Source organism: Palaemon carinicauda, chromosome 6 (assembly GCF_036898095.1).
Source record: "Palaemon carinicauda isolate YSFRI2023 chromosome 6, ASM3689809v2, whole genome shotgun sequence".
NCBI lineage: Eukaryota > Metazoa > Arthropoda > Malacostraca > Decapoda > Palaemonidae > Palaemon > Palaemon carinicauda.
In genome coordinates, this window is record NC_090730.1 from 67,480,482 (window position 1) to 67,550,493 (window position 70,012).

Genomic DNA, 70,012 nt, shown 5'->3' on the forward strand with positions numbered 1-70,012 from the left:
GCCTTAGAAATGAAAGGGTTGAAGGTGAACATTGGAATGACAGAGCTAATGATAAGCAGTAGAGAAGTATATGAAGTAAACATTGAAGAGGAAGATGGTACAGTGCTAAAACAGAACAATGAGATTAACTACTTAGCATCAATAATAGCAAGAGAGAGTAGGTAATAGGAAAGCAGTGAGTGAAAGCAGTATGGCGAGAAGTAACTGGAATTTCTTTTAGACAAAGTGCTATTAAGACTCGACATGATCTGTAAGTCAGTTATCAGGCCCGTACTATTATATGGAGCAGAAACCTGAGCACGTAAGAGGTTTGTGGATAGAATTTGAAAGAACCGGGATGAGGATGGTGAGATGGATTCCTGGAATATCACTACTGGAAAGGAGGGAGGGTCAAGATATAAGAAGTATGTGTGGTATATGCAATGTAAAATATATGGCTAGTGATGCTCGTCTCAGACACTATGGCCAAGTAATAAGAAGGGGGGGGGGAGGTGGAACTACTCAAGAGGGCTAAGAACATGCCAGTAAGGAGTGAGTGGCGTCAGTGGGTGTGATGGATGGAAGTGGGAAGGAGGAATATGGGTGGGGTGGGTCTGTGTTAAAAATATGCAAAGAATAGAAATAGATGAGAAAGTCAACTCGAGCGACCGACCCACCTATATAGTGGTACTAATACGGTCGATTGAAGAAAAAAAATAAACGCATAAGGCGGGATATCGCATTAAAATCTATTAATATTAATGGTCTTATATTATATATCACAAATATATCTATTAGTATTGCAACTACACACAACAGAAAATCATGAAAATAATGTATAGAATCGTGATTATGAAATATATACGCCTTAACTCTAATCCCATTTCTAAAACATCGATAAATCTCCAATAAATAATCACAGTAGTTTTTACCACACGATTCTTTCATAATCATTTCTACACATTTCAGTTTGCGAATGAAATTATTATTACTAGCCCAGTTGCAATTCTGGTTGGAAAAGTAGAACGCTACGAGCCCAAGGACTTAACAGGTTAAGAACCTCACTTTGGAAATGAAATGAGGGATTAGCAAATAAACTATATATAAGTAATTATTAAAAATTGTAATATTTTGAGAACAGTTGTTATCAATATGAAAACTCAATAAACGTAACACTGTATATTTCATAAAGAAATAGAATGGTTTATATATATATATATATAAACATATATAAAAATTCTCTTGAAATTATAAATTGGTACGTCAATACTAAATTTCCTTGCATTCCAATCTTCTCTCAACCACTGAGGAATATTTTTTGCATGTCGATCTTATCTCTTACGTGCAAGACTTCCTGGTTCTTATCAATAATCCAACATATGCAAGTGTCCGTATTTAACTAAATTACAATGAAATGTCTTCTTTAGTTATTATTTGCTTAAGTGATTTCTTTACAAAGTCAGAAAGCTCTTTTGAAACTGATTAGATCTTTTTATCGAATAATCTATTACGTAAAGAATGTTTTCTGCTTTTCAAACATATTTAACAATCTGAGAGCCAAGCTAATCAGTTTTATTTACACATTATACACATGAATATATATATATATATATATATATATATATATATATATATATATATATATATATATATACATACATACCTATTATTATTACAAGTTAGGCTATAACCCTTGTTGGAAAAGCAAGATGCTATAAACCCAAGGGCTCCAACAGGGAAAAATAACCCAGTGAGTTAAGGAAACAAGGAAATAAATAAACTATACGAGAAGGATAAACAATAAAAATAAAATATTTCAAGAACAGTAACAACATCAAATTAAGACCCTTCACATATAAACAATAAAAACTTCAAAACAAACCAGAGGAAGAGAAATAAGGCAGAAAAGCATGGCCGAGTATACCCTACTTGCAAGAGAACTCTGATCCAAGACAGTGGAAGGCTATGGTACAGAGGCTATGGCACTACCCAAGACCAGAGAACAGTGGTTTGATTCTCCTAGAAGTGCTTACCATAGCTAAAGTCTCTTCCACCCTTACCAAGAGGAAAGTAGCCACTGAATTACATTGCAGTATTAACCCCTTGAGCGAAGATGAATTGTTTGGTAATCTCAGTGTTGCATGGTGTATTTGGACAGAGGAGAACATGGCAAGAATAGGCTAGACTATTCGGTGTATGTGTAGGCAAAGACAAAATGAACCGTAACCAGAGAGAGGGATCCAATGTAGTACTGTCTGGCCAGTCAAAGTACCCAATAATTACTCTCTAGCGGTAGTATCTCAACGGTTGGCTAGTACCCTGGCCAACCTACTTCATATTTTTCTCCAACTCACATGTATCAACAAGGGTCGAGAAAACCACGTAAGAATGGCAATCTCATTGCCCTAAATGGGGGAAATGGTGTATGGTGGAGTGTGTGATGCAACTACGTAAATACGATAACAGTAACTGTAATAACACAACGCCACAGATAATTGCATTGAATGCAATCAAGAATCAAAAGATTTTTATAAATGAACAGAAAACGAAATCTAGAACAATTAAAACCCATAAACACGCGTGGCTCGTCCATGATTTGTTACAAGATATGAAAAAGTAAACCAAACAATCCCATCATAATGAGAGCAAAAAATAATAAAGTTGCTAATAATCCAAACTAAACGCCAAAAATTAAAATTAATAAATAATTACACATTTCACATATCTACTTACATGTGTTTTCTGTTCGCCAGCCTCATAGTTGTCCCTTGGTTTTGACATTTAACACATAGCAACGACAAAGACCACAACAGGGAACATTCGACCAACTTAACCCAAACAATGCATTTGCAATCAATTCCCAACGGTTTTGCCGTACGAGAGCCTGTCGAGAGGGAATTGGGAGAAAACTACTGGTCAGAGAGAGAGAGAGAGAGAGAGAGAGAGAGAGAGAGAGAGAGAGAGAGAGAGAGATTTCCATTTGAGCAGTTATGAAATTTACCTAATGTATTAAACACGACCAAAACTGTGCTGGCAACCAATAACTTCATTTTATGACCAGTTAAAATATGCACAACAAAGGTTGTGTACCGCCGGTTAAGTATGATGTACATCTAAATTTCTGTTGTTTTTCTCTACGTTATGAATGTGAAAATTGACAAATGAAATTATGTACTACCGTAAAATCCTCTTAGAAAAAAAAATATATACCAAATTTACATCAGTATTAATAAAAAAGTAAAGGAACAATGGTATGACAAAGGATCATGGTTATAGCAGCACTCAAGTTCATTAAATGTATGTAGCAGCATTGTAGCTTCAACATATAATTAACCAGGTAGCACTAGATATTATTTCATATTTATTGAGACTGACAAACCCAAAAATTACATTCACTTGAAAAGTCCAAAAAGTCCCACGTGCATGGCAGGGCGAGCAGACAATTCTTGTATTGATTTCATTCGCCCTTTCCAAGGGGCTCTCTTTCCCCCCTCCAAATATCACGAACGCGTGACACTTGGAAAACCTTTCAGGCGGCCGTTCTTCGAGTAGTAACGTTGCGAGCTGAAACGTCACTCGAATAACATCCTGATCTACAACATCGTCAAGTGCAGCACAAAACACATTGAGTTCTTTTAGGAAATACACATGCGCGCACACCACACAACGACATTGAGTACTTGGTATGGTTTCCCTCCTCCTGCCGCTCCCCCCACCACAACGACTACTGCAACTCTATCCACAATTACATCACTGTTTTAACACCAAATCGATTAGGAAATAGTATTATTCTTTCCAAAACACGAATAAAAATCACCGTACAGCCAGGCAAGCCGCCATAACGCTGCGAGAACTGAGAAGAATAACGTCTCAACGGTTCCTCTTCCCTTTACATACTGGTGGTCTCGCGCTCAGGCGCTAGTCACTAGTGTCAGACAGTCACAAGTCTGACTCTGACCAACCCCGTCTGCTAACGTTGTTCTCTCTCTCTCTCTCTCTCTCTCTCTCTCTCTCTCTCTCTCTCTCTCTCTCTCTCTCTCTCTCACTAGTTTCACGCATTGTTTATTTTTCACACAGAATTCTTTCAAATAGTTGAAAGGTCTTTCAACTATTTGTTATAACCTAGGCTGATTTCTATGAAAGCCCAATTATTACGCAAACCATAACAACATAAAACCTTGACAAACAGCTGACTATAATGAATAGCATCGGTGGTTGCAGCACATTGCGTTGCGACAGAGAGAGAGAGAGAGAGAGAGAGAGAGAGAGAGAGAGAGAGAATCTGAAAGGATTCTACAAGAGTAACAGTCGTTATAACAAGGGTAGCGTGGAAATTAATACGCCCTGAGAGTTTAGGCGAACCCACTTGTGACAAATTGTACCTTAGGTTTAACGGACTGCCAATGCAAAAGCCCGTGTTCCAACCTTTTGTTGAGGCAACCAAACAAGTAATCAAGCAAGTCCATTAAGTAGATGTTCCTGTGTTGCTTTCAAATAGACACACATTTATATATATATATATATATATATATATATATATATATATATATATATATATATATATATATATATATATATATATATATATATGAATGTGTGTGTGAAGAAAGAAAACAAGGAAATAAACTACGAGAGGAGCAGTAAACAATTATAAAATGAAATATTTTAAGATCAGTGGCAACGTTAGAATAGATCTTACATAATTAAACTATAAAAACTTAAAAAATAAAAGTGAAAGACAAATAAGATAAAATAGTGTGTTCGATTGTAGTCTACCCTCAAGCAAGAGAACTCTACCCCAAGACAGTGAAAGACCATAGTACAGAAGCTATGGCACTACCCGAAGCTAGACAACAATGGCTCAATTTTGGAGTGTCCACCTATTAGAGCTGCTTGCCATAGCTAAAGAGTCTCTTCTATCCTTACCATGAGTAAAGTAGCTACTGAACAATTATTGTGCAGAAATTAACCCTTAAGCGAAGACGGATTGTTTGGCAATGTCAGTGTTGTCAGGCATATGAGGACAGAGGAGAAGGTGGAGAGAATAGGTCAGACTATTCGGTGTATGTATAGGTAAAGGAAAAATGACCCAACCAGAAAGAGGAATCCTACGTAGTACAGTCTGGCCAGTCGAAGGACCCAACAACTCTCTAGCAGTAGTATCTACATACAATATACTTCCTATAAGTAATGTTATATGGGCAAACCAAACTTTTAATTGTCTATACATCATTTACCCCGAGAGTATTTTGATGAAGAGAAAATAAAGATTATAGTTTATTAATCTGGAAAAAAAATCGCGAACTGGAGAAAAAAAAGAATAGAGTTAATTTCAGTGTGATGAATAGATGATATGATTTTTTTTTTTCATAAAAAATACAGTTGGGTTTTAAATGCTCATTTTCCTGGTTATTAATGCCTTCCATTCATCAACAACCTTTTGAAGATCTAAGTGATCAGTTAGATCACTTTCACAAGCTAAATTAGCAGCGTTAGATAATGCAAATGTTTTCTTTTTGTTCGGTTTTATAAATTGGCCTTAATCATCTTTAGCCTGTTAAATGACCTTTCACTTTTACACAGTGGAAGTGGTCCAATCAAAAACAGTTTGAAAGCTTTTCACATCTGTTCTTTATAAGCTCTCAATACAACATCAATACAGCTATAGCTGTAGGTTACGGATGATTTTTGTTCTACTTCAGGATGCAGCTCTAGACACTCAGAGAAATAAACCTTGAAACAAAGTTCTAATTCAACAGCCAAGGATTTGGTGTCACCTTTAATCAAGATGGTATAGACCTATGAATGTGTTCCTGTGGTGCTTGGTGTCATATTATTATCACTGGAACTCTGTTTCTCCCTTTTTGATAGGAGGCGGCACTGCTGCCATCCCCTTAACTGTATTGGCAGACCCTAGGCTGGAGAATAGATATTCTCCTGCACCCTAGGATGGCGCCGATACTGAAACAGAGTTTCTTAGGGGTATGGTAGGACCGACAACCTTGCCGGCTCCTTCCACACCTCATACAGGACCCTTATCCTTCCCCCCTATGTCCTTTAGTGATGGCCTTGCCATCGCAACTCTTTGGGCCGTCGTCCTGCAATCTCGCCGATTGCCGGCGGGTTGCGGGGCCGGCCGGGCTTCTTCTTAACAGCTGTCGTCTGATTGCCGGCTGCCAGCCATGATAGCTGCCGCCGGCCATGGAGGCTGCCAGCGGCTAGGTCAATTGCCGGCGGCCATGCTGGCTTCCGGCGGCTATGCCGACTGCCGGCGGCCATGTTGACTGCCGGCGGCCATAGCGGCTGCCGGCGGCCATGCCGGCTGCCGGCGGCCATGCCGGCTGTCGGCGGCCATGACATCTGCCGGCGACTATGCCGGCTGCTGGCGGCCATGACAGCTGCCAGTGGCCATGATGGCTGCCGGAGGTTATGGCGGCTGCCGGCAGCTATGATGGCTGTTGGAGGGAAGTCTCTTCTGTCACCAAGGTACTTCAGTCCTCCGTTGGACTGCCGGCCACAAGTCCTGTTGCCGGGGTTCTAGCTCGGCCGGCGGTATGCCAGCCGGGCCGGCGCCGACAGGTACTGACCCAGCCGGCGGCATGCCGACTGTACCAGTGCTGCCGGGTGCTTGCCGGCCGGACTTTGCCGGCGATGGTACTCATGGTTGGATGGAAGCCTGAATGATGCATTCTCCCCTTCCATTTGAACCTACTTTTTGGTGAAGGCAGTAAATCATATATTTACATCCTTATTTAGTGTATACACACACAATAATAAGGCAGTCCTTCACTCCATGCTTTCTCTCTCTCTTTCACCTAGCATGCTGGCCGGGCTGTGCCGGCAGAGACTAGCTATGCCGGCTATATGCTGGCTGGATTACAGTATAGGTTTATACAGTAATCAGTATATTCGCAGTATAGTATATACTGTAGATAGAAAGCTATTGTATATATTATACTAGTAGTTATTTTCCAACATATCTTGGGTATCCTTGCCCAGGTGTTTGCTGAGACCAATCCTATATTGAAAGAATAGAATTTCTTCAATATTCTGATTAGAAATCAGTTTACGTTTTACCTTACAATATTAAAGGTTAGAACCCTTATCTTTGAGCTTCCCTGATCAGGAAACTCTATAGTTTTAATATTGGAAGGGAAGGCCACAGCAAATGGGCTGGGTAGGATACACAAATATGTGTCTTTTATATTTCCTAGTCCAGTCGGCGTCATGCCGGCTGGACCGTGCCGCTAGATGCTAGCCATACCGGCAGCACACTGGCTGAACTACAATATATAATTATATAGTAGCCAGTATATTGCAATATAGTATATTCTGCAAACAGAAAACTATAGTATGATTATACAGTAGTTAATTTCTAACATATCTTAGGTACCCTTGTGCAGATTTCTGCTGAGACCGAACCAATATTGAAACAATAGAACTCCTTCAATACTCTGATTAGAAATCAGTTATCCTTACCCCACAGTATTAAATAATTAGAAGGGGCAGTGGCAATGTACACTTTTTCTACCCTTAGGGATTATAACCTCTTCGTCCGAATTGCCTTGATAAAGGAAACTCTTTATATCTAATACTGAGGGGAGGTTACAGCAATTGCTTGCAAGGGATACACAAGTATGTGTCTCCCACTATTCCTTTCTAGCTTACTATCCTAAGCTATAATAATTAATAGATGACTATTACATATTGCTTATCAGGTGAGATAATCAATTGTATACTCATTCTGCTTTCCTTTCTTTACAGAAGGAACCACAGATGAAATGTGGTGCAGTCTTCTGCAATATTAAGAGTAAGTACTTTTACGGTCATAATGCATGCAGGTTTCATGCCCCCTGCAATATTATTTCCAAATCCCTGCAATATTGGGACCCCAAGTTTACAATATCTGTCGGACATTAGTGTCCGAAGGTTTTGATAATCCAAAGTCAATGGAGTCTAGGGATGCAGCACGTAAGAAACTACGCAATTGGGTAAGAGGGTTCCAGAAGATCTCTCCGGGACCATACCTACCTAATGATAGGATGCGTAGCTTACTATTCTCAAAAGCAAGTAGGGAAATAGTGGTGCCCAGGCACGATTCGCACCTCCCTGCGTCCAGATAGCCTTCGGGACGGAGGGCAGGAAGGCACCCCCGGAAGAAGTTGACAATGTCGTGTCGGAAATGCTTCCGTCTGTGCCGGCTCTTGAGCTGTCAACCTCGACATCTTCACCTTCTACCCCTCTATTAGACAAAATGGACCAGTTAATGGCCCATCTTACGGGTCTAATGGAAAACTTTCGCAAACAAGACGAAACAGAGGGGGCGAAACTCAAGATAGAGCTGTGTGAAGCTCCACTTGTCGGCTCCCAAGGGTCATACAAGCGACCCAGAGACCAAGACTCCCGACATGCTCCAAAACCAATCCCTGGAGGTACGCGGAGCTTATGCCAATTTTAGACAGCAAACTCTACATCTCGAAGAGATCTAAAATGACCAACATCGGTCTTTCCTTGATCGCTTCCCAAACAATGGTCAAAGGCCAAAACCCTATTGAGGACCGTGCCCTTGCAACTACCTCGACTATCGAAGATCATCCGCATGGATGCCTCGTTGGAAGAATGGGGTGTTTACTCCCATCAGAGGAAAGTCCAAGGGACTTGGTCACCTCTACCCAAGGCCATGGTAGTCCTGTTGAGTTTGGGGAAACTCTCTCCATGCTGTCACGTACACCTTGTTTGTGAACCTCTGTTTGAGGTCATGTGAATGACCTCAGTTTGCTGGCTCGCCTGGGAGTGTGTGCTTTCTCAGCTTCCACTGGCGACAGGATTCTGTCTCTATGTCAATCTGCAGACGAAGGGTTTTTTCTGTCTCCTTGTTTTTGCAGATTCCTTGGGAGAGCAACGGTTCAGGAGAGTGAAGGCCTACCGGATGGATCTGGTTTGGGATAACGAACAATTCCTCAAGCATGACCATATTTGGTCTCCCCCTCAGGATGCCCGCGGCCCATCAGTCAGTCGAGCCTGAGATACCACGACTAGTAGATATAATTTTCTCGTAGTTACAATGCTTGCCAAGAACAATAGTCTGATAGTTTTGTACTTAGAAATTTTAGAGTAAAGAGAAAAGTGAGAGAAACTCTGAAGTAAAGTGAAGTAATAATTCCTTCGTTCCCTGACTGTTTGTTCGCACAAGAATAATTTAACTTAACCACTGTTTGATAAGAGCACGTATTTTATGGATAAGTTTGATAATTTCCCAGACTTTAAAGCAATTTAAGTGTGCTAAAAAAATTCTAATAATTTTCTTTGTGAAGTACACTATGTCAAGTTACAGATTTGCCTCTGTCTAACCCCGCCACTTGAACTTTAATTTATTTTGAATTACAATTGTTAAGAACAGTGACAATGCAGATCAGGCCTCCCCAGGCTGATCTGGGACATCGAAGCGATAATGAGACGTCTGAACCGACAAGGCTCGAGATCATCCCGTATAGTCTAGGTGATGTTAGCTACCCCTTACCTAAAGGGATGGCGCCTATCAGCAGTTCAAGTACAATTGATCCGCAATGTGACAGCGGATGCTCTACTCAGGCTCAAGCTGATAGAGTCAGAAGGGTCCACAGACGCAGACCCATTCTCTCCCAGATGGGAACAAGTCCCCGAGCTGCGGATCGACCTCTTCGTGACGAGCGTCATCAAGAAACTACCTCGATATGTAGCCCCATACAAGGATCTTCTAGAAGAGATAACGGACACCACATCTCTAGCATGGAAGGGATGGACTTAGGAATTCCTGTTCCTTCCATCCAATCTCCTGCTGAAGGTCTTCAACACGCTGAGATCCTTCCAGGGAGGGGCAGCTCTGGTGGCTCCCAAATAGGCCAAGAGCAACTGGTTCCCTTTAGTGAAGGAACTGAGGCTGAGGCTGGCCCTTGTACTGAACCCAGTACTATCTCAGAGGGCTGAGAAGTTAATTGCCTTCAATTTATCACAGAGAGCCCAAACCCTTCATTTCATGATTTTCTCGCCCTAGCAGTTAGGGAAAGATTTGGGATCGCAGAAGGCAATATAGAATTCTTAGAAGAATACAAGTGTAAGTCAACTAGAAGACAATATGAGTCATCTTGAAAAAAGTAGGTTGCTTTTGTAAAAGCAAAATGATCGAAAGAAATTTCAATGAATTTCTGTCTGTCCTTCTTTGTCCACCTTCATAATCAAGGTCTGGCAGCAAACACGATAACTACGTGCAAGTCAGCCTTGACTAGACCTCTTCTATATGCCTTTCAAGTGGATCTGGCGAATGAAATCTTTAATAAGATTCCGAAGGCATGCGCAAGGCTTAGGCCTGCAGCACCTCCGAAGCCCATCTCATGGTCTTTGGACAAGGTCCTACATTATGCCTCATCTGTGAACAATGAAGATTGTTCCCTCATGGATCTAACCCAGAAGGTTATTTTTCTGTTCGCTATAGCCTCTGGGCCCAGAGTTAGTGAAATAGTAGCCCTATCTAGAAATGAGGGCCACATTCAGTTCACAGAAGCGGGAGAACTGAATCTCTTTCCTGATCCAACCTTTCTCGCTAAGAACGAGCTACCCACTAAAAGATGGGGTCCCTGGAGAATCTGCCCTCTGAAGGAAGATGTCTCTCTATGTCCTGTAGAGTGTCTAAAGGTCTATCTTCGTAGAGCTTCAGACTTCAAGGGAGGACAGCTCTTCAAAGGAGAAACCTCTGGATCAAACTTATCCCTAAAACAACTGAGGGCGAAGCTCACCTACTTTATTCGCAGAGCAGATCCTGACAGTACACCCGCAGGTCATGATCCGAGGAAAATTGCTTAATCACTGAACTTTTTTCAGTATATGGACTTTGAGCGTCTCCGCTCATATACTGGATGGAAATCATCCAGAGTGTTCTACAAACACTATGCTAAGCAGGTCCATGAACTGAAGCACTATTTGGTAGTGGCAGGTAGTGTATTAAAACCTGTCGTCTAAATACTACGATGAACAGTTAATTGATTGGGACTGTCAATTAAAGGGAAAAGGTGTCGACACTTCCGGTGTGATACCTTTTAAGTGAGTGTTACCATGGTGACACTAAATCTGTTCAAAATTTCAGGTGTGGAATTATACAAATAACACTTGTGCCGTGTGTACATAGTACACAGTGTTGATAGGAAACAACATTTACAGAAATTATAAAGGAAAAATTTATCAAAATTTTTCAGTCTTAGAGTGGCACTCATCATTTCTTCCCTTTCAAGGGGGGAAAAATAATTTCTGTATACGTTGCACGTATAATTCTTTTAACATGTTACATTCGTTTCACTCGTTATTCCATTTAGTCATTTATTAGAAATAAATGTCTATTAGAATGTAATTGCGTCCTATTTCGCCAGGCAATTTGCACATTAAAGATGCCAGAGTTCTTTGACTTACTCATTTAAGTAAACCTCATATCATTGTATGCTTACAAACAATGGATATAATTGACACTGATATTGTTCCGACAATATATACAAACCGTGAGACCGTTTATATACCTGGTGGATACTTATGTTTGTTTATACAATATATGCTAACCTTGAGGCCCCTTTTCTACCGTCTAGTATGACTCTTCCGTGTCGGGAGCAGGAACCACTAACATTGTATATGATTAGTGGTAATGATGGATAACGGTAACGTCATTTGTCTCAAATGGTCCAGATGACCATAGAAAAATTGTCCCAAGGTTAAGGCACCGATGAAAATCCACAGATACAGTACTTTCTAGTAATTCTCTGGTAAACTTCCATCAGGACGACATGGCTTGAGCCCAAAAAACAGACGCGAAAAAATCTATTTTTGTGTGAGATAGCCATGTCGTCCTGATGGACCCACCCTTCTTTTCTATAGAGAAGGCCTTCGCAGAATCCCTCCTGAAACTACTATATCTGTAGCACCATGCTCAATACTACATGGAATGTCCGCCATCTTGGATATGACGCCATCTTGGTACTCAATAGTAGTATGGGAAATAGGGTAACCTTGATAGCGTCTCCCCTTCCAATATTGCTACTCTTCCCCCTCGAAGTGAAAACGCTATTCGGGGTGAAGATCGCTATGTGTCGTATCAAGATATACGTCCCCTGATCTATGCGATATCCTTAAGAGAATGTTAAGGATATTCATGCCAGGAGTTAGAATTCTGGTGACCTAAAGGTAAATTCTCTGGGAATATCACTGTAGTTCATATATCCCTTGGAAGCTACTGTTAGGAACCTTCCATCAGGACGACATGGCTATCTCACCCAAAAATAGATTTTTCGCTTCACTCAAAATCCGTTTGTTCCTTCGTACATTAGTAAAAAGAAAATAATTTCTTTGTTCATTAGATGCTATTGAAATGATTCATTTGTAAAAAAATTGAATGGTTCTTTTGTAAATTAGTAGAAAGTTGAATGAATCCCTCATACATTTGCATAAATGGGAACGATTCTTTTATATATTCGTATGAATTTGAATGATTCCTTTGTATATCATAGTAAATTGGAATGACTCCTTAACTAGCGTATGTGATCCATCTAAAATGACATCTAAATATTTAGATAGATATGCACATGCACAGGCGCGCACAGAGATTCAACTCTCCCCTCCCCTTTCCTAACTACGAACAGCTGGTTGGGAAATTTGTAGGAGATTGTGGTTTCTGAGTGTATTTCTCAGAGTACCCCCTCTCACCAAAGTAATCATCTGTTCCCTAGTTTGCAATTTGGTTTTCATAAAGGCCTTGGAGCATGTGATGCCCGTCTTACAATCTCCAATGCTGTACAGAAATCCCTTGATTGTGGTCAGGAAAGTTCTTGAATTTCGTGCTGCCTTTGACTGTGTTAAACATAAGGCCATTGTTATCAAACTCTAACAGTTGGGAGTGGGTTGGTCGTTTCTTAGCATTATCATTCAATTTTTAAGTAATAGATCGCAAAGTGTTGTTGTTGATGGGCACCATAGTAAGTATAGGAATTCGATATCTGGTGTTCCTCAGGGTAGTGTTCTTGGTCCATTACTTTTATACTATATACATATGACATGTTGTTTGGTCTAGAAAGCAAGCTTGTTGCATATGCAGATGATGCTACACTCTTTGTATCAATTCCATCTCCTGAATGTAGATCTGTGGTTGCTGAATCCCTTAATAGAGATTTACCTATAATTAGTGCATGGTGAAAATTATGTGGCATGAAGTTGAATCCTAACAAAACTCAAAGTATGATTGTAGGTAGGTCAAGGACACTTGCTCAACATCCAGATCTCAGCGTTGATAATGTTTCTTTAACTCTGTATGAATTGAAATTTTAGGTGTGGTTCTCGATAGCAAATTTACTTTTGATAAACATATTAGGTCTATGTCTTCTTCAGTTGCATAGAAATTCCTGTAATATTGTCGGTGACCAATCAATTCTGAAGAAGTGTTTTAATTTTTTCATTCTACCTTGTTTCGATTATTTTTCTTATGTCTGGTCTTGAGCTGCTAATTCTCATCTTAATTTGTTGGACAGGAACTTACAGTCTATTAAATTTCTTATTCCTGATCTAAATATTAATCTCTGGCACCATCATTCAATTAGTTCGTTATGCATGTTCCATAACATTTTTCGTAATTCTGTCCATCCTTTATATTCAGATCTAGTATTACCTTGTTCGTAATACTAAGTATGCAGTTAATTATAATAGTTAGGCCTTCTCCATCATGAGGCTTAGTACTTCACAATATTCTATAAGTTATATTCCACTATAATAATGATCTTCCTAATCCTGTAGTTTAATCGGTAGAACTATAAAAATTCACACTTGCAGCAAGTGTTTTTTTTTTTTTTTTTTTTTTTTTTTCAACAAGCTGACATAAGTCTATTTTTGTAGTTTATATATGAACGATCTGTTTTAATGTTGTTACTGTTCTTGAAATATTTTATTTGAATTACTCCCTACTTTTCATATAGTTTACTTATTTCCTCCTTTCTTTTCTTTGCTGGGCTATTTTTTCCCCGTTGGAGTCCTTGGGCTAATATCATCTTGCTTTTCCAACTAGAGTTATAGCTAATAATTAATTAATTAATTAATCAATGTTTAATAATTAATAATTCATAATTAATAGTTAATAGTTAATAATTATTAATTAATAGTTAATAGTTAATATTTAATAGTTAATAGTTAATAATCAATAACTGATAATTAACCATTGATAATTAATGATTAATAAATGATTAATGATAATAATAAATGATATATAACAAACAATAATTAATCATAAATAAATAATATTAAATGATAATAAATAATAATGAATGATAAATAATGAATTGAATAAATAAAAATAAATAATAATAAATAATAAATTTAATTAGTGAAAATGAATAATAATAAATGATAAATAATAAAAATTAATAAATGATAAAAATAATAAATAATAAAAGTAATAAATAATAAAAAATTGAATAATGAACAAAATAAACCATAAATAATAAAAAATTAACAATAAATAATAATAAACAATAATAAAAAATATAAAATGATAAAAGATAAAAATAATACGTTATAAAAATAATAAAAATACTTAATAAAAAATAAAGAAAATTATAGAAAATATAAAAAATAATAAATAATAAGTATTAAATAATAATAAGTAATAATAAGTAATAATTAGTAGTAAATAATAATAAATATCAGACAATAAAAAATGATAAATAATAAGAAATAATAAATAATAAAAAATAACAGAAAATAAAAAAAATAATAGAAAATGATAAATAATAAGAAATAAAAATTAATGAAAAATGGTGAATAATGAAAAATAATAAAAAAAGATGAATAATAAAAAATAAAAAAACATTAAATGATAAAAATAATGAAAAATAAGAAAATAATAAAAAATAGAAAAATAAAAAGATAATAGAATATGACAAAATATAATAAAAAATAAAAGATAGAAAATAGTAAAAAATAAAAATAGCAAAAAATAAAAATTAATAAAAAATAAATAATAATAGATAACAAAAAATGAAAAATAATGAATAATAGAATATAATAGATAATAGTAAATAATAATAAATAATAAATAATAAATGTAAAAGAAAACAAAAATTAATAAAAATAGTGATTAATAAGAAGTAGCAAAAAATAAAATATAATAAATTATAATAAATAATAAAAAAACAACAAATAATGAAAAATTCTGAAAAATAATAAATAATAAAAAATAATAAATAATGAAAAATTATGAAAAATAATAAATAATAAAAAATAATAAATAGTGATAATAGATAATGAAAAATAGATAATGAAAAAATAGAAAATAATAAAAAATCATAAATAATGAAAAATGATAGAAAATTATAAATGATAAAAAAGGAAAATAATAAAAATAGAAAATAATAATATATTAATGAATATTAGAAAATAATAGAAAATAAAAAATACGAATATTAACAAGATAAAAAATAATAAAAAATAAAAACAATAAGAAATAAAGAATAATAGAAAATAAAGAATAGAAAAAATAAATAAAAAATAATGGAAAATAAAAAGATAATAAAAAATAAAAAAAATAAAAAAATAAAAAATATAAAAGAAGTAATAAATAATAGAAAATAAATAATAAAAGATACTAAATAATAGAAAATAATAAGTAATGAGAAATAATAAATGATGAAAATAATAGATAAAATAGATAATAAAAATAATAAAATAAATAATCAAAATAGTATAAAATAGATAATAATAGAAAATAAAAGACAATAAAAAATAATAGTAAATGAATAATAATCAAAATAATAAAAAATAAAAGAATTGTTAAGAATAATAAAAAACAATAAAACAATAAGAAATAATAAAAAATAATAGATACAATGATAAATAATAGAAAAATAATAAAGAATATTAATAAATGATGATAAATAATAATAAATAATGATAAATAAGAAATAATATATAAATAATAAATAATGAATAATAGATAATAAATAATAGATAATAGATAGTAAATGACAATAATAAATAATAATTATAATAGATAACAATAATAATAATAATAATAATAATAATAATAATAATGATAATAATAATAATAATAATAATAATCCCTCTCCCCTCTGCCACTTAGTGTGACAGGGAAGAAATATATTGAATATATAGCCAGGCACTTGCTCACTGTTGCTGTATATAAGGAGGATGCATTCGCATAAATAGGATTTATTCCTTCATGCATTCGTATACTTGGAATGATACCTTCATACATTCGTATGCATTATAAATATTTTTCAAACATTTGTATAAACTGAAGTGATTCCTCTATACGTTTATTTATGATAGACTGGTCTCAAAATACTTTTTTTTTTTAAGTAAATGAATCTAAAAAGGCATCAAAACTCTTGTTGAAGGATCTGTTATAGTTATTGGACATTCTATTGAAAGTGCAGTAACAAGGAGTTTACTCACAAAGCTAGATTTACGTATAACTTAATTTCGAGTCCCTGCAGTAAAGATGTTAGTTAACACTTTTCCCATATTGCTGATTAGACTTAGATACCTAGCCACATCCGATGCTGATATTGGTTCGACTTTTCTCGTTCAAATAGCACAGTTGATTTAAAAAATCAAAGTCATAGCGACCCAAACTGTTTGGTTTTCTTTTTAGATTGCCTGGTCCTTCTGGCCAAACACAGACTCTGTGCAAATTTGCAGCCGGTAATGCAGCCGATCGTTAAAGCAAACAAGACGGAGAACTGCCACTTGGAAGGTTGGCTAGTTTGTCTTCCGAACACGCCCGAATCCCTTCATTTTCGAAAATACGATTTCATAGTGACATTCTCACTGTTTACATGGATAATGACAACATTGTTTCGATTTTCCTGTCCCCCGATTTCATTTTGTTAGTAATATTACACGTTTAATCAGATTTAAAATGAAAATCTATAATAATAATAATAATAATAATAATAATAATAATAATAATAATAATAATAATAATAATGAACGGACAGTGGGAGTATGGTGTGCATCATCAAAGGGTTTAGTATGAGATCATAAGAAACGGCCGGACGAAAAAGTAAAAACTTGGAAAACAATTGAGTGATCCTATTTCGATTTGAAACATCCTTGTTTGTTTGTCAATTCTTCCTTCTTACTGGGTCATTATTATTATTGTTGTTGTTGTTGTTGTTGTTGTTGTTGTTGTTGTTGTTATTATTATAATTATTATTATTATTATTATTATTATTAAGAAGTTGGAATAGAAGGATTAGGAATGATGATGACCCCAAGAGGAGAAAAAGCATTAACAAAATGGATAGCTCTAAGTAGTAGATTGTTACTTGCAAAGTTCAAATCAAAGCAGTACAACATGAGCATTATAGTTTGCTATGCACCAACAAATGATTCCCCTGAATAAAGGAAAGATGAAAACTATGAAGAACTGCAGAGTGAAAAAGATGAGATATGAGAGAGAGAGAGAGAGAGAGAGAGAGAGAGAGAGAGATGTGAAAATTGTGATTGGTGACTTCAATGCTAAAGTTGCAAGGGATAATCAAGGTATAGAGAATGTGATCGGTGTTGAGGGTCTTGGCGAAGTTGCAAATGAAAATTGGGCCCATTTTATAGCTTTTGTTCAACAAACAATATTGTTTTGGAGGTGCTCTTTTCCAACACAAGGACATCCACAAATATACATGGATTTCACCATGTAGCAATTACAGTGTGACGGGCCGAGAGAAGGTTGTGAACTCAAAGGCAGGATGCAATCAACTGAGTTATAATATTATAGAGCACTCTCCTTTATGTACAAAACCTCAAGGCAACAGGACATAACATGTTTACAAGACAGACAATGTCACAGAGGAAAACCAGAGACGTGAATTTTCATGTTCGTTTTAGTGCGAGGGAAGAGCGCAGATACAAGCATAATATATTCAAAAAGAATTATGTACAATTGTGTGACACACGGTTGGTACATGGCTCCCCCCCTAAAAATGACATACTGTACATGTTAAATAGGGCGCCCTGATCTAGAGAGGCGAACTGTAGGCGGGTCATCTGGCAGAAGATAAGCAGGTTTTAGACGATCAATGGAGACCCAGTCTTCTTTGCCCCGAATCTGAAGTGGTAGTAGCAAAACTGCGGCGGATGGAAGGAAGTAAGTGGCTGTAGAAGTCGTTCGTTGGGGCGCGAGCGATTGGTGGGTGGTGGGCGGCTTTGTCGCCGCTTCGGCACGTCACGGGGTAGGCATGTATGTCCTACGGCATTCATGTCAGCTTCGGTTATTTCTGGGAAGGTGTCCTCGGGTATCGCCGCAAGAACATAATCCGCTTTGGTGGTTGAGCGAGTCACGCCCCTGATACGAAACTGGACTTCTGCGCGCTGAAACCAAGCAAACGCCTCTCCGCTGGCAAACGATGAAAGTTTGAATGGAGCGGCCGCAGCACCAACTGCCGTAGAGTCCGCCATAGTACTACCAACGATGAAGGGGCGAGGGGGTGGGGGTGGAAGGCGGTGGGAGCGAGTCGACTTCCGGGGTCACCAATGTGACGAGCCGAGAGAAGGTTGTGAACTCAAAGGCAGGATGAAATCAACTGAGTTATAATATTATAGAACACTCTCCTTTATATACAAAACCTCAAGGCAACAGGACATAACATGTTTACAAGACAGACAATGTCACAGAGGAAAACCGGAGACGTGAATTTTCATGTTCGTTTTAGTGCGAGGGAAGAGCGAAGATACAAGCATAATATATACAAAAGGAATTGTGTGACACACGGTTGGTACAACAGAAATCAAATAGATCACATAGCTAGTAATAGGGAAAGAAGGAGGACTCTGAGAAATGTAAGAGCCCATAGAGGTAGTGATCACCAGCTCCTCATTTCCACACTTAAATTAAAACTGAAAGCACCCAACAGAAATGGAGATAGAATACCTATGTTTGATACAACCAAGCTTCTAGAAGATGAGCACAGAGAAACATTTGCAATAGAGCGTAGAAATGGATTTGCAATATTAGAGACTTTAAGAGACGAAGAGCACACAATTAATGAAGAATGGTGTGAAATTAAAAACATACCATCAGTCAGTTGGTAGTGAAGTTTTGGGACATGTAGTTACAAGGAGAAAACCATGGATATCAAATGATACTTTGGATACTATAAAATGGAGACAAAGACAGAAATTGATTGTTGAAAGTCTTCGACGGAGTAATGAAAATTACAAGGTTGAGTATTCCAGTACTGATAGTGATGACAAAAGAAAAGCCAGGAATGACTGACGAAAATATTTAAACAGGAAAGAAGATAAGGCTGACAAAGCTATGAATTCAGGGAGTGGCTATAGGGTAACAATTGCTATAAAATTAATAATGAAATCTCTCCTGGGACAAAGAAGAAGTATATAGCCATCGAAAAAAAAAGAGATGGATCTGTCATAACAACAGAAGATGAAGAAAGGTAATGTTAGATGGGACACTTTATTGTAGTGAGGTCATGAATATGAGTTATGAAGGGAATAATTTGATTGATATACCTGAGGCTGATGAAGACCTTGATGTGCCCATGATTGAATTCATTGTGTTTGAAGTCGAAGCTATCATTAAAAAACTAAAGAGATGGAAAGCCCCTTACGATGTAATAACTGCTGAGATGATTTTGACCGTAAATGAAGTGACTCTCAGAATACTTACAAGACTATTTTGTAGAATGTGGCATGAAGAGACAAAACCTGATGAATGGGAACCAAGAGTGTCGGTGAAAAAAAAAAAAAAAAAAAAAAAAAAAAAAAAAAAAAAAAAAAGAGATCAAACAAGACTAATTGCAATAATTACAGAGGCATCACACTTACGTCAGTTGTCATGAAAGTATGCTCATTTTAAAGAGACTAGAGAGAAAGATTGATGAAAAGCTGAGAAATGAACAAGCAGGATTCAGAAAAGGTAGAAGTTGTACTGAGCAACTTTTCATTTTAAGGCATGTGGTACAGCAATGTGTAAAATATAGAAATCCACTTTTGATGGCATTTGTGGACTATGAAAAAGCCTTCGATAGTGTGCACCGTCCAATTTTGTGGAGAGTCCTGTGTTATTATGGAGTTTCTCTCAAATATGTGAATTTTATTAAGTCTGTTCGTGAGTAAGTTAATCTTAGTGGAGTCTTATCAACTAAATTTCCAGTGAACAAGTGAGTACTCCAAGGGAATGTGTTGTCGCCTATGTTGTTTGTCCCCCTCATGGATTTTTAATGTATAGAACGGTTGAGGATAGAGGAGAAGGATTGGACTGGATTGGTAACAGGAAATTAGCAGACTCAGAGTATGCTAATGGCGCTGTCCTTACTAGCAAAACGCCACAGGACTAGCAAAGCGTGCTTACCAGAATCCATGAAATATCACATAAGGTTGGGTTTAGGATAAATAGAAGAAAGACAGAGATGATGAAAACGGAATATGCAATAGAAGATAAAATATCATTGGATGGAGACAGGATTAATGAGGTAGAATCATTTAAATATTTAGGAACAATGATCTCTAATACAGGATCTTTAGAATTGGAATTTAATGAAAGATTGAAAAATGGCTAGGTTAAGTAAAATTTTGAAATCAAATCGCCTGAAATTACATATAAAAGTCAGGCTATATATCAGTTTGGTGAGATTGATGTTACTGTATGGACTTGAGCCATGGTATAACAATGAAACGATAGCCAACAGATTTAGTAGATTAGAAAACAAAACCCTCAGAAGAATATTGGGAGTTAAATGGTGGGACAGGATTACAAATGAAACTATAAGAGATTACTCAAGTACCATATGTGGATGAGATCATGGTGAGGGGTAGACGGATATGGTTTGGACATGCTCTTTGCACTCCCCGAGAGAGATTAGTTCACCAAACTTTCAACTGGGCTCCACAACGCACTAGAAGAGTTGGAAGACCTAGGCCTACATGGCTGAGGACTGAGGCGTGAAGTAGGAGGTGATAAATGGAGAAGTATTGATTTAAAAGCTCAAGATAGAGACGACTGGCGAAATCTAACTGAGGCCCTTTGCGTCAATAGACGTAGGAGGAGATGATTATTATTATTATTATTATTATTAGCTAAGCTACAGCGCCAGTTGGAAAAGCAGGATGCTATAAGCCCAAGGGATCCAACAGGGAAAATAGTTCAGTGAGGAAAGGAAATAAGGAAACATAGAATAGTATGGCTAAGTGTACCCTCAAGGAAGAGAACTTTAAGGCTAGACAGTATAAGACCATGGTACAGAAGCTATGGCACTACCCAAGTTAGAGAATAATGGTTTGATTTTGGAGTGTTGGTCTGTGATAGTACTATCTGGTCGGTCAAAGGACTCAATAACGCTCTAATGGTAGTATTTCAACACAACGGGTGGCTTCTGCTTTGGCAACCTACTACCTACTAACTTTAGTAACAGTTTCTTTTACTGAGAAAGGCCGGTAACCGCCCCCCCCCCCCCATTCTACTCATGAAGACTGCACAATACAAGGGGACTCTTCAAGAGTTACCACACGTTCTAAGCAAAAGTATTGTGGGTGACAGCCCCAAACCCATACCCCCTTATTTAGTGAATGTGGTTTTCATTGATGCCCCGGTAAAATCTCATCAGTAATTTGAATACAGTATCCCACGCTAGGAAATGGCTCAAGCCACATCCCTGTGATGGAGTGCAGTTACCTTACTTAAAATACGCTAACCTGTCCTGACTTGGCCTACTCAAATCTGGTCCTTATTAATGACACCCTTCAGCAGTAACAACACCACTATGTTCACAGACACACCAGTCGCACATTGCTGAACCTGAAAGACAATTCAACTATAAATGCGGGCATATCAAGTGACACTCGTTTCATTTCCTTGGTTTCTCGAGCCTAACCATCATACAATCTCTCTATCAACTCCACTTTTGACCATATGAGTTTAAAAACCAAATTTCCGTATACTGTATTGGAATTGGGTTAACATGGTATTACAGTAGATGTAAAGAACTGGCTTGCATTATATTTCATTGATTCATTTGACGGCCAACCAGTTACATTATCTCTCTCTCTCTCTCTCTCTCTCTCTCTCTCTCTCTCTCTCTCTCTCTCTCTCTCTCTCTCTTTTCCGGCACAGAATTTTTTTCCTAAACATGATTGAAAGACCAAGGTAGGCGCAACGGGTTAAATCTAGCCTTAAGGTTGACCAGATTTTTATATTTTTCAGTGAAATAGAACAAGCTAGAGATCTGTAATGGAAACTACATAATTTCATTGATAGAGCGAGGATAAAATCTCATTACAGACAGATTTATAACTAGTGCCAGAGCCCTGTACCATGGGCCTCCATTGTCTTGGGGTATAGTTCTCTTGCTTGAGGGTACACTCGGGCACACAGTTCTATCTTATTTCTCTTCCTCTTGTGTTTTTAAGTTTTTATAGTTTATATATATGAAAGATTTATTTAAGTGTTGTTACTGTTTTTAAAATATATTATTCTAATTGTTAATTTATTCACTTGTAGTTTATGTATTTCCTTATTTCGATTACTCATTGGGTTCTTTTCCCCTGTTGGAGCCCTTAGGCTTATAGTACCAGCTTTTCCATCTAGGGTTGTAGCTTTGTTAATAATAATAATAATAATAATAATAATAATAATAATAATTGTCAATGCACTATTCTTCTATTGCTTAACGTAAATGATGGAGAAACACAATTTTGACACGCACATATAGTTCTTTATTAGATCCATGACGTTAACATCGATTTGGTTATATTGTTAGGGGTTTATACATGTAGACTTGACGTATGTAGCGTAACTTGAAGTGATGTGAAGTGACGTGATGTGGTTCAATTACTATGGATAAATGAAAAAGAAATCAACGTATGAATAATATGCTAATGTATACAAAATTATTAAGTTAAATAACTAAGACTGAGAGAACAACAATATGCAAAGCTTAATTAAGTAAATTATGCATGTATAACTGCTAATTACAAAAAGGTCATACACAAAGTCAATATAATTAAGGCTCATCTAAAGGCATACGTTATGTAACATGTAGGTTTACAAATGGGAAAAAATGAATCCATTATTCCAAAACAGTATAATAGGCGTTTACTTACAATTATGTTCCTATAACAAACGGTCCAAATATTCCTCAATAAATACCAACTTTCGTTATATTCGTTATATCCTTTCTGTATGAAATCACTTTTTAAACTGATAAGTTTCCTTATTTGTTTACAGGAAGACACTGTAGATTACTATAAAGTTCACGTGACCTAGAACTGTGCATAAATTAGCTAAAACAACCCAACACCAAGTAAACAATTCATATGGCCGAGCATAGACTCGAACCAGCAAACTACCACACAGCAAACCTTAACATTAACCATCGCGATAACTAGACAACAAACATTATTTACAGTTAATCGTTGGGCATCAACATACTCGACCTCTAAATCGTATGATTTACAAAAAAATATAAGATGCACAACTAATATTTCATTTCATACTACAATACGTGAATAGAACATGAATAAACCAAGCTTAAGGAACGAACATTAAAACGATAAACACCACAAAAATAAAAATGAGTTTGACAAACAGATATGAACTAGAAATATCAATGTCATATAGTGTCTCTGGATAATATCTATAACACTTGATATTCTTTTGGAAGCAAGAGTACGAGCTTGCTCACTGGTCTGTGCAGTTCAGAAGATTGGGTTCGAAGTTTGACGCTTCTCACAACGCCTCTGGAGTCTGGCAGTACCTCTGTTACACGTGCTAGTGGCCAGTGAAGTCTTGGCGTGTTCTCGTCTTTCAGGAGCACGATGTCACCTTCCCGTGTATTTCGTTGTTGTTTGTTCCATTTGGGGCGTTAGGCTGACTATGTACTCCCTTTTCCATCTGCTCCAGAATAAGTGCGACAAATATTGTACTCTACGCCACCTTTTTCTGGAGTACACATATTCTGGTTGCGAAGGTCCTGGTATTAACCTCTTGGGTGACTTCATATGGAGGATTTGACTCGGACTTAGTGGTTCCATGTCGTCAGGATCATCAGAACAGGTCGTGATCGGTCTTGAGTTCACAATATATTCTACCTCGCAGAGTAGCGTGCGGAATGATTCGTCATCGAGGCGAGTCCCATGGTCGAAGAATAGCGCGCGCCAATAGAACTTTCCGAATGGTACGGATCTGACGCTCCCATACGCCGCCCATGTGCGATGCCATAGGTGGGTTGAGTTTCCAGTCGATATTCATGTACAGTAGTTTGTTTTGGATTTTGTTTTGGTTCAGATCTGACCAAGCCTTGTTCAGCTCATTCCGGGTTCCGATGAAGTTGGTTCCGTTGTCGCATCGGATTTCTTGTACCGTACCTCTACGGGCTATGAAGCGTTGCAGGCAGTGAATAAAGGAATCCGTTTCGAGACTGTTAGCAGCTTCCAGATGAATGGAGCGACTGACAAGACAGGTGAATATGACGCCGTAACGTTTGAGCTCCTTGCGGCCCTCTTTTATAATGAACGGCCCGAAAAAGTCTACGCCTGTGGATGTAAATGGTGGAGCTGGCTCGAGACGATCTTGAGGTAAGTCGGACATTTTTTGCTCTTGGCATGGCTTTCTCATTTTTCTGCACGTTATGCATTTATGGAGTTGATGTCTGACAGCAGAGTTGATTGAAACAATCCAAAAGCGTTCTCTAATTGCTGCAATGGTGTGATTTCTACCAGCATGGCCAAGTTTCTCATGAGCATCTCGTACGATTAGAGTGGTGACGTGTGAATGTTGTGGCAGTAGCATAGGATGTTTCACATCAGAGTCCATTGCGGCTTTCGAGAGGCGTCCTCCCACTCGCAGAGTTCCGTTGATGAGCACTGGGTCGAGACGGAATATCGTACCTGTTTTTGGTAGCGAGTGTTCTCTTCTTGTCTTCTTTCGTGGTTGTTTTCTTGAGTTTCTCGACCTCGTTTGCAAAGATGATCTTTTGTATAAAGCAAACGATTGCCTTTTCAGTCTTTTGCATGATCTGTGCGGTCCTTAAATTTATAGTTTGTTCTTTGTTTTGTAAGAAAGCCAAAAATGCTATGAATACTGCTACTGCTCTCTTCAGTCTCTCCCACCTGGAGAAATATGTGATTAAAGCCATAAATGGTGATCCTTCTTCTGATGTAGTTGTAGTAACTAAAGACATTAAGTCTTCTTCTGTAACCTGCGGTTCGCTGCTGGGGTGCATCTTTGCAGGGCATTCTGAAGCCGGCATATTCAAGAAATCCGGACCTTCCAGCCAACGAGTCATGTCTGACGATATCACAGAACTTACTCCACGTGATGCAACGTCTGCTGGGTTCAAATCAGTGCTAACGTACTTCCACTGGTTAGCGTTGCTGAAGTCTCTTATTTGACGGACTCTGTTGGCCACAAATACTGGAAAACGCTTTCTCTCAGCTCTGATGTAATAAAGGACTGTCGTTGAATCTGTGTAATAGCAGATTTCGTTGAGATGGAGATCAAGCTCAAGGGTCATTTTCTGTCCTAAATTTACAGCTACAGCAGCCGCTGTGAGTTCAAGCCGTGGGATAGATGTTGCTTTCAATGGAATAACCCTTGCTTTTCCGATGAGAAATGAAGTTTTCGAACATCCACCCTCGTTTGAGGTTAGGTATGCAACAGCGCCATACCCAGATGTACTGGCATCTGAGAAAACGTGCATCCGAAAAGTCGTATCTTTTGTTTGCTGTGGTAACTTCAGACATCTCGGGATTGTTATCTTCTGAAGGTTCGGGACTTCAATAATCCATTGTTTGAAACGTCGCTGGTGATCATCAGGCACTTCGTCATCCCAGGCGAGATTGGTTTCTTTGCGGAGGTCTTGCAGTATTTGCTTTGCCAGCAGCACAAATGGAGCAGCGAAACCAAGGGGGTCATAGATGGATGATACTATGGAGAGTATGCCTCTTCTTGTCAGCGGTTTGTCTGGCAACAACACTGAGAAGCCAAATGTGTCCGTTTCGACGACCCAAAGTATTCCGAGGGCGTGCTCGGTAGGCAGTGGGTCATAATTGATGTCTCTTGTCTTTAACTCTTTTGATCGATCGTCAGCTGGGATGGTGTTTAGGACAGAGACGTCATTACTAGTAAATTTACAGTCTGAATCCACAGCCCCGGCAGGCGGCAGTCAGTTCAGCAATCCGAGAACTGGCTTCGGTGGCACTGGGTACAGACTTTAGACAGTCATTGACGTAGAAGTTCCGCTTAATTGTATGGGCGACTTCTGAACTTAAGTTGCTTCCTTCATCTGCGACACGTCTAAGTGTGTAGTTGGCGATACTTGGTGAGCTCACTGTGCTGAACAGGTGTACCTTCATCCAGTACTCTTCGAATTATTTTGATATGTCACCGTTTGGCCACCAGAGGAATCTGAGATGGTTGTATTGGTGTTTGGGTACTTTCACTTGGTAGAACATAGACTCCACGTCACAAGTGAAGGCTACCTGGTGTTCTCTGAATCTGGTTAGAACCCTATCAGAGAATTGGTGAGATCAGGCCCTTGCAGCAACTGATCGTTTAAGGATATTCCATTGAATTTTGCACTACAGTCAAACACCACTCTAATTTTATCTGGTTTTCTTTGACTGTACACTCCATGATGGGGCAGGTACCACACATGTCCAGATTTGGCTGTGAGCAGGGAGTCTGGGATACGTTCAGCATAGTCATTCTGGAGTATTTTGTCAATGAAGTTGACGTAGTCGGAGTGGTACTTGGGATCCTTTTGCATTTTCTTCTTTTGATAGAGTGCTCGTTTGATTGCAAGGATCTTATTATTTGGCACCATTAAGTTCTGATTCCTGAAAGGGAGAGGGATCTCAAAGTGACCGTCTTTAAACACGACATTGCTTTCGGCCTTCTTCATGAATGTAGTGTCCTCTGGAGACAATCCTTTCTCTCCAGGATACCTTGCTACCCGGCTATCAATAAAGTCACTTTCCAGAATATTCAGTATTCTGTTTGGGGAGAGAATTTCAGTAGCCTGCTCAATGTCCTCGGTCACAATGCGATTACTGTTTACTCGATGTGTAGACGTTACGCTGTTGTCTTCTACCGGGGAGTTGATGTCCATCCGTGACAATACTGCAGAGCGAATGGGCCTTTGCCGTCTGTTGATATGATTTTCAGAGGCTCCATTGCTAGTGGGCAATTACTGCCAATCAGTAGACCGATGTCTATTTCTGGCATTACTTCAGGAATCGATTTTGCCACGTCGTGAAGATATGGCCAGCGTTGTAACAGTTCTGAACGGGGTATTTGATCATGGCTCACTGGAATTTCTTGTCTGGAATAAGTTTTTAGAAGCAGTATACCATTCTGGCCGTTTATATCACTGACGACGAGATCCTGGACAAGGTAGCTTTTGACTATGCTTTCCCCATGCATAGTTTTCAGACCCAGATTTGTTTGAACACCGGAAGCTTGCAAGTCATCTTTCAGTTCTTCTGATAGGAAGCACCCTGTGCTTCCTGGGTCATAGAGGGCGTAGGTGAGAACTTCTCGGTTGGTTCCCCTCTGCTTTATACGAACAGGTATTATTGCTTGAAGAACCATTGAGGAATCATGAGAAATAACGTTGCTGGTAGCAGTATCTGGAGGTTTTTGGCTGGATTCCTCTGTACGGTTTTGAGAATATGAAGATCTGTCAGAGTAGTCTGACCTCCAAGGTAGTTTGAAGCCATCTATATGCATGGCCGTAGGATGACCTTTGCCACATTTGTGACATTTTCGCTTGTTCGTGCACCCCTTCGATGTATGATTCAGACCATAGCAACTGAAGCATCTACACTGCTCTATAATAAACTTTCTTTTCTCTTCGAGAGATTTCTGCCTGAAACCTGCACAGTTATCCAGATCATGATTTTTGCTGCAGTAAAAACAGGAGGGCGACCTAAAACCACGAGTTCTACTTTGGCTCTCACGATTAACTTGCATAGCAAATGCAGATTATGTTGATTTCCCTTTTGATGGTTTACTAGAATTCAGTTCTCTATGCATTGCTTCTTTGCCGAACACTGGGTCATTGACACACTCTGCTGCGTTAATAACAAACTGGACAATGTCACCAAAGCACGAAGACCTGTTCTCGAGGAGTCTGCGGTTTGTGGCTTTTTCGCGCCATTTATTCTGGAGATAACTTGGCAATTTCTGGACTACCACCTGCAGGTTCGGTGCATGATCAAGAACAGCCAGGTGAGTAAGTGTTTGCATGGCGCTGAAGCATTGTAGCAAGTAATGCGAATATCTTTTCAGAAATTTCCCTTCGTCTGGTTTTATCGGCTTCCATTCGTTTAGTTGTTTCAAGTATGCCAGGGATACTTTATAAGGATCACCATACTCTTGTTGTAGCAACTGTCTTGCCCGACTATATCCTTGGTCTGCCTGCATGTATATACAGCTGCTGATGAGGTCCTTAGGTTCACCGTCGGTATGCTGTAGAAGGTAGTAAAGTCTGTCACTGCTACTGGCTGTTCTAGAGGAGATCCTGGTGTCGAACGCCAGTATGAAGTCACTGTATTCCAGAAGATCACCGGTAAACTTGGGAACTTGCGGTGCAGGCAAAGCTAGAGCTGTGGCGATACCACTAATCTGCTGCTATATGGTGTTAACTGGAGGTGAATTAGGCAGTGCATAGGGTGCACCAAAGTTACTGTTCACAGGTGTATTTACAGGCGGATACGTATACTGTTCTAGATTTGGAAACGTTGATGACTTGGCATTCGAAGCGTTGACCGGAGTTGCAAGAGTGTTAGTAACAGTCTCTGAAGAATTTCTGGGAACAAATTCTTGTGCAGTGCTGGGATTTAGACTGGGTAAGCTGGCACTATTTTCCTGGGTGACAGGGAGTATAACCTGGTTAGCCATATTGCCACCGATAGCCGTGTTAGCACCTTCACTCGCACAAATTCCAGGGGCAGCTACACTAGGTCCAGCAACCATGACATTCACGTCCTGATGGTTGGCTCGTTGCACAATAATGCTGGTATTTGTATCATTGTCTTTGTTACCAACATTGTCATCGCCAATGTCATTTTCGGTTTCTGCAAAAACACGTGCTTTTGCTCGAGTCTTGGCTATTTCGATATCTAATAGAATCACTTCTGTCTTTGCCTCCTGTTCCTTTTTCTTTGTCACAAGTTCTTTTTCGGCAAACAACTCGGCGAGGCGTGCTTTGGCTCGCACCTTTTCGGACGATTTGCCAGAAGGAAGGGAAGAAGGCCGTTTGGAAGAACGTTTTGAACCAGATCGGCTTAAAAGACTCTCCAGGTCTTCTTCAAGTCGTTTTTCGTTTATAGCTATCCATTCACCAGTATGGTTTCGGAATTGCAGAATGCTAATTTCCTTGGTCTCATATCTGGACAATTTCTGGTCCTCCTCCAATTCGTCTGAGATGTTATCCATGACACAATTGAAGTTTTCTTCGTACTTATCGAAAGCTTCGTTATATTCTTCTAGACACGTTTTCACCAAGTGCAGGTTGTCAGGATTTGACATGAGGCCTATGAGTTCATTGCGTTTTTTCGTTACGTTGCCAAGTGATGATCTCAATTTATTTTTTAATGTTCGAATATCAACTGTCGTACCCGAGTTTTCGACGGGAGCAATATTCTGAACAGTCTCTTCAGACTCCTCCATCTTGTCTGTAGTTGTTTATAACAGGCAGTAATTCCACTTCTTAAGGCTCACGTATAAGAGTTAGGCCTATTATAGAATTTCAGCGTGAGTCGTTGATGGTAGTTTAACAATTTAATTGAACGATGTTAATGCACTATTCTTCTATTGCTTAACGTGAATGATGGAGAAACACAATTTTGACACGCACATATAGTTCTTTATTAGATCCATGACGTTAACATCGATTTGGTTATATTGTTAGGGGTTTATACATGTAGACTTGACGTATGTAGCGTAACTTGAAGTGATGTGAAGTGACGTGATGTGGTTCAATTACTATGGATAAATGAAAAAGAAATCAACGTATGAATAATATGCTAATGTATACAAAATTATTAAGTTAAATAACTAAGACTGAGAGAACAACAATATGCAAAGCTTAATTAAGTAAATTATGCATGTATAACTGCTAATTACAAAAAGGTCATACACAAAGTCAATATAATTAAGGCTCATCTAAAGGCATACGTTATGTAACATGTAGGTTTACAAATGGGAAAAAATGAATCCATTATTCCAAAACAGTATAATAGGCGTTTACTTACAATTATGTTCCTATAACAAACGGTCCAAATATTCCTCAATAAATACCAACTTTCGTTATATTCGTTATATCCTTTCTGTATGAAATCACTTTTTAAACTGATAAGTTTCCTTATTTGTTTACAGGAAGACACTGTAGATTACTATAAAGTTCACGTGACCTAGAACTGTGCATAAATTAGCTAAAACAACCTAACACCAAGTAAACAATTCATATGGCCGAGCATAGACTCGAACCAGCAAACTACCACACAGCAAACCTTAACATTAACCATCGCGATAACTAGACAACAAACATTATTTACAGTTAATCGTTGGGCATCAACATACTCGACCTCTAAATCGTATGATTTACAAAAAAATATAAGATGCACAACTAATATTTCATTTCATACTACAATACGTGAATAGAACATGAATAAACCAAGCTTAAGGAACGAACATTAAAACGATAAACACCACAAAAATAAAAATGAGTTTGACAAACAGATATGAACTAGAAATATCAATGTCATATAGTGTCTCTGGATAATATCTATAACACTTGATATTCTTTTGGAAGCAAGAGTACGAGCTTGCTCACTGGTCTGTGCAGTTCAGAAGATTGGGTTCGAAGTTTGACGCTTCTCACAACGCCTCTGGAGTCTGGCAGTACCTCTGTTACACGTGCTAGTGGCCAGTGAAGTCTTGGCGTGTTCTCGTCTTTCAGGAGCACGATGTCACCTTCCCGTGTATTTCGTTGTTGTTTGTTCCATTTGGGGCGTTAGGCTGACTATGTACTCCCTTTTCCATCTGCTCCAGAATAAGTGCGACAAATATTGTACTCTACGCCACCTTTTTCTGGAGTACACATATTCTGGTTGCGAAGGTCCTGGTATTAACCTCTTGGGTGACTTCATATGGAGGATTTGACTCGGACTTAGTGGTTCCATGTCGTCAGGATCATCAGAACAGGTCGTGATCGGTCTTGAGTTCACAATATATTCTACCTCGCAGAGTAGCGTGCGGAATGATTCGTCATCGAGGCGAGTCCCATGGTCGAAGAATAGCGCGCGCCAATAGAACTTTCCGAATGGTACGGATCTGACGCTCCCATACGCCGCCCATGTGCGATGCCATAGGTGGGTTGAGTTTCCAGTCGATATTCATGTACAGTAGTTTGTTTTGGATTTTGTTTTGGTTCAGATCTGACCAAGCCTTGTTCAGCTCATTCCGGGTTCCGATGAAGTTGGTTCCGTTGTCGCATCGGATTTCTTGTACCGTACCTCTACGGGCTATGAAGCGTTGCAGGCAGTGAATAAAGGAATCCGTTTCGAGACTGTTAGCAGCTTCCAGATGAATGGAGCGACTGACAAGACAGGTGAATATGACGCCGTAACGTTTGAGCTCCTTGCGGCCCTCTTTTATAATGAACGGCCCGAAAAAGTCTACGCCTGTGGATGTAAATGGTGGAGCTGGCTCGAGACGATCTTGAGGTAAGTCGGACATTTTTTGCTCTTGGCATGGCTTTCTCATTTTTCTGCACGTTATGCATTTATGGAGTTGATGTCTGACAGCAGAGTTGATTGAAACAATCCAAAAGCGTTCTCTAATTGCTGCAATGGTGTGATTTCTACCAGCATGGCCAAGTTTCTCATGAGCATCTCGTACGATTAGAGTGGTGACGTGTGAATGTTGTGGCAGTAGCATAGGATGTTTCACATCAGAGTCCATTGCGGCTTTCGAGAGGCGTCCTCCCACTCGCAGAGTTCCGTTGATGAGCACTGGGTCGAGACGGAATATCGTACCTGTTTTTGGTAGCGAGTGTTCTCTTCTTGTCTTCTTTCGTGGTTGTTTTCTTGAGTTTCTCGACCTCGTTTGCAAAGATGATCTTTTGTATAAAGCAAACGATTGCCTTTTCAGTCTTTTGCATGATCTGTGCGGTCCTTAAATTTATAGTTTGTTCTTTGTTTTGTAAGAAAGCCAAAAATGCTATGAATACTGCTACTGCTCTCTTCAGTCTCTCCCACCTGGAGAAATATGTGATTAAAGCCATAAATGGTGATCCTTCTTCTGATGTAGTTGTAGTAACTAAAGACATTAAGTCTTCTTCTGTAACCTGCGGTTCGCTGCTGGGGTGCATCTTTGCAGGGCATTCTGAAGCCGGCATATTCAAGAAATCCGGACCTTCCAGCCAACGAGTCATGTCTGACGATATCACAGAACTTACTCCACGTGATGCAACGTCTGCTGGGTTCAAATCAGTGCTAACGTACTTCCACTGGTTAGCGTTGCTGAAGTCTCTTATTTGACGGACTCTGTTGGCCACAAATACTGGAAAACGCTTTCTCTCAGCTCTGATGTAATAAAGGACTGTCGTTGAATCTGTGTAATAGCAGATTTCGTTGAGATGGAGATCAAGCTCAAGGGTCATTTTCTGTCCTAAATTTACAGCTACAGCAGCCGCTGTGAGTTCAAGCCGTGGGATAGATGTTGCTTTCAATGGAATAACCCTTGCTTTTCCGATGAGAAATGAAGTTTTCGAACATCCACCCTCGTTTGAGGTTAGGTATGCAACAGCGCCATACCCAGATGTACTGGCATCTGAGAAAACGTGCATCCGAAAAGTCGTATCTTTTGTTTGCTGTGGTAACTTCAGACATCTCGGGATTGTTATCTTCTGAAGGTTCGGGACTTCAATAATCCATTGTTTGAAACGTCGCTGGTGATCATCAGGCACTTCGTCATCCCAGGCGAGATTGGTTTCTTTGCGGAGGTCTTGCAGTATTTGCTTTGCCAGCAGCACAAATGGAGCAGCGAAACCAAGGGGGTCATAGATGGATGATACTATGGAGAGTATGCCTCTTCTTGTCAGCGGTTTGTCTGGCAACAACACTGAGAAGCCAAATGTGTCCGTTTCGACGACCCAAAGTATTCCGAGGGCGTGCTCGGTAGGCAGTGGGTCATAATTGATGTCTCTTGTCTTTAACTCTTTTGATCGATCGTCAGCTGGGATGGTGTTTAGGACAGAGACGTCATTACTAGTAAATTTACAGTCTGAATCCACAGCCCCGGCAGGCGGCAGTCAGTTCAGCAATCCGAGAACTGGCTTCGGTGGCACTGGGTACAGACTTTAGACAGTCATTGACGTAGAAGTTCCGCTTAATTGTATGGGCGACTTCTGAACTTAAGTTGCTTCCTTCATCTGCGACACGTCTAAGTGTGTAGTTGGCGATACTTGGTGAGCTCACTGTGCTGAACAGGTGTACCTTCATCCAGTACTCTTCGAATTATTTTGATATGTCACCGTTTGGCCACCAGAGGAATCTGAGATGGTTGTATTGGTGTTTGGGTACTTTCACTTGGTAGAACATAGACTCCACGTCACAAGTGAAGGCTACCTGGTGTTCTCTGAATCTGGTTAGAACCCTATCAGAGAATTGGTGAGATCAGGCCCTTGCAGCAACTGATCGTTTAAGGATATTCCATTGAATTTTGCACTACAGTCAAACACCACTCTAATTTTATCTGGTTTTCTTTGACTGTACACTCCATGATGGGGCAGGTACCACACATGTCCAGATTTGGCTGTGAGCAGGGAGTCTGGGATACGTTCAGCATAGTCATTCTGGAGTATTTTGTCAATGAAGTTGACGTAGTCGGAGTGGTACTTGGGATCCTTTTGCATTTTCTTCTTTTGATAGAGTGCTCGTTTGATTGCAAGGATCTTATTATTTGGCACCATTAAGTTCTGATTCCTGAAAGGGAGAGGGATCTCAAAGTGACCGTCTTTAAACACGACATTGCTTTCGGCCTTCTTCATGAATGTAGTGTCCTCTGGAGACAATCCTTTCTCTCCAGGATACCTTGCTACCCGGCTATCAATAAAGTCACTTTCCAGAATATTCAGTATTCTGTTTGGGGAGAGAATTTCAGTAGCCTGCTCAATGTCCTCGGTCACAATGCGATTACTGTTTACTCGATGTGTAGACGTTACGCTGTTGTCTTCTACCGGGGAGTTGATGTCCATCCGTGACAATACTGCAGAGCGAATGGGCCTTTGCCGTCTGTTGATATGATTTTCAGAGGCTCCATTGCTAGTGGGCAATTACTGCCAATCAGTAGACCGATGTCTATTTCTGGCATTACTTCAGGAATCGATTTTGCCACGTCGTGAAGATATGGCCAGCGTTGTAACAGTTCTGAACGGGGTATTTGATCATGGCTCACTGGAATTTCTTGTCTGGAATAAGTTTTTAGAAGCAGTATACCATTCTGGCCGTTTATATCACTGACGACGAGATCCTGGACAAGGTAGCTTTTGACTATGCTTTCCCCATGCATAGTTTTCAGACCCAGATTTGTTTGAACACCGGAAGCTTGCAAGTCATCTTTCAGTTCTTCTGATAGGAAGCACCCTGTGCTTCCTGGGTCATAGAGGGCGTAGGTGAGAACTTCTCGGTTGGTTCCCCTCTGCTTTATACGAACAGGTATTATTGCTTGAAGAACCATTGAGGAATCATGAGAAATAACGTTGCTGGTAGCAGTATCTGGAGGTTTTTGGCTGGATTCCTCTGTACGGTTTTGAGAATATGAAGATCTGTCAGAGTAGTCTGACCTCCAAGGTAGTTTGAAGCCATCTATATGCATGGCCGTAGGATGACCTTTGCCACATTTGTGACATTTTCGCTTGTTCGTGCACCCCTTCGATGTATGATTCAGACCATAGCAACTGAAGCATCTACACTGCTCTATAATAAACTTTCTTTTCTCTTCGAGAGATTTCTGCCTGAAACCTGCACAGTTATCCAGATCATGATTTTTGCTGCAGTAAAAACAGGAGGGCGACCTAAAACCACGAGTTCTACTTTGGCTCTCACGATTAACTTGCATAGCAAATGCAGATTATGTTGATTTCCCTTTTGATGGTTTACTAGAATTCAGTTCTCTATGCATTGCTTCTTTGCCGAACACTGGGTCATTGACACACTCTGCTGCGTTAATAACAAACTGGACAATGTCACCAAAGCACGAAGACCTGTTCTCGAGGAGTCTGCGGTTTGTGGCTTTTTCGCGCCATTTATTCTGGAGATAACTTGGCAATTTCTGGACTACCACCTGCAGGTTCGGTGCATGATCAAGAACAGCCAGGTGAGTAAGTGTTTGCATGGCGCTGAAGCATTGTAGCAAGTAATGCGAATATCTTTTCAGAAATTTCCCTTCGTCTGGTTTTATCGGCTTCCATTCGTTTAGTTGTTTCAAGTATGCCAGGGATACTTTATAAGGATCACCATACTCTTGTTGTAGCAACTGTCTTGCCCGACTATATCCTTGGTCTGCCTGCATGTATATACAGCTGCTGATGAGGTCCTTAGGTTCACCGTCGGTATGCTGTAGAAGGTAGTAAAGTCTGTCACTGCTACTGGCTGTTCTAGAGGAGATCCTGGTGTCGAACGCCAGTATGAAGTCACTGTATTCCAGAAGATCACCGGTAAACTTGGGAACTTGCGGTGCAGGCAAAGCTAGAGCTGTGGCGATACCACTAATCTGCTGCTATATGGTGTTAACTGGAGGTGAATTAGGCAGTGCATAGGGTGCACCAAAGTTACTGTTCACAGGTGTATTTACAGGCGGATACGTATACTGTTCTAGATTTGGAAACGTTGATGACTTGGCATTCGAAGCGTTGACCGGAGTTGCAAGAGTGTTAGTAACAGTCTCTGAAGAATTTCTGGGAACAAATTCTTGTGCAGTGCTGGGATTTAGACTGGGTAAGCTGGCACTATTTTCCTGGGTGACAGGGAGTATAACCTGGTTAGCCATATTGCCACCGATAGCCGTGTTAGCACCTTCACTCGCACAAATTCCAGGGGCAGCTACACTAGGTCCAGCAACCATGACATTCACGTCCTGATGGTTGGCTCGTTGCACAATAATGCTGGTATTTGTATCATTGTCTTTGTTACCAACATTGTCATCGCCAATGTCATTTTCGGTTTCTGCAAAAACACGTGCTTTTGCTCGAGTCTTGGCTATTTCGATATCTAATAGAATCACTTCTGTCTTTGCCTCCTGTTCCTTTTTCTTTGTCACAAGTTCTTTTTCGGCAAACAACTCGGCGAGGCGTGCTTTGGCTCGCACCTTTTCGGACGATTTGCCAGAAGGAAGGGAAGAAGGCCGTTTGGAAGAACGTTTTGAACCAGATCGGCTTAAAAGACTCTCCAGGTCTTCTTCAAGTCGTTTTTCGTTTATAGCTATCCATTCACCAGTATGGTTTCGGAATTGCAGAATGCTAATTTCCTTGGTCTCATATCTGGACAATTTCTGGTCCTCCTCCAATTCGTCTGAGATGTTATCCATGACACAATTGAAGTTTTCTTCGTACTTATCGAAAGCTTCGTTATATTCTTCTAGACACGTTTTCACCAAGTGCAGGTTGTCAGGATTTGACATGAGGCCTATGAGTTCATTGCGTTTTTTCGTTACGTTGCCAAGTGATGATCTCAATTTATTTTTTAATGTTCGAATATCAACTGTCGTACCCGAGTTTTCGACGGGAGCAATATTCTGAACAGTCTCTTCAGACTCCTCCATCTTGTCTGTAGTTGTTTATAACAGGCAGTAATTCCACTTCTTAAGGCTCACGTATAAGAGTTAGGCCTATTATAGAATTTCAGCGTGAGTCGTTGATGGTAGTTTAACAATTTAATTGAACGATGTTAATGCACTATTCTTCTATTGCTTAACGTGAATGATGGAGAAACACAATTTTGACACGCACATATAGTTCTTTATTAGATCCATGACGTTAACATCGATTTGGTTATATTGTTAGGGGTTTATACATGTAGACTTGACGTATGTAGCGTAACTTGAAGTGATGTGAAGTGACGTGATGTGGTTCAATTACTATGGATAAATGAAAAAGAAATCAACGTATGAATAATATGCTAATGTATACAAAATTATTAAGTTAAATAACTAAGACTGAGAGAACAACAATATGCAAAGCTTAATTAAGTAAATTATGCATGTATAACTGCTAATTACAAAAAGGTCATACACAAAGTCAATATAATTAAGGCTCATCTAAAGGCATACGTTATGTAACATGTAGGTTTACAAATGGGAAAAAATGAATCCATTATTCCAAAACAGTATAATAGGCGTTTACTTACAATTATGTTCCTATAACAAACGGTCCAAATATTCCTCAATAAATACCAACTTTCGTTATATTCGTTATATCCTTTCTGTATGAAATCACTTTTTAAACTGATAAGTTTCCTTATTTGTTTACAGGAAGACACTGTAGATTACTATAAAGTTCACGTGACCTAGAACTGTGCATAAATTAGCTAAAACAACCTAACACCAAGTAAACAATTCATATGGCCGAGCATAGACTCGAACCAGCAAACTACCACACAGCAAACCTTAACATTAACCATCGCGATAACTAGACAACAAACATTATTTACAGTTAATCGTTGGGCATCAACATACTCGACCTCTAAATCGTATGATTTACAAAAAAATATAAGATGCACAACTAATATTTCATTTCATACTACAATACGTGAATAGAACATGAATAAACCAAGCTTAAGGAACGAACATTAAAACGATAAACACCACAAAAATAAAAATGAGTTTGACAAACAGATATGAACTAGAAATATCAATGTCATATAGTGTCTCTGGATAATATCTATAACACTTGATATTCTTTTGGAAGCAAGAGTACGAGCTTGCTCACTGGTCTGTGCAGTTCAGAAGATTGGGTTCGAAGTTTGACGCTTCTCACAACGCCTCTGGAGTCTGGCAGTACCTCTGTTACACGTGCTAGTGGCCAGTGAAGTCTTGGCGTGTTCTCGTCTTTCAGGAGCACGATGTCACCTTCCCGTGTATTTCGTTGTTGTTTGTTCCATTTGGGGCGTTAGGCTGACTATGTACTCCCTTTTCCATCTGCTCCAGAATAAGTGCGACAAATATTGTACTCTACGCCACCTTTTTCTGGAGTACACATATTCTGGTTGCGAAGGTCCTGGTATTAACCTCTTGGGTGACTTCATATGGAGGATTTGACTCGGACTTAGTGGTTCCATGTCGTCAGGATCATCAGAACAGGTCGTGATCGGTCTTGAGTTCACAATATATTCTACCTCGCAGAGTAGCGTGCGGAATGATTCGTCATCGAGGCGAGTCCCATGGTCGAAGAATAGCGCGCGCCAATAGAACTTTCCGAATGGTACGGATCTGACGCTCCCATACGCCGCCCATGTGCGATGCCATAGGTGGGTTGAGTTTCCAGTCGATATTCATGTACAGTAGTTTGTTTTGGATTTTGTTTTGGTTCAGATCTGACCAAGCCTTGTTCAGCTCATTCCGGGTTCCGATGAAGTTGGTTCCGTTGTCGCATCGGATTTCTTGTACCGTACCTCTACGGGCTATGAAGCGTTGCAGGCAGTGAATAAAGGAATCCGTTTCGAGACTGTTAGCAGCTTCCAGATGAATGGAGCGACTGACAAGACAGGTGAATATGACGCCGTAACGTTTGAGCTCCTTGCGGCCCTCTTTTATAATGAACGGCCCGAAAAAGTCTACGCCTGTGGATGTAAATGGTGGAGCTGGCTCGAGACGATCTTGAGGTAAGTCGGACATTTTTTGCTCTTGGCATGGCTTTCTCATTTTTCTGCACGTTATGCATTTATGGAGTTGATGTCTGACAGCAGAGTTGATTGAAACAATCCAAAAGCGTTCTCTAATTGCTGCAATGGTGTGATTTCTACCAGCATGGCCAAGTTTCTCATGAGCATCTCGTACGATTAGAGTGGTGACGTGTGAATGTTGTGGCAGTAGCATAGGATGTTTCACATCAGAGTCCATTGCGGCTTTCGAGAGGCGTCCTCCCACTCGCAGAGTTCCGTTGATGAGCACTGGGTCGAGACGGAATATCGTACCTGTTTTTGGTAGCGAGTGTTCTCTTCTTGTCTTCTTTCGTGGTTGTTTTCTTGAGTTTCTCGACCTCGTTTGCAAAGATGATCTTTTGTATAAAGCAAACGATTGCCTTTTCAGTCTTTTGCATGATCTGTGCGGTCCTTAAATTTATAGTTTGTTCTTTGTTTTGTAAGAAAGCCAAAAATGCTATGAATACTGCTACTGCTCTCTTCAGTCTCTCCCACCTGGAGAAATATGTGATTAAAGCCATAAATGGTGATCCTTCTTCTGATGTAGTTGTAGTAACTAAAGACATTAAGTCTTCTTCTGTAACCTGCGGTTCGCTGCTGGGGTGCATCTTTGCAGGGCATTCTGAAGCCGGCATATTCAAGAAATCCGGACCTTCCAGCCAACGAGTCATGTCTGACGATATCACAGAACTTACTCCACGTGATGCAACGTCTGCTGGGTTCAAATCAGTGCTAACGTACTTCCACTGGTTAGCGTTGCTGAAGTCTCTTATTTGACGGACTCTGTTGGCCACAAATACTGGAAAACGCTTTCTCTCAGCTCTGATGTAATAAAGGACTGTCGTTGAATCTGTGTAATAGCAGATTTCGTTGAGATGGAGATCAAGCTCAAGGGTCATTTTCTGTCCTAAATTTACAGCTACAGCAGCCGCTGTGAGTTCAAGCCGTGGGATAGATGTTGCTTTCAATGGAATAACCCTTGCTTTTCCGATGAGAAATGAAGTTTTCGAACATCCACCCTCGTTTGAGGTTAGGTATGCAACAGCGCCATACCCAGATGTACTGGCATCTGAGAAAACGTGCATCCGAAAAGTCGTATCTTTTGTTTGCTGTGGTAACTTCAGACATCTCGGGATTGTTATCTTCTGAAGGTTCGGGACTTCAATAATCCATTGTTTGAAACGTCGCTGGTGATCATCAGGCACTTCGTCATCCCAGGCGAGATTGGTTTCTTTGCGGAGGTCTTGCAGTATTTGCTTTGCCAGCAGCACAAATGGAGCAGCGAAACCAAGGGGGTCATAGATGGATGATACTATGGAGAGTATGCCTCTTCTTGTCAGCGGTTTGTCTGGCAACAACACTGAGAAGCCAAATGTGTCCGTTTCGACGACCCAAAGTATTCCGAGGGCGTGCTCGGTAGGCAGTGGGTCATAATTGATGTCTCTTGTCTTTAACTCTTTTGATCGATCGTCAGCTGGGATGGTGTTTAGGACAGAGACGTCATTACTAGTAAATTTACAGTCTGAATCCACAGCCCCGGCAGGCGGCAGTCAGTTCAGCAATCCGAGAACTGGCTTCGGTGGCACTGGGTACAGACTTTAGACAGTCATTGACGTAGAAGTTCCGCTTAATTGTATGGGCGACTTCTGAACTTAAGTTGCTTCCTTCATCTGCGACACGTCTAAGTGTGTAGTTGGCGATACTTGGTGAGCTCACTGTGCTGAACAGGTGTACCTTCATCCAGTACTCTTCGAATTATTTTGATATGTCACCGTTTGGCCACCAGAGGAATCTGAGATGGTTGTATTGGTGTTTGGGTACTTTCACTTGGTAGAACATAGACTCCACGTCACAAGTGAAGGCTACCTGGTGTTCTCTGAATCTGGTTAGAACCCTATCAGAGAATTGGTGAGATCAGGCCCTTGCAGCAACTGATCGTTTAAGGATATTCCATTGAATTTTGCACTACAGTCAAACACCACTCTAATTTTATCTGGTTTTCTTTGACTGTACACTCCATGATGGGGCAGGTACCACACATGTCCAGATTTGGCTGTGAGCAGGGAGTCTGGGATACGTTCAGCATAGTCATTCTGGAGTATTTTGTCAATGAAGTTGACGTAGTCGGAGTGGTACTTGGGATCCTTTTGCATTTTCTTCTTTTGATAGAGTGCTCGTTTGATTGCAAGGATCTTATTATTTGGCACCATTAAGTTCTGATTCCTGAAAGGGAGAGGGATCTCAAAGTGACCGTCTTTAAACACGACATTGCTTTCGGCCTTCTTCATGAATGTAGTGTCCTCTGGAGACAATCCTTTCTCTCCAGGATACCTTGCTACCCGGCTATCAATAAAGTCACTTTCCAGAATATTCAGTATTCTGTTTGGGGAGAGAATTTCAGTAGCCTGCTCAATGTCCTCGGTCACAATGCGATTACTGTTTACTCGATGTGTAGACGTTACGCTGTTGTCTTCTACCGGGGAGTTGATGTCCATCCGTGACAATACTGCAGAGCGAATGGGCCTTTGCCGTCTGTTGATATGATTTTCAGAGGCTCCATTGCTAGTGGGCAATTACTGCCAATCAGTAGACCGATGTCTATTTCTGGCATTACTTCAGGAATCGATTTTGCCACGTCGTGAAGATATGGCCAGCGTTGTAACAGTTCTGAACGGGGTATTTGATCATGGCTCACTGGAATTTCTTGTCTGGAATAAGTTTTTAGAAGCAGTATACCATTCTGGCCGTTTATATCACTGACGACGAGATCCTGGACAAGGTAGCTTTTGACTATGCTTTCCCCATGCATAGTTTTCAGACCCAGATTTGTTTGAACACCGGAAGCTTGCAAGTCATCTTTCAGTTCTTCTGATAGGAAGCACCCTGTGCTTCCTGGGTCATAGAGGGCGTAGGTGAGAACTTCTCGGTTGGTTCCCCTCTGCTTTATACGAACAGGTATTATTGCTTGAAGAACCATTGAGGAATCATGAGAAATAACGTTGCTGGTAGCAGTATCTGGAGGTTTTTGGCTGGATTCCTCTGTACGGTTTTGAGAATATGAAGATCTGTCAGAGTAGTCTGACCTCCAAGGTAGTTTGAAGCCATCTATATGCATGGCCGTAGGATGACCTTTGCCACATTTGTGACATTTTCGCTTGTTCGTGCACCCCTTCGATGTATGATTCAGACCATAGCAACTGAAGCATCTACACTGCTCTATAATAAACTTTCTTTTCTCTTCGAGAGATTTCTGCCTGAAACCTGCACAGTTATCCAGATCATGATTTTTGCTGCAGTAAAAACAGGAGGGCGACCTAAAACCACGAGTTCTACTTTGGCTCTCACGATTAACTTGCATAGCAAATGCAGATTATGTTGATTTCCCTTTTGATGGTTTACTAGAATTCAGTTCTCTATGCATTGCTTCTTTGCCGAACACTGGGTCATTGACACACTCTGCTGCGTTAATAACAAACTGGACAATGTCACCAAAGCACGAAGACCTGTTCTCGAGGAGTCTGCGGTTTGTGGCTTTTTCGCGCCATTTATTCTGGAGATAACTTGGCAATTTCTGGACTACCACCTGCAGGTTCGGTGCATGATCAAGAACAGCCAGGTGAGTAAGTGTTTGCATGGCGCTGAAGCATTGTAGCAAGTAATGCGAATATCTTTTCAGAAATTTCCCTTCGTCTGGTTTTATCGGCTTCCATTCGTTTAGTTGTTTCAAGTATGCCAGGGATACTTTATAAGGATCACCATACTCTTGTTGTAGCAACTGTCTTGCCCGACTATATCCTTGGTCTGCCTGCATGTATATACAGCTGCTGATGAGGTCCTTAGGTTCACCGTCGGTATGCTGTAGAAGGTAGTAAAGTCTGTCACTGCTACTGGCTGTTCTAGAGGAGATCCTGGTGTCGAACGCCAGTATGAAGTCACTGTATTCCAGAAGATCACCGGTAAACTTGGGAACTTGCGGTGCAGGCAAAGCTAGAGCTGTGGCGATACCACTAATCTGCTGCTATATGGTGTTAACTGGAGGTGAATTAGGCAGTGCATAGGGTGCACCAAAGTTACTGTTCACAGGTGTATTTACAGGCGGATACGTATACTGTTCTAGATTTGGAAACGTTGATGACTTGGCATTCGAAGCGTTGACCGGAGTTGCAAGAGTGTTAGTAACAGTCTCTGAAGAATTTCTGGGAACAAATTCTTGTGCAGTGCTGGGATTTAGACTGGGTAAGCTGGCACTATTTTCCTGGGTGACAGGGAGTATAACCTGGTTAGCCATATTGCCACCGATAGCCGTGTTAGCACCTTCACTCGCACAAATTCCAGGGGCAGCTACACTAGGTCCAGCAACCATGACATTCACGTCCTGATGGTTGGCTCGTTGCACAATAATGCTGGTATTTGTATCATTGTCTTTGTTACCAACATTGTCATCGCCAATGTCATTTTCGGTTTCTGCAAAAACACGTGCTTTTGCTCGAGTCTTGGCTATTTCGATATCTAATAGAATCACTTCTGTCTTTGCCTCCTGTTCCTTTTTCTTTGTCACAAGTTCTTTTTCGGCAAACAACTCGGCGAGGCGTGCTTTGGCTCGCACCTTTTCGGACGATTTGCCAGAAGGAAGGGAAGAAGGCCGTTTGGAAGAACGTTTTGAACCAGATCGGCTTAAAAGACTCTCCAGGTCTTCTTCAAGTCGTTTTTCGTTTATAGCTATCCATTCACCAGTATGGTTTCGGAATTGCAGAATGCTAATTTCCTTGGTCTCATATCTGGACAATTTCTGGTCCTCCTCCAATTCGTCTGAGATGTTATCCATGACACAATTGAAGTTTTCTTCGTACTTATCGAAAGCTTCGTTATATTCTTCTAGACACGTTTTCACCAAGTGCAGGTTGTCAGGATTTGACATGAGGCCTATGAGTTCATTGCGTTTTTTCGTTACGTTGCCAAGTGATGATCTCAATTTATTTTTTAATGTTCGAATATCAACTGTCGTACCCGAGTTTTCGACGGGAGCAATATTCTGAACAGTCTCTTCAGACTCCTCCATCTTGTCTGTAGTTGTTTATAACAGGCAGTAATTCCACTTCTTAAGGCTCACGTATAAGAGTTAGGCCTATTATAGAATTTCAGCGTGAGTCGTTGATGGTAGTTTAACAATTTAATTGAACGATGTTAATGCACTATTCTTCTATTGCTTAACGTGAATGATGGAGAAACACAATTTTGACACGCACATATAGTTCTTTATTAGATCCATGACGTTAACATCGATTTGGTTATATTGTTAGGGGTTTATACATGTAGACTTGACGTATGTAGCGTAACTTGAAGTGATGTGAAGTGACGTGATGTGGTTCAATTACTATGGATAAATGAAAAAGAAATCAACGTATGAATAATATGCTAATGTATACAAAATTATTAAGTTAAATAACTAAGACTGAGAGAACAACAATATGCAAAGCTTAATTAAGTAAATTATGCATGTATAACTGCTAATTACAAAAAGGTCATACACAAAGTCAATATAATTAAGGCTCATCTAAAGGCATACGTTATGTAACATGTAGGTTTACAAATGGGAAAAAATGAATCCATTATTCCAAAACAGTATAATAGGCGTTTACTTACAATTATGTTCCTATAACAAACGGTCCAAATATTCCTCAATAAATACCAACTTTCGTTATATTCGTTATATCCTTTCTGTATGAAATCACTTTTTAAACTGATAAGTTTCCTTATTTGTTTACAGGAAGACACTGTAGATTACTATAAAGTTCACGTGACCTAGAACTGTGCATAAATTAGCTAAAACAACCTAACACCAAGTAAACAATTCATATGGCCGAGCATAGACTCGAACCAGCAAACTACCACACAGCAAACCTTAACATTAACCATCGCGATAACTAGACAACAAACATTATTTACAGTTAATCGTTGGGCATCAACATACTCGACCTCTAAATCGTATGATTTACAAAAAAATATAAGATGCACAACTAATATTTCATTTCATACTACAATACGTGAATAGAACATGAATAAACCAAGCTTAAGGAACGAACATTAAAACGATAAACACCACAAAAATAAAAATGAGTTTGACAAACAGATATGAACTAGAAATATCAATGTCATATAGTGTCTCTGGATAATATCTATAACACTTGATATTCTTTTGGAAGCAAGAGTACGAGCTTGCTCACTGGTCTGTGCAGTTCAGAAGATTGGGTTCGAAGTTTGACGCTTCTCACAACGCCTCTGGAGTCTGGCAGTACCTCTGTTACACGTGCTAGTGGCCAGTGAAGTCTTGGCGTGTTCTCGTCTTTCAGGAGCACGATGTCACCTTCCCGTGTATTTCGTTGTTGTTTGTTCCATTTGGGGCGTTAGGCTGACTATGTACTCCCTTTTCCATCTGCTCCAGAATAAGTGCGACAAATATTGTACTCTACGCCACCTTTTTCTGGAGTACACATATTCTGGTTGCGAAGGTCCTGGTATTAACCTCTTGGGTGACTTCATATGGAGGATTTGACTCGGACTTAGTGGTTCCATGTCGTCAGGATCATCAGAACAGGTCGTGATCGGTCTTGAGTTCACAATATATTCTACCTCGCAGAGTAGCGTGCGGAATGATTCGTCATCGAGGCGAGTCCCATGGTCGAAGAATAGCGCGCGCCAATAGAACTTTCCGAATGGTACGGATCTGACGCTCCCATACGCCGCCCATGTGCGATGCCATAGGTGGGTTGAGTTTCCAGTCGATATTCATGTACAGTAGTTTGTTTTGGATTTTGTTTTGGTTCAGATCTGACCAAGCCTTGTTCAGCTCATTCCGGGTTCCGATGAAGTTGGTTCCGTTGTCGCATCGGATTTCTTGTACCGTACCTCTACGGGCTATGAAGCGTTGCAGGCAGTGAATAAAGGAATCCGTTTCGAGACTGTTAGCAGCTTCCAGATGAATGGAGCGACTGACAAGACAGGTGAATATGACGCCGTAACGTTTGAGCTCCTTGCGGCCCTCTTTTATAATGAACGGCCCGAAAAAGTCTACGCCTGTGGATGTAAATGGTGGAGCTGGCTCGAGACGATCTTGAGGTAAGTCGGACATTTTTTGCTCTTGGCATGGCTTTCTCATTTTTCTGCACGTTATGCATTTATGGAGTTGATGTCTGACAGCAGAGTTGATTGAAACAATCCAAAAGCGTTCTCTAATTGCTGCAATGGTGTGATTTCTACCAGCATGGCCAAGTTTCTCATGAGCATCTCGTACGATTAGAGTGGTGACGTGTGAATGTTGTGGCAGTAGCATAGGATGTTTCACATCAGAGTCCATTGCGGCTTTCGAGAGGCGTCCTCCCACTCGCAGAGTTCCGTTGATGAGCACTGGGTCGAGACGGAATATCGTACCTGTTTTTGGTAGCGAGTGTTCTCTTCTTGTCTTCTTTCGTGGTTGTTTTCTTGAGTTTCTCGACCTCGTTTGCAAAGATGATCTTTTGTATAAAGCAAACGATTGCCTTTTCAGTCTTTTGCATGATCTGTGCGGTCCTTAAATTTATAGTTTGTTCTTTGTTTTGTAAGAAAGCCAAAAATGCTATGAATACTGCTACTGCTCTCTTCAGTCTCTCCCACCTGGAGAAATATGTGATTAAAGCCATAAATGGTGATCCTTCTTCTGATGTAGTTGTAGTAACTAAAGACATTAAGTCTTCTTCTGTAACCTGCGGTTCGCTGCTGGGGTGCATCTTTGCAGGGCATTCTGAAGCCGGCATATTCAAGAAATCCGGACCTTCCAGCCAACGAGTCATGTCTGACGATATCACAGAACTTACTCCACGTGATGCAACGTCTGCTGGGTTCAAATCAGTGCTAACGTACTTCCACTGGTTAGCGTTGCTGAAGTCTCTTATTTGACGGACTCTGTTGGCCACAAATACTGGAAAACGCTTTCTCTCAGCTCTGATGTAATAAAGGACTGTCGTTGAATCTGTGTAATAGCAGATTTCGTTGAGATGGAGATCAAGCTCAAGGGTCATTTTCTGTCCTAAATTTACAGCTACAGCAGCCGCTGTGAGTTCAAGCCGTGGGATAGATGTTGCTTTCAATGGAATAACCCTTGCTTTTCCGATGAGAAATGAAGTTTTCGAACATCCACCCTCGTTTGAGGTTAGGTATGCAACAGCGCCATACCCAGATGTACTGGCATCTGAGAAAACGTGCATCCGAAAAGTCGTATCTTTTGTTTGCTGTGGTAACTTCAGACATCTCGGGATTGTTATCTTCTGAAGGTTCGGGACTTCAATAATCCATTGTTTGAAACGTCGCTGGTGATCATCAGGCACTTCGTCATCCCAGGCGAGATTGGTTTCTTTGCGGAGGTCTTGCAGTATTTGCTTTGCCAGCAGCACAAATGGAGCAGCGAAACCAAGGGGGTCATAGATGGATGATACTATGGAGAGTATGCCTCTTCTTGTCAGCGGTTTGTCTGGCAACAACACTGAGAAGCCAAATGTGTCCGTTTCGACGACCCAAAGTATTCCGAGGGCGTGCTCGGTAGGCAGTGGGTCATAATTGATGTCTCTTGTCTTTAACTCTTTTGATCGATCGTCAGCTGGGATGGTGTTTAGGACAGAGACGTCATTACTAGTAAATTTACAGTCTGAATCCACAGCCCCGGCAGGCGGCAGTCAGTTCAGCAATCCGAGAACTGGCTTCGGTGGCACTGGGTACAGACTTTAGACAGTCATTGACGTAGAAGTTCCGCTTAATTGTATGGGCGACTTCTGAACTTAAGTTGCTTCCTTCATCTGCGACACGTCTAAGTGTGTAGTTGGCGATACTTGGTGAGCTCACTGTGCTGAACAGGTGTACCTTCATCCAGTACTCTTCGAATTATTTTGATATGTCACCGTTTGGCCACCAGAGGAATCTGAGATGGTTGTATTGGTGTTTGGGTACTTTCACTTGGTAGAACATAGACTCCACGTCACAAGTGAAGGCTACCTGGTGTTCTCTGAATCTGGTTAGAACCCTATCAGAGAATTGGTGAGATCAGGCCCTTGCAGCAACTGATCGTTTAAGGATATTCCATTGAATTTTGCACTACAGTCAAACACCACTCTAATTTTATCTGGTTTTCTTTGACTGTACACTCCATGATGGGGCAGGTACCACACATGTCCAGATTTGGCTGTGAGCAGGGAGTCTGGGATACGTTCAGCATAGTCATTCTGGAGTATTTTGTCAATGAAGTTGACGTAGTCGGAGTGGTACTTGGGATCCTTTTGCATTTTCTTCTTTTGATAGAGTGCTCGTTTGATTGCAAGGATCTTATTATTTGGCACCATTAAGTTCTGATTCCTGAAAGGGAGAGGGATCTCAAAGTGACCGTCTTTAAACACGACATTGCTTTCGGCCTTCTTCATGAATGTAGTGTCCTCTGGAGACAATCCTTTCTCTCCAGGATACCTTGCTACCCGGCTATCAATAAAGTCACTTTCCAGAATATTCAGTATTCTGTTTGGGGAGAGAATTTCAGTAGCCTGCTCAATGTCCTCGGTCACAATGCGATTACTGTTTACTCGATGTGTAGACGTTACGCTGTTGTCTTCTACCGGGGAGTTGATGTCCATCCGTGACAATACTGCAGAGCGAATGGGCCTTTGCCGTCTGTTGATATGATTTTCAGAGGCTCCATTGCTAGTGGGCAATTACTGCCAATCAGTAGACCGATGTCTATTTCTGGCATTACTTCAGGAATCGATTTTGCCACGTCGTGAAGATATGGCCAGCGTTGTAACAGTTCTGAACGGGGTATTTGATCATGGCTCACTGGAATTTCTTGTCTGGAATAAGTTTTTAGAAGCAGTATACCATTCTGGCCGTTTATATCACTGACGACGAGATCCTGGACAAGGTAGCTTTTGACTATGCTTTCCCCATGCATAGTTTTCAGACCCAGATTTGTTTGAACACCGGAAGCTTGCAAGTCATCTTTCAGTTCTTCTGATAGGAAGCACCCTGTGCTTCCTGGGTCATAGAGGGCGTAGGTGAGAACTTCTCGGTTGGTTCCCCTCTGCTTTATACGAACAGGTATTATTGCTTGAAGAACCATTGAGGAATCATGAGAAATAACGTTGCTGGTAGCAGTATCTGGAGGTTTTTGGCTGGATTCCTCTGTACGGTTTTGAGAATATGAAGATCTGTCAGAGTAGTCTGACCTCCAAGGTAGTTTGAAGCCATCTATATGCATGGCCGTAGGATGACCTTTGCCACATTTGTGACATTTTCGCTTGTTCGTGCACCCCTTCGATGTATGATTCAGACCATAGCAACTGAAGCATCTACGCTGCTCTATAATAAACTTTCTTTTCTCTTCGAGAGATTTCTGCCTGAAACCTGCACAGTTATCCAGATCATGATTTTTGCTGCAGTAAAAACAGGAGGGCGACCTAAAACCACGAGTTCTACTTTGGCTCTCACGATTAACTTGCATAGCAAATGCAGATTATGTTGATTTCCCTTTTGATGGTTTACTAGAATTCAGTTCTCTATGCATTGCTTCTTTGCCGAACACTGGGTCATTGACACACTCTGCTGCGTTAATAACAAACTGGACAATGTCACCAAAGCACGAAGACCTGTTCTCGAGGAGTCTGCGGTTTGTGGCTTTTTCGCGCCATTTATTCTGGAGATAACTTGGCAATTTCTGGACTACCACCTGCAGGTTCGGTGCATGATCAAGAACAGCCAGGTGAGTAAGTGTTTGCATGGCGCTGAAGCATTGTAGCAAGTAATGCGAATATCTTTTCAGAAATTTCCCTTCGTCTGGTTTTATCGGCTTCCATTCGTTTAGTTGTTTCAAGTATGCCAGGGATACTTTATAAGGATCACCATACTCTTGTTGTAGCAACTGTCTTGCCCGACTATATCCTTGGTCTGCCTGCATGTATATACAGCTGCTGATGAGGTCCTTAGGTTCACCGTCGGTATGCTGTAGAAGGTAGTAAAGTCTGTCACTGCTACTGGCTGTTCTAGAGGAGATCCTGGTGTCGAACGCCAGTATGAAGTCACTGTATTCCAGAAGATCACCGGTAAACTTGGGAACTTGCGGTGCAGGCAAAGCTAGAGCTGTGGCGATACCACTAATCTGCTGCTATATGGTGTTAACTGGAGGTGAATTAGGCAGTGCATAGGGTGCACCAAAGTTACTGTTCACAGGTGTATTTACAGGCGGATACGTATACTGTTCTAGATTTGGAAACGTTGATGACTTGGCATTCGAAGCGTTGACCGGAGTTGCAAGAGTGTTAGTAACAGTCTCTGAAGAATTTCTGGGAACAAATTCTTGTGCAGTGCTGGGATTTAGACTGGGTAAGCTGGCACTATTTTCCTGGGTGACAGGGAGTATAACCTGGTTAGCCATATTGCCACCGATAGCCGTGTTAGCACCTTCACTCGCACAAATTCCAGGGGCAGCTACACTAGGTCCAGCAACCATGACATTCACGTCCTGATGGTTGGCTCGTTGCACAATAATGCTGGTATTTGTATCATTGTCTTTGTTACCAACATTGTCATCGCCAATGTCATTTTCGGTTTCTGCAAAAACACGTGCTTTTGCTCGAGTCTTGGCTATTTCGATATCTAATAGAATCACTTCTGTCTTTGCCTCCTGTTCCTTTTTCTTTGTCACAAGTTCTTTTTCGGCAAACAACTCGGCGAGGCGTGCTTTGGCTCGCACCTTTTCGGACGATTTGCCAGAAGGAAGGGAAGAAGGCCGTTTGGAAGAACGTTTTGAACCAGATCGGCTTAAAAGACTCTCCAGGTCTTCTTCAAGTCGTTTTTCGTTTATAGCTATCCATTCACCAGTATGGTTTCGGAATTGCAGAATGCTAATTTCCTTGGTCTCATATCTGGACAATTTCTGGTCCTCCTCCAATTCGTCTGAGATGTTATCCATGACACAATTGAAGTTTTCTTCGTACTTATCGAAAGCTTCGTTATATTCTTCTAGACACGTTTTCACCAAGTGCAGGTTGTCAGGATTTGACATGAGGCCTATGAGTTCATTGCGTTTTTTCGTTACGTTGCCAAGTGATGATCTCAATTTATTTTTTAATGTTCGAATATCAACTGTCGTACCCGAGTTTTCGACGGGAGCAATATTCTGAACAGTCTCTTCAGACTCCTCCATCTTGTCTGTAGTTGTTTATAACAGGCAGTAATTCCACTTCTTAAGGCTCACGTATAAGAGTTAGGCCTATTATAGAATTTCAGCGTGAGTCGTTGATGGTAGTTTAACAATTTAATTGAACGATGTTAATGCACTATTCTTCTATTGCTTAACGTGAATGATGGAGAAACACAATTTTGACACGCACATATAGTTCTTTATTAGATCCATGACGTTAACATCGATTTGGTTATATTGTTAGGGGTTTATACATGTAGACTTGACGTATGTAGCGTAACTTGAAGTGATGTGAAGTGACGTGATGTGGTTCAATTACTATGGATAAATGAAAAAGAAATCAACGTATGAATAATATGCTAATGTATACAAAATTATTAAGTTAAATAACTAAGACTGAGAGAACAACAATATGCAAAGCTTAATTAAGTAAATTATGCATGTATAACTGCTAATTACAAAAAGGTCATACACAAAGTCAATATAATTAAGGCTCATCTAAAGGCATACGTTATGTAACATGTAGGTTTACAAATGGGAAAAAATGAATCCATTATTCCAAAACAGTATAATAGGCGTTTACTTACAATTATGTTCCTATAACAAACGGTCCAAATATTCCTCAATAAATACCAACTTTCGTTATATTCGTTATATCCTTTCTGTATGAAATCACTTTTTAAACTGATAAGTTTCCTTATTTGTTTACAGGAAGACACTGTAGATTACTATAAAGTTCACGTGACCTAGAACTGTGCATAAATTAGCTAAAACAACCTAACACCAAGTAAACAATTCATATGGCCGAGCATAGACTCGAACCAGCAAACTACCACACAGCAAACCTTAACATTAACCATCGCGATAACTAGACAACAAACATTATTTACAGTTAATCGTTGGGCATCAACATACTCGACCTCTAAATCGTATGATTTACAAAAAAATATAAGATGCACAACTAATATTTCATTTCATACTACAATACGTGAATAGAACATGAATAAACCAAGCTTAAGGAACGAACATTAAAACGATAAACACCACAAAAATAAAAATGAGTTTGACAAACAGATATGAACTAGAAATATCAATGTCATATAGTGTCTCTGGATAATATCTATAACACTTGATATTCTTTTGGAAGCAAGAGTACGAGCTTGCTCACTGGTCTGTGCAGTTCAGAAGATTGGGTTCGAAGTTTGACGCTTCTCACAACGCCTCTGGAGTCTGGCAGTACCTCTGTTACACGTGCTAGTGGCCAGTGAAGTCTTGGCGTGTTCTCGTCTTTCAGGAGCACGATGTCACCTTCCCGTGTATTTCGTTGTTGTTTGTTCCATTTGGGGCGTTAGGCTGACTATGTACTCCCTTTTCCATCTGCTCCAGAATAAGTGCGACAAATATTGTACTCTACGCCACCTTTTTCTGGAGTACACATATTCTGGTTGCGAAGGTCCTGGTATTAACCTCTTGGGTGACTTCATATGGAGGATTTGACTCGGACTTAGTGGTTCCATGTCGTCAGGATCATCAGAACAGGTCGTGATCGGTCTTGAGTTCACAATATATTCTACCTCGCAGAGTAGCGTGCGGAATGATTCGTCATCGAGGCGAGTCCCATGGTCGAAGAATAGCGCGCGCCAATAGAACTTTCCGAATGGTACGGATCTGACGCTCCCATACGCCGCCCATGTGCGATGCCATAGGTGGGTTGAGTTTCCAGTCGATATTCATGTACAGTAGTTTGTTTTGGATTTTGTTTTGGTTCAGATCTGACCAAGCCTTGTTCAGCTCATTCCGGGTTCCGATGAAGTTGGTTCCGTTGTCGCATCGGATTTCTTGTACCGTACCTCTACGGGCTATGAAGCGTTGCAGGCAGTGAATAAAGGAATCCGTTTCGAGACTGTTAGCAGCTTCCAGATGAATGGAGCGACTGACAAGACAGGTGAATATGACGCCGTAACGTTTGAGCTCCTTGCGGCCCTCTTTTATAATGAACGGCCCGAAAAAGTCTACGCCTGTGGATGTAAATGGTGGAGCTGGCTCGAGACGATCTTGAGGTAAGTCGGACATTTTTTGCTCTTGGCATGGCTTTCTCATTTTTCTGCACGTTATGCATTTATGGAGTTGATGTCTGACAGCAGAGTTGATTGAAACAATCCAAAAGCGTTCTCTAATTGCTGCAATGGTGTGATTTCTACCAGCATGGCCAAGTTTCTCATGAGCATCTCGTACGATTAGAGTGGTGACGTGTGAATGTTGTGGCAGTAGCATAGGATGTTTCACATCAGAGTCCATTGCGGCTTTCGAGAGGCGTCCTCCCACTCGCAGAGTTCCGTTGATGAGCACTGGGTCGAGACGGAATATCGTACCTGTTTTTGGTAGCGAGTGTTCTCTTCTTGTCTTCTTTCGTGGTTGTTTTCTTGAGTTTCTCGACCTCGTTTGCAAAGATGATCTTTTGTATAAAGCAAACGATTGCCTTTTCAGTCTTTTGCATGATCTGTGCGGTCCTTAAATTTATAGTTTGTTCTTTGTTTTGTAAGAAAGCCAAAAATGCTATGAATACTGCTACTGCTCTCTTCAGTCTCTCCCACCTGGAGAAATATGTGATTAAAGCCATAAATGGTGATCCTTCTTCTGATGTAGTTGTAGTAACTAAAGACATTAAGTCTTCTTCTGTAACCTGCGGTTCGCTGCTGGGGTGCATCTTTGCAGGGCATTCTGAAGCCGGCATATTCAAGAAATCCGGACCTTCCAGCCAACGAGTCATGTCTGACGATATCACAGAACTTACTCCACGTGATGCAACGTCTGCTGGGTTCAAATCAGTGCTAACGTACTTCCACTGGTTAGCGTTGCTGAAGTCTCTTATTTGACGGACTCTGTTGGCCACAAATACTGGAAAACGCTTTCTCTCAGCTCTGATGTAATAAAGGACTGTCGTTGAATCTGTGTAATAGCAGATTTCGTTGAGATGGAGATCAAGCTCAAGGGTCATTTTCTGTCCTAAATTTACAGCTACAGCAGCCGCTGTGAGTTCAAGCCGTGGGATAGATGTTGCTTTCAATGGAATAACCCTTGCTTTTCCGATGAGAAATGAAGTTTTCGAACATCCACCCTCGTTTGAGGTTAGGTATGCAACAGCGCCATACCCAGATGTACTGGCATCTGAGAAAACGTGCATCCGAAAAGTCGTATCTTTTGTTTGCTGTGGTAACTTCAGACATCTCGGGATTGTTATCTTCTGAAGGTTCGGGACTTCAATAATCCATTGTTTGAAACGTCGCTGGTGATCATCAGGCACTTCGTCATCCCAGGCGAGATTGGTTTCTTTGCGGAGGTCTTGCAGTATTTGCTTTGCCAGCAGCACAAATGGAGCAGCGAAACCAAGGGGGTCATAGATGGATGATACTATGGAGAGTATGCCTCTTCTTGTCAGCGGTTTGTCTGGCAACAACACTGAGAAGCCAAATGTGTCCGTTTCGACGACCCAAAGTATTCCGAGGGCGTGCTCGGTAGGCAGTGGGTCATAATTGATGTCTCTTGTCTTTAACTCTTTTGATCGATCGTCAGCTGGGATGGTGTTTAGGACAGAGACGTCATTACTAGTAAATTTACAGTCTGAATCCACAGCCCCGGCAGGCGGCAGTCAGTTCAGCAATCCGAGAACTGGCTTCGGTGGCACTGGGTACAGACTTTAGACAGTCATTGACGTAGAAGTTCCGCTTAATTGTATGGGCGACTTCTGAACTTAAGTTGCTTCCTTCATCTGCGACACGTCTAAGTGTGTAGTTGGCGATACTTGGTGAGCTCACTGTGCTGAACAGGTGTACCTTCATCCAGTACTCTTCGAATTATTTTGATATGTCACCGTTTGGCCACCAGAGGAATCTGAGATGGTTGTATTGGTGTTTGGGTACTTTCACTTGGTAGAACATAGACTCCACGTCACAAGTGAAGGCTACCTGGTGTTCTCTGAATCTGGTTAGAACCCTATCAGAGAATTGGTGAGATCAGGCCCTTGCAGCAACTGATCGTTTAAGGATATTCCATTGAATTTTGCACTACAGTCAAACACCACTCTAATTTTATCTGGTTTTCTTTGACTGTACACTCCATGATGGGGCAGGTACCACACATGTCCAGATTTGGCTGTGAGCAGGGAGTCTGGGATACGTTCAGCATAGTCATTCTGGAGTATTTTGTCAATGAAGTTGACGTAGTCGGAGTGGTACTTGGGATCCTTTTGCATTTTCTTCTTTTGATAGAGTGCTCGTTTGATTGCAAGGATCTTATTATTTGGCACCATTAAGTTCTGATTCCTGAAAGGGAGAGGGATCTCAAAGTGACCGTCTTTAAACACGACATTGCTTTCGGCCTTCTTCATGAATGTAGTGTCCTCTGGAGACAATCCTTTCTCTCCAGGATACCTTGCTACCCGGCTATCAATAAAGTCACTTTCCAGAATATTCAGTATTCTGTTTGGGGAGAGAATTTCAGTAGCCTGCTCAATGTCCTCGGTCACAATGCGATTACTGTTTACTCGATGTGTAGACGTTACGCTGTTGTCTTCTACCGGGGAGTTGATGTCCATCCGTGACAATACTGCAGAGCGAATGGGCCTTTGCCGTCTGTTGATATGATTTTCAGAGGCTCCATTGCTAGTGGGCAATTACTGCCAATCAGTAGACCGATGTCTATTTCTGGCATTACTTCAGGAATCGATTTTGCCACGTCGTGAAGATATGGCCAGCGTTGTAACAGTTCTGAACGGGGTATTTGATCATGGCTCACTGGAATTTCTTGTCTGGAATAAGTTTTTAGAAGCAGTATACCATTCTGGCCGTTTATATCACTGACGACGAGATCCTGGACAAGGTAGCTTTTGACTATGCTTTCCCCATGCATAGTTTTCAGACCCAGATTTGTTTGAACACCGGAAGCTTGCAAGTCATCTTTCAGTTCTTCTGATAGGAAGCACCCTGTGCTTCCTGGGTCATAGAGGGCGTAGGTGAGAACTTCTCGGTTGGTTCCCCTCTGCTTTATACGAACAGGTATTATTGCTTGAAGAACCATTGAGGAATCATGAGAAATAACGTTGCTGGTAGCAGTATCTGGAGGTTTTTGGCTGGATTCCTCTGTACGGTTTTGAGAATATGAAGATCTGTCAGAGTAGTCTGACCTCCAAGGTAGTTTGAAGCCATCTATATGCATGGCCGTAGGATGACCTTTGCCACATTTGTGACATTTTCGCTTGTTCGTGCACCCCTTCGATGTATGATTCAGACCATAGCAACTGAAGCATCTACGCTGCTCTATAATAAACTTTCTTTTCTCTTCGAGAGATTTCTGCCTGAAACCTGCACAGTTATCCAGATCATGATTTTTGCTGCAGTAAAAACAGGAGGGCGACCTAAAACCACGAGTTCTACTTTGGCTCTCACGATTAACTTGCATAGCAAATGCAGATTATGTTGATTTCCCTTTTGATGGTTTACTAGAATTCAGTTCTCTATGCATTGCTTCTTTGCCGAACACTGGGTCATTGACACACTCTGCTGCGTTAATAACAAACTGGACAATGTCACCAAAGCACGAAGACCTGTTCTCGAGGAGTCTGCGGTTTGTGGCTTTTTCGCGCCATTTATTCTGGAGATAACTTGGCAATTTCTGGACTACCACCTGCAGGTTCGGTGCATGATCAAGAACAGCCAGGTGAGTAAGTGTTTGCATGGCGCTGAAGCATTGTAGCAAGTAATGCGAATATCTTTTCAGAAATTTCCCTTCGTCTGGTTTTATCGGCTTCCACTCGTTTAGTTGTTTCAAGTATGCCAGGGATACTTTATAAGGATCACCATACTCTTGTTGTAGCAACTGTCTTGCCCGACTATATCCTTGGTCTGCCTGCATGTATATACAGCTGCTGATGAGGTCCTTAGGTTCACCGTCGGTATGCTGTAGAAGGTAGTAAAGTCTGTCACTGCTACTGGCTGTTCTAGAGGAGATCCTGGTGTCGAACGCCAGTATGAAGTCACTGTATTCCAGAAGATCACCGGTAAACTTGGGAACTTGCGGTGCAGGCAAAGCTAGAGCTGTGGCGATACCACTAATCTGCTGCTATATGGTGTTAACTGGAGGTGAATTAGGCAGTGCATAGGGTGCACCAAAGTTACTGTTCACAGGTGTATTTACAGGCGGATACGTATACTGTTCTAGATTTGGAAACGTTGATGACTTGGCATTCGAAGCGTTGACCGGAGTTGCAAGAGTGTTAGTAACAGTCTCTGAAGAATTTCTGGGAACAAATTCTTGTGCAGTGCTGGGATTTAGACTGGGTAAGCTGGCACTATTTTCCTGGGTGACAGGGAGTATAACCTGGTTAGCCATATTGCCACCGATAGCCGTGTTAGCACCTTCACTCGCACAAATTCCAGGGGCAGCTACACTAGGTCCAGCAACCATGACATTCACGTCCTGATGGTTGGCTCGTTGCACAATAATGCTGGTATTTGTATCATTGTCTTTGTTACCAACATTGTCATCGCCAATGTCATTTTCGGTTTCTGCAAAAACACGTGCTTTTGCTCGAGTCTTGGCTATTTCGATATCTAATAGAATCACTTCTGTCTTTGCCTCCTGTTCCTTTTTCTTTGTCACAAGTTCTTTTTCGGCAAACAACTCGGCGAGGCGTGCTTTGGCTCGCACCTTTTCGGACGATTTGCCAGAAGGAAGGGAAGAAGGCCGTTTGGAAGAACGTTTTGAACCAGATCGGCTTAAAAGACTCTCCAGGTCTTCTTCAAGTCGTTTTTCGTTTATAGCTATCCATTCACCAGTATGGTTTCGGAATTGCAGAATGCTAATTTCCTTGGTCTCATATCTGGACAATTTCTGGTCCTCCTCCAATTCGTCTGAGATGTTATCCATGACACAATTGAAGTTTTCTTCGTACTTATCGAAAGCTTCGTTATATTCTTCTAGACACGTTTTCACCAAGTGCAGGTTGTCAGGATTTGACATGAGGCCTATGAGTTCATTGCGTTTTTTCGTTACGTTGCCAAGTGATGATCTCAATTTATTTTTTAATGTTCGAATATCAACTGTCGTACCCGAGTTTTCGACGGGAGCAATATTCTGAACAGTCTCTTCAGACTCCTCCATCTTGTCTGTAGTTGTTTATAACAGGCAGTAATTCCACTTCTTAAGGCTCACGTATAAGAGTTAGGCCTATTATAGAATTTCAGCGTGAGTCGTTGATGGTAGTTTAACAATTTAATTGAACGATGTTAATGCACTATTCTTCTATTGCTTAACGTGAATGATGGAGAAACACAATTTTGACACGCACATATAGTTCTTTATTAGATCCATGACGTTAACATCGATTTGGTTATATTGTTAGGGGTTTATACATGTAGACTTGACGTATGTAGCGTAACTTGAAGTGATGTGAAGTGACGTGATGTGGTTCAATTACTATGGATAAATGAAAAAGAAATCAACGTATGAATAATATGCTAATGTATACAAAATTATTAAGTTAAATAACTAAGACTGAGAGAACAACAATATGCAAAGCTTAATTAAGTAAATTATGCATGTATAACTGCTAATTACAAAAAGGTCATACACAAAGTCAATATAATTAAGGCTCATCTAAAGGCATACGTTATGTAACATGTAGGTTTACAAATGGGAAAAAATGAATCCATTATTCCAAAACAGTATAATAGGCGTTTACTTACAATTATGTTCCTATAACAAACGGTCCAAATATTCCTCAATAAATACCAACTTTCGTTATATTCGTTATATCCTTTCTGTATGAAATCACTTTTTAAACTGATAAGTTTCCTTATTTGTTTACAGGAAGACACTGTAGATTACTATAAAGTTCACGTGACCTAGAACTGTGCATAAATTAGCTAAAACAACCCAACACCAAGTAAACAATTCATATGGCCGAGCATAGACTCGAACCAGCAAACTACCACACAGCAAACCTTAACATTAACCATCGCGATAACTAGACAACAAACATTATTTACAGTTAATCGTTGGGCATCAACAATAATAATAATAATAAGTTACTGAAAGCGTTTACTTCCCGTTAAGCTAAATACTTTTTTTTTTTTTTACTCCAAGTACCTGAAATTATTTTCTTAACTCATTTTCCTATTAATATGACATTGTTAGAAGTGTCAGTAAGCAAAGCCATTAGCCTCAACCGTGATGGGCGCATCTGTTAAGACCAGATCCATTGCCCTTTGAAATAGCTTCCAAGATTCCTAGTTCTAAGGGGCTATATTGTTCACCTCCTTTCATTTAGATCTGGGGTCCTTCCCAAGCTGAATGCAGTCAGACACATATCAGAAATAACAGGGTTCAAAGGTCGACCTTTCCTGATTATCAGTCACACCAGATTAAAGACTGATAAACAAGATATATTGGGGTACAGGGATTGTTAACACCCCATTTTTGTGTCACCAGATAAGAACCAAGATGTGTATAGAATCTCAAGGATCAAGTGTGAAAGCATTTAAATTATAAATGAACCTCTGCCGGGTAGGATACCAATAGAAGCAATAAATGAGAGCAAAACTTCATAGATAGATAGATAAATAGATAAATAGATAGATAGATAGGTAAGAAAATAATTAAGTAAATACATTGTAAAATCCACAAATGAGCTTGCATTATAGATGCAGGACTGGAGACGCTTATTTGTCCCTTGTGTTAATCTATAAAAGGAAAAGATTGATAGGATGTGATTGCTGTGAGAATGAGTTTCACAAAAAAACAGTAATGATGTAATGCAATTGAATGGCATCACTCTGACCCAAATGTATAAGTGAAATACTGATGATAAAGAAAAAACACGAACAAATACAAATGGCGATTACTGAAATGATTTCGAGGCCAAATACTGAACGAAAATCAAACATGGCTGAAGTAGAAAAGGTTGTTAATGCACTTAAAGATATTCTTATGATTAATCCTGGTAAGGATGTGATTCTTTAATATAACCCTTAGAGATGATGCAGCGATTAGAATACATAACATTGAATGTGCAATAATGAAAAAGATCTAGCAACTAAGATAGAAATTTACGAAATGGAATGTTTATAATGACGAGAACGATGTAGCTAATGCATCAGTTGACATAAATTGTTCCCTACAGGCAAATCTTAATGTTCTATTTGTTTTCCGCATTTGATCTGCTTTCCCTGTTGGATCCATTGGCTTTGCAGCAGTTTGTTTTCCAAATAGGGTTGCAACTTCGATACTCATGATAATGAGATCATAAATATAATATTTCAAAAGTCTGTTGCAGGCGAGACTGCCCATATGATTTTTAAATGGGATAATGAAATTGAATTGTAAGCCTACTGCGGGCCATGAAACGAAAGGGCGCACTTTGGAGTTCGTAAAGTGTAGCTGCAAATACTGATCATGGATACTTACCTTAAGGGCCATTTTCCTGGCCCTGTTACACATGAAAACCCTGTGCCCATAGAACCCACAAGATTTGCTTGTAAACATTCTTATGTATTTAGAGTATCCCACAAATGATAATGTTGTACATTGTATCAGTTACAAATAGAAAGTTGTAAATAAAGAATTTATAAATCAACATGCTTTTTCGGATAAATTTTATGTGTGACTGGGAATTAATTGTTGATGGCTACATTGGAAGATTGAAAGACGTGCACGTGTTTAGGGGTATGGCTAACGGTATGTCTGATCATTTTTTGGTGGAAGGAAAATTAGTTGTAGCAAAAGAGTGGGGGAATAGAGTAGGTGGATGTAAAAGGGAGCTAGTGAGGGTTGAAGAGCTAATAAAACCGGGGGTAAAAAGTAAATATCAGGAAAGGTTGAAAATGGCATATAACGAGGTGAGAGTAAGAGAAACTGGTAATTTAGAGGAGGAGTGGAAGTTAGTAAAAGAAAAATTTTTTGGGATTGCAAGTGATGTATGTGGCAAGAAGGTTGTTGGAGGCAGCATGAGGAAGGGCAGTGAATGGTGGAATGAAGGAGTGAAGGTAAAAGTGGAAGAGAAACAGAGGGCTTTTGAAGAATGGCTGCAGAGTAATAGTATAGAGAAGTATGAAAAATATAGAGAGAAAAATGTGGAAGTAAAGCGCAAGGTACGTGAGGCAAAGAGGGCAGCTGACCTGAGGTGGGGTCAGGGATTGGGTCAGTCATATGAAGAGAATAAGAAGAAGTTTTGGAAAGAAGTGAAGAGAGTAAGGAAGGCTGGCGCAAGAATTGAAGAGACAGTGAAAGATGGAAATGGAAGGTTGTTAAAAGGAGAGGAGGCAAGGAAAAGGTGGGCGGAATATTTTGAAAGTTTGCTGAATGTTGAGGATAATAGGGAGGCAGATATAATTGCTGTTCCAGGTGTTGAGGTGCCAGTGATGGGAGATGAGAATGAGAGAGAGATTACAATAGAGGAAGTGAGGAGAGCACTAGATGAAACGAGAGTAGGAAAAGCATCTGGTATGGATGGTGTGAAAGCTGAGATGTTGAAGGAAGGGGGTGTGACTGTACTTGAATGGTTGGTGAGATTGTTTAATATGTGTTTTGTGTTGTCAATGGTACCAGTAGATTGGGTTTGTGCATGTATTGTACCACTATATAAGGGTAAGGGAGATGTGCATGAGTGTTGTAATTCAAGAGGTATTAGTTTGTTGAGTGTAGTTGGAAAAGTGTATGGTAGAGTAATGATTAATAGGATTAAGGATGAACCAGAGAATGCAATCTTGGAAGTACAGGGTGGTTTTAGAAGAGGTAGGGGTTGTATGAATCAGATTTTTACAGTTAGGCAGATATGCGAGAAATATTTAGCAAAAGGTAAGGAGGTGTATGTTGCGTTTATGGATCTGGAGAAAGCATATGATAGAGTTGATAGGGAAGCAATGCGGAATGTGATGAGGTTATATGGAGTTGGTGGAAGGTTGTTGCAAGCAGTGAAAAGTTTCTACAAAGGTAGTAAAGCATGTGTTAGAATAGGAAATGAAGTGAGTGATTGGTTTCCGGTGAGAGTGGGGCTGAGATAGGGATGTGTGATGTTGCCGTGGTTGTTTAACTTGTATGTTGATGGAGTGGTGAGAGAGGTGAATGCTCGAGTGCTTGGACGAGGACTAAAACTGGTAGGCGAGAATGACCATGAATGGGAGGTAAATCATTTGTTGTTTGCGGATGATACTGTACTGGTAGCAGACACAGAAGAGAAGCTTGACCGACTAGTGACAGAATTTGGAAGGGTGTGTGAGAGAAGGAAGTTGAGAGTTAATGTGGGTAAGAGTAAGGTTATGAGATGTACGAGAAGGGAAGGTGGTGCAAGGTTGAATGTCATGTTGAATGGAGAGTTACTTGAGGAGGTGGACCAGTTTAAGTACTTGGGGTCTGTTGTTGCAGCAAATGGTGGAGTGGAAGCAGATGTACGTCAGAGAGTGAATAAAGGTTGCAAAGTGTTGGGGGCAGTTAAGGGAGTAGTAAAAAATAGAGGGTTTGGCATGAATGTAAAGAGAGTTCTATATGAGAAAGTGATTGTACCAACTGTGATGTATGGATCGGAGTTGTGGGGAATGAAAGTGATGGAGAGACAGAAATTGAATGTGTTTGAGATGAAGTGTCTAAGGAGTATGGCTGGTGTATCTCGAGTAGATAGGGTTAGGAACGAAGTGGTGAGGGAGAGAACGGGTGTAAGAAATGAGTTAGCGGCTAGAGTGGATATGAATGTGTTGAGGTGGTTTGGCCATGTTGAGAAAATGGAAAATGGCTGTCTGCTAAAGAAGGTGATGAATGCCAGAGTTGATGGGAGAAGTACAAGAGGAAGGCCAAGGTTTGGGTGGATGGATGGTGTGAAGAAAGCTCTGGGTGATAGGAGGATAGATGTGAGAGAGGCAAGAGAGCGTGCTAGAAATAGGAATGAATGGCGAGCGATTGTGACGCAGTACCGGTAGGCCCTGCTGCTTCCTCCGGTGCCTTAGATGACCGTGGAGGTAGCAGCAGTAGGGGATTCAGCATTATGAAGCTTCATCTGTGGTGGATAATGTGGGAGGTTGGGCTGTGGCCCCCTCAGAGTACCAGCTGAACTTGGTTGAGTCCCTAGTTAGGCTGGAGGAACGTAGAAAATAGAGGTCCCCTTTTTTGTTTTGTTTCATTTGTTGATGTCGGCTACCCCCCAAAATTGGGGGAAGTGCCTTTGGTATATGTATGTATGTATGTATGTATGTATGTATGTACATTCTCCTAACTCGAATTAGCATTTTCGTTGTTAAATTTGTTATTTCAACATTGATAACTTAGCCTGATTACGCATTGTGACATGTTGAATACAATCTACAATTGCGTGTCAGAATAAAAGAGAGGGTCCTCTAACAAACAAGCAGTATTATTATTATTATTATTATTATTATCATTAGCTAAGCTACAATCCTTGTTGGAAAAGCAGGATGTTATAAGCCCAGGGGGTCCAACAGGGAAAATAGCCCAGTGAGAGAGGAAACAAGGAAAATTGAAATATTTTAAGAAGAGTAACAGGATTAAAATAAGTATCTCCTAATTTTTATAAACTATAAACAATTTAGCAAAACAAGAGGAAGTAAAATGAGATAGAATAGTGTGCCCGAGTGTATCCTCAAGCAAGAGAATTCTAAACTAAGACAGTGGAAGACCATGGTACAAAGACTATGGTACTACCCAAGACTAGAGAACAATGGTTTGATTTTGGAGTGTCCTTCTAGAAGAGCTGCTTACCATAGCTAAAGAGTCTCTTTTACTCTAACCAAGAGGAAAGTAGCCACTGATCAATTTAGAAATACGCAACCGAGGACAGAAGTTCAACAATTTGTGTTACAGAAGAACGCAAAACGTTTTATTTTTATAAAATACATTTCGGTCATCGTATATATGTAGTTATAATGGGTCCTTAAACACAAACTATATACAATTTTCTTTCAAACTTCTCTTTACAAGATGGCAGAAGCAAAGCCCAACTTATTTGAGTCAAATCACCCACCATGTTTTCTTTTTTATCGTTGGATGGACTGTCACAATATTTTGACTTTTGGTAATGATAACTTAAGAAATATTATTAAAATATGTTTTTACACCAAATAATGTAAAACATATAAAATGTTACCTCTATTATTATGGCATACGGCGATTGTTTATGTCAACGTAGGTCCCAACCGAGACGTCAGGTTTCGTCTTGTGATGAGCTGTTATGTTAATACACGTAATTATAACGAGTTTTCAAAAAAAGAAATAGAAACATACGATTAGTTTTTTAAATAATATTCGGAACTACAGAATCGCGGATATCACCAAATAAGATAATATCTTAAAGGAATTTGAAAAATTTAATAAAGCTAACGGCAAGAAACGCAACTTGACAGGTTCAACTTTCTTGATTGTAGAAAGGAGAGAGGTGGCGATCGTGACGTGGCTGTGACAGCGCCTGCGCAAACTGCAGCAGACGTTGATTTTACTCAAGTTGTCATTAATTAATATTGTGAACGTCTCCTCTTGATATTGCCGACGGCGTGCAACCATTGAAGTTGTGGTGAGTACCTAATAGCAAAATGATGCAATAACACTTAATTACTTTGTAGAATGAATACTTTACTCGAGACTAAAGGAAATAGTGTCACTACTCTAGGGTAGGATGGTCATCATCATCAGGCCGTCGTAGGCTTAAGCTGAAGCCGCTTAGGGTTTTTTCTCTTCTTGAAGAACAAGTGTTTATCAGTTTTACTCTATATGTTCAACACGGTCTTTACGTGTTGGTTGTCAACCAATTTGCCTTAATTAGGTTACGGTAGACATACTCGGCTGTTCAAGTTGACAGATGCCGAAGATAATGTTTTCCAGAAGACAGGTCCAAATGTTACAGAAACATTGTGGGATAGATATATTCAGCAGGCCTAATTAATCTCTGTCCCAGGTAAATAGGTTTCCCATTCGGCCACAAATCAGGTTCGTATTTGTGGGATGAGATTTTGCATACTCTTACTAGAGTAGGGCAGTTTCCTGTCAAACTTTGTAACCTTCACAGTCAAAGGTACCTTATGCTCGGCCAGATGTATTAACTATTTTTAAGCTAAATTGGATACAAGAATTTCAGGATTTTCACACAAAAGTACTTCCAGTTTAGGTTCTGTTTGGGTACCAACTATTGTAGGTTAGATTGTTATTGTATATGCTCAGATCTTAACTTAACTTTGAAAGTACATGGTGTATGTATGATTGCGGCTAACTTAGAATATGGCAGTTTGAGGGGGGTCGCAGGGGGCGTTAGCCCCCCATAAGTTAAGTAGGTAAGGGCACGTCTTGTAAGTTAGGTTAGGTGGGGAAGTTTAGGTTAGTAGATGTCCATTTTTAAACCCCACGGGATGAACTGGCCGCTGATATAAAAAGGGTCCGAAAGTACTTTGGCAACAGAATTGAGCTTTGGCATCAAAGCAAGTCAAATCAAGACGACAATGGAACGAAATACTATTTTGTCCAGATTGATTGTGAAAAACACTTCAAAACTTGTTTCCCTGCTTGGTTCTTCCGAGAGTGACATCTTTGTTGGTAAACTAAGAAATGAAAATAGAGGTCGTAGCTGGAATTGAGGAGTGTCAAAACAGTATTAATTGTTCACACAGGTATGCAAAGTTACAGGACTACTTCAACTGTGATTATCACAACCTCCTCCCTTGATTTACAACTGGTAAATCTATACAATAAACATTGAAACCTTGCATTCTCCCTAACTGAGGATACTGCCCTCTCTCATGGGAACCAAACTCCCATTTTGCTGGCCTAGGATGCTGCGGTCTTGATGAATGTCTTAGTTTATTTAAAAGGGTAAATTTTTATAGTGAAGTGATGGTTTCAACCATGACCAGATTTCAGATTATAGAAATATATTTCTTACGTCATCCAGTGTGTTTTGAGGGATTCTAACCCTTGTTACTGTAGGAAATATAAATTTTTAGAGATGGACAACTTTCAGAACAATAAGTGGGTTAGCAGTGGAAAATCAGCATGTAAATATTTAAAAAGTAGTTTAATTTTAATAAAGTTACATTTTTAGCCAACATTAGATGTTTAATCCTTATTAACGCATGAGCTTGTTTTGAGGCAAGCAATATGAAAAACTTTGCTAATATACCGGAAATTAAATATTAAAGATATTTACCAATTAAAGATATGCTTACATCTGTTTCCTAAGTCCCAGGGACATAATAACGGTGCCAGCCAGTGTTGTGCCCGTTTGACTTTTGTGTTAGGCAATGCATTGTTGGTAAAATTACCAGATTTTCTACTGTGGTTTCTTTTACTTAGGGCTTGTGGATATGGTTAAAAATGCTGAAACCTTATTGGTTCCTTTGTTTCAGACTTTGACTTTGAATATATAAAATAGTACAGTGCAAAAATATTTGTTCCTACGAGGTTACAACCTCTGAGTCACTTATATGGGTTTACTCCTAAGTCAGTCAACTACGACCAGAAAAAGAAAAAGGTGTATAACTCAACCATATATGGGTAACGGGCAACTCCCTATCTGGGTAGCATACTCGTACCTCTGAGGCTGATTCATTATTGTCGTCTTGGACGGATCTCGATCCTAACGATACAATCGTGTCTCCACGCTGAATTACCCCTTTTCAGTGCTTTTTTTTTCTTTCAGAGATTTTTGTGAGATTAGTTTTTTGGATTCTATGCAGTAACCATGTGTAACCCCTTATGCCCAAACTGCCGTGATAAATGGTGTTCATACAATTAATCTTATGATATTGCAGGGAGTGCCTCTCCTCCCAGTGGGAGAAGCATTGTGCACGTCGCAAGACGCTAGTTTAGAGGAACAAGTCCCCATCCACGTCTTCTTCCATTTAGAGGAAGAAGAATAGTCTCCTTCTTGCGATGTGACCCTGGTAACTGCGGATGAGGGCCACAATATTTATTATGTTCCCCTACTAACAAATCTTCGATTATTTATTTGGATTACCTTTCGGCAAATCTGGAAATCTGGAAGGTAGCCATTATATTTAAAATACGAAGTGGAAACCCTGCCTAACCACTTGAGCCGGTTGGCTTTGGGATACCCAGCCGTCTCTATATACTCTCACAGCAGTGAGGTACGTCACTTTTTCTTTTGGCTTGGTAGAGATCGGACGTATCCTCTCTCTCTCTCTCTCTTGGCTTGGTAGAGATCGGACGTATCCTCTCTCTCTCTCTCTCTTGGCTTGGTAGAGATCGGACGTATCCTCTCTCTCTCTCTCTCTTGGCTTGGTAGAGATCGGACGTATCCTCTCTCTCTCTCTCTCTTGGCTTGGTAGAGATCGGACGTATCCTCTCTCTCTCTCTCTCTTGGCTTGGTAGAGATCGGACGTATCCTCTCTCTCTCTCTCTCTTGGCTTGGTAGAGATCGGACGTATCCTCTCTCTCTCTCTCTCCAGATTGTCATTGGACTTTTTTATATTCTTTTTCTTTTCAGGTGTGCATGTTTTCTCTTTGATCGCCTTCTTGCGAACCTGTCCAGAAGCGAGGGTGCCGTGTGCGGTACGTTCATGTCATCGTTGGAGACTGACCCGCACTCTCTCTGGCCTGCCTCCCAATGGGAGAAATTTGGACGGCGCAGGAAGAGGGTGAAGCACGATCTTTCTCCCTCAGGGCTAGGAAAGAGAGGTCTTCTTCGTCCCGCGCCACCAAATCGCTTTCAAAAACTCCTTTTCGCTCGCGCTCTCCCAAGGCACGTTCGAGTAGATGTGCAGACAGACTAACTCTTTGGCAATACCCCGGGATGTTCTGCAGGTGTGGCCGACCTCGGATTTTGTGACCCCCTTCGAAGGAAGAACTTCTGCGTCGCCTTCAGTGTGGTGCTAAGAAGGACCCTTCTCCAGAGCCATCAACATCTCACGCTCTGGAACTGTGCGAAGTCCACCTTTTGCCTTTTCCCGAACCTTCCACTCGCGGATGAGGTCATCACTCGTGTTCGCCTCTCTACCGGCCTCCTGCTAACGACAAACCTTCTCTCTGTCTTGTAACGTTCAACACTTTGTTTATTCTTACAGGAACCCACTGGTTGCAGGTGATGATCTTCCTGGGGCCAGCGCTCCTACCACCAGCAGCGTTAGAGGACGAGCATCACCATCACTTCACCCTGCTGGACACACTTCCCCTGATTGCCATTTGTGCTCACGAGACCTCTACGCTCTCCTCAGACACATTCCTCTTCGCGAGGAGAAGTCTCGCCATCACAAACATGATCTAGACCTAGGTCCAGACGCTTGCGTTCTAGATCACGAGAGCGTCGCTCGTGGCAAGAGGAATATGCCCGTGGACAATCTGGGCAGAGAGATTCAGAAAGTAGGCTCCGAATGGTCTTTGAATTGTCAGATAGCCAACAAAGTCCTGACTTGTGGTATTCCCCGACTGTAGATCAGTTCGCAACATCACTGAACAGCAAGCTTTCGCTGTACTGTTCTCCAGTCCTGGACCCTCAGGCTCTGAGGCAAGATGCATTTCAACAACGGTGGGACAACATCGATGTGTACGCCTTTCCCCCCGTTTTGTCTGATGAGAAGACTACTCAACAAGACCAGAGCATCCAAAGATCTAATAATTACCCTTGTAGCTCAGCTAAGGCCTCACGCAGATTGGTTTCTGGACTTCTTGCAACTTCTAGTAGAGCTTCCTCCACAACCAGGTCTGCTAAAAAAACCACACGCGAACATCTTTCACAGGACCGTGCAGTCGCTTCGATTTCACGCCTGGAGACTAGCCAATGTCTCCTCTTTCAGAAGGGCTTTTCACAAGAAGTTGCGAAGAGAATCTCCGGTTACTTGCACAAGTCCTCAGCCTCAGTCTACCAGGCTAAATAAAGCCTTCTGTGGTTGGTGTCATGGAAGGAATATATTTCCACTCAATGCCACTATTCCAGTAATAGCGGGGTTCCTTGTATACAGTACCGTAGGGAGGAAAAGCTTCTTTCTGTCTCGGCAGTAAAAGGCTATCGCTCGGCTTTAAGCCTCGCCTTTAGGTTTAAAGGAGTTGACATTTCCTCTTGGTTGGAGCTTTCTTTACTCATACGGAGTTATGAGTTCACTTGCCCTCATTCAGAGATTATGCCTCCTTCTTGGAATGTGGTTCATGTCTTGAGATCCTTAAAAGGACCTCCCTACGAACCATTACGCCATGCAACTGACCGAAACCTCACTTTGAAGATGGCGTTCCTGCTCACTTTAGCCTCGGCAAAGTGTGTCGGTGAACTTCACGGCCTCTCGTATGACAACGCCCATTCAAGGGGATGGGGAGAAGTGACACTCTGCTTTGTCTCTAAGTTTATTGCTAAGACTCAATATCTGGGAGTACTGGACCATAGATTCGTGCCTTTTGAGATTGCGAGTCTCCGTTCTGTAACCATTGACCCATATCAGTTGTTGTTTTGCCCAGTGAGGAGTTTGAGATACTATATTAAATGCACTGCAGCAACACAGTCCCGACTTAACACCTCTGTTTGTTAGCTCGGGGAGAGTAAAGAGGAGGATCACTAAGAACACGGTTTCCTCCTGGTTCCGCTAAGTGATTGAAAGAGCTCTGGCTCCCGATCCTCCTTCAGCTCGCCGACCTAGAGCTCATGATGTCAAGGGAATTAGCACTTTCTTGGCATTCAAACGCAACTTCTCTGTGTTGCAAATACTTCATGCGGGCGTGTGGAAGAGACAAACTTCTTTCACAGCCCATTACAGTCTGACCTCGATTATAGAGATAGGTTACAGAGACAGCCACGATAAGTGAAAAATCGTGAATAAATATTACTGGGGTGGGCTTTCTCCTAACCTAGAGTCATTGCCTCATGCTACAACC

The 70,012-nt window shown here is 40.5% G+C and overlaps 11 protein-coding genes across 15 annotated transcripts in view; all 11 read right to left on the reverse strand.

The window, feature by feature from the left end:
• The window catches only part of LOC137642566 (rootletin-like), a 272,520-nt gene extending 268,564 nt beyond the window's left edge, over window positions 1-3,956 (reverse strand). For 4 of the 5 annotated variants that reach the window (XM_068375250.1, XM_068375248.1, XM_068375249.1 and 1 more), the window contains exon 1: window positions 3,802-3,931. The gene's annotated coding sequence lies outside the window, so the exon portion shown is untranslated. Of the gene's footprint in view, window positions 1-3,801 lie in introns of all 5 variants that reach the window. The other variant, XM_068375246.1, reaches the window with a different exon arrangement.
• Window positions 3,957-24,815: 20,859 nt separating this feature from the next.
• On the reverse strand, window positions 24,816-26,367 carry LOC137643041 (uncharacterized). The gene is made up of 2 exons (XM_068375893.1): window positions 26,199-26,367; window positions 24,816-26,101 (listed from the first exon to the last, which is right to left on the reverse strand). Exons 1-2 carry the CDS (start codon window positions 26,365-26,367, stop codon window positions 24,816-24,818), a joined length of 1,455 nt encoding a protein of 484 aa, XP_068231994.1.
• Window positions 26,368-26,513: 146 nt separating this feature from the next.
• On the reverse strand, window positions 26,514-27,742 carry LOC137643042 (uncharacterized). The gene is made up of 2 exons (XM_068375894.1): window positions 27,135-27,742; window positions 26,514-27,006 (listed from the first exon to the last, which is right to left on the reverse strand). The coding sequence occupies exons 1-2, from the start codon at window positions 27,740-27,742 to the stop codon at window positions 26,514-26,516; spliced, it is 1,101 nt and encodes a 366-aa protein (XP_068231995.1).
• A 4,228-nt stretch (window positions 27,743-31,970) lies between these two features.
• On the reverse strand, window positions 31,971-33,522 carry LOC137643043 (uncharacterized). Its single transcript, XM_068375895.1, has 2 exons — window positions 33,354-33,522; window positions 31,971-33,256 (listed from the first exon to the last, which is right to left on the reverse strand). Exons 1-2 carry the CDS (start codon window positions 33,520-33,522, stop codon window positions 31,971-31,973), a joined length of 1,455 nt encoding a protein of 484 aa, XP_068231996.1.
• Window positions 33,523-33,668: 146 nt separating this feature from the next.
• Window positions 33,669-34,897, reverse strand: LOC137643044 (uncharacterized). Its single transcript, XM_068375896.1, has 2 exons — window positions 34,290-34,897; window positions 33,669-34,161 (listed from the first exon to the last, which is right to left on the reverse strand). Exons 1-2 carry the CDS (start codon window positions 34,895-34,897, stop codon window positions 33,669-33,671), a joined length of 1,101 nt encoding a protein of 366 aa, XP_068231997.1.
• Window positions 34,898-39,125: 4,228 nt separating this feature from the next.
• Window positions 39,126-40,022, reverse strand: LOC137643045 (uncharacterized). The gene has a single exon (XM_068375898.1). The coding sequence runs from the start codon at window positions 40,020-40,022 to the stop codon at window positions 39,126-39,128; it is 897 nt and encodes a 298-aa protein (XP_068231999.1).
• An 801-nt stretch (window positions 40,023-40,823) lies between these two features.
• LOC137643046 (uncharacterized) lies at window positions 40,824-42,052 on the reverse strand. The gene is made up of 2 exons (XM_068375899.1): window positions 41,445-42,052; window positions 40,824-41,316 (listed from the first exon to the last, which is right to left on the reverse strand). Exons 1-2 carry the CDS (start codon window positions 42,050-42,052, stop codon window positions 40,824-40,826), a joined length of 1,101 nt encoding a protein of 366 aa, XP_068232000.1.
• A 4,228-nt stretch (window positions 42,053-46,280) lies between these two features.
• On the reverse strand, window positions 46,281-47,177 carry LOC137643047 (uncharacterized). The gene has a single exon (XM_068375900.1). The coding sequence runs from the start codon at window positions 47,175-47,177 to the stop codon at window positions 46,281-46,283; it is 897 nt and encodes a 298-aa protein (XP_068232001.1).
• An 801-nt stretch (window positions 47,178-47,978) lies between these two features.
• LOC137643048 (uncharacterized) lies at window positions 47,979-49,207 on the reverse strand. Its single transcript, XM_068375901.1, has 2 exons — window positions 48,600-49,207; window positions 47,979-48,471 (listed from the first exon to the last, which is right to left on the reverse strand). Exons 1-2 carry the CDS (start codon window positions 49,205-49,207, stop codon window positions 47,979-47,981), a joined length of 1,101 nt encoding a protein of 366 aa, XP_068232002.1.
• A 4,228-nt stretch (window positions 49,208-53,435) lies between these two features.
• On the reverse strand, window positions 53,436-54,332 carry LOC137643049 (uncharacterized). Its single transcript, XM_068375902.1, has one exon. The coding sequence runs from the start codon at window positions 54,330-54,332 to the stop codon at window positions 53,436-53,438; it is 897 nt and encodes a 298-aa protein (XP_068232003.1).
• An 801-nt stretch (window positions 54,333-55,133) lies between these two features.
• On the reverse strand, window positions 55,134-56,362 carry LOC137643050 (uncharacterized). Its single transcript, XM_068375903.1, has 2 exons — window positions 55,755-56,362; window positions 55,134-55,626 (listed from the first exon to the last, which is right to left on the reverse strand). Exons 1-2 carry the CDS (start codon window positions 56,360-56,362, stop codon window positions 55,134-55,136), a joined length of 1,101 nt encoding a protein of 366 aa, XP_068232004.1.
• Window positions 56,363-70,012: the final 13,650 nt, after the last annotated feature.

Excerpts from the sequence above, each read along its gene's own strand:
- LOC137643041 (XM_068375893.1), bottom strand. The coding sequence starts at position 26,367 with ATGAAGGTACACCTGTTCAGCACAGTGAGCTCACCAAGTATCGCCAAC. Across the intron at positions 26,102-26,198 it reads ACCCAGTGCCACCGAAGCCA|CTGACGATCGATCAAAAGAG; the intron begins GTTCTCGGATTG and ends ACACCATCCCAG.
- LOC137643042 (XM_068375894.1), bottom strand. The coding sequence starts at position 27,742 with ATGCATATAGATGGCTTCAAACTACCTTGGAGGTCAGACTACTCTGAC. Across the intron at positions 27,007-27,134 it reads AAAGGCCCATTCGCTCTGCA|AATACTGAATATTCTGGAAA; the intron begins GTATTGTCACGG and ends CTCCCCAAACAG.
- LOC137643043 (XM_068375895.1), bottom strand. The coding sequence starts at position 33,522 with ATGAAGGTACACCTGTTCAGCACAGTGAGCTCACCAAGTATCGCCAAC. Across the intron at positions 33,257-33,353 it reads ACCCAGTGCCACCGAAGCCA|CTGACGATCGATCAAAAGAG; the intron begins GTTCTCGGATTG and ends ACACCATCCCAG.
- LOC137643044 (XM_068375896.1), bottom strand. The coding sequence starts at position 34,897 with ATGCATATAGATGGCTTCAAACTACCTTGGAGGTCAGACTACTCTGAC. Across the intron at positions 34,162-34,289 it reads AAAGGCCCATTCGCTCTGCA|AATACTGAATATTCTGGAAA; the intron begins GTATTGTCACGG and ends CTCCCCAAACAG.
- LOC137643045 (XM_068375898.1), bottom strand. The coding sequence starts at position 40,022 with ATGCACGTTTTCTCAGATGCCAGTACATCTGGGTATGGCGCTGTTGCA.
- LOC137643046 (XM_068375899.1), bottom strand. The coding sequence starts at position 42,052 with ATGCATATAGATGGCTTCAAACTACCTTGGAGGTCAGACTACTCTGAC. Across the intron at positions 41,317-41,444 it reads AAAGGCCCATTCGCTCTGCA|AATACTGAATATTCTGGAAA; the intron begins GTATTGTCACGG and ends CTCCCCAAACAG.
- LOC137643047 (XM_068375900.1), bottom strand. The coding sequence starts at position 47,177 with ATGCACGTTTTCTCAGATGCCAGTACATCTGGGTATGGCGCTGTTGCA.
- LOC137643048 (XM_068375901.1), bottom strand. The coding sequence starts at position 49,207 with ATGCATATAGATGGCTTCAAACTACCTTGGAGGTCAGACTACTCTGAC. Across the intron at positions 48,472-48,599 it reads AAAGGCCCATTCGCTCTGCA|AATACTGAATATTCTGGAAA; the intron begins GTATTGTCACGG and ends CTCCCCAAACAG.
- LOC137643049 (XM_068375902.1), bottom strand. The coding sequence starts at position 54,332 with ATGCACGTTTTCTCAGATGCCAGTACATCTGGGTATGGCGCTGTTGCA.
- LOC137643050 (XM_068375903.1), bottom strand. The coding sequence starts at position 56,362 with ATGCATATAGATGGCTTCAAACTACCTTGGAGGTCAGACTACTCTGAC. Across the intron at positions 55,627-55,754 it reads AAAGGCCCATTCGCTCTGCA|AATACTGAATATTCTGGAAA; the intron begins GTATTGTCACGG and ends CTCCCCAAACAG.